Below are 70,059 nucleotides of genomic sequence, written 5' to 3' on the forward strand. Positions count from 1 at the left end.
ACTCCATCAGATAAAATGGTTCCACAGCCAGCCTTTCAAGATGACGAACAGACGACACATCCTTTCTTCACTCTGAAATATCTTTTTGCAAGGCCAAGGGTAGCAAAAGGTAAGAAAGGAGGGGATACACAGCCAGAGGTCACTTCAAAGAGTTAGGAAATGCCAAGTTTTTGAATGACAGAGCAGACACTTTGCCCGTTTCCTGCTCGTGGGCACATGCAAAAATGCAGTAGGCGAGTGGATTATGCATTTGGCCTGACATTATCCCGGCTGGCTTTAATGGGAATCTTTGGCTCCACGCCTACAGAGGGTCTTTCCAGTTCAAATGCTTTAAATGCCCAGCCAAATTAAGCAATTTGGACCATGCCTCCATCATGGTGCCGGAAGTTGCCTAATCAAGTGAGGGGAGGTACTCTGCCTCAGTTAAGTGCCCACGTAGCCACCATTGCACCCATGGATTAAAGTGAAGAGGAGAAAGAGGATTATGAAGGGATAGGTCAGCAAGCGGAAACATGAAGAACTGCTCTTAATGTATGCATTACCCCATCTCTCTTTGTAAAAACAAGCCCAGGGCAGAGTTCCTTCAACATTTTAAAAAATGCAACACGTGTAATAAACCACTAAGAAAATTATATTATTCACAACAGTGGCATAGCGTGGGTTGTCAGCACCCGGGGCAAGGCAAGTAATTTGCGCCCCCTAACCCGTGGATTTTAGCACTGATTTTAGCACTGCGAGTGCGAGCGAGCGCCCCCCCCCAGATGTTGCGCCCAGTGCGGCCGGCCCCCCCTGCACCCCCCACGCTACGCCACTGATTCACAAACTTAAAACACCCAGTAAAATCTAATACAGTGGTACCTCGGGTTACGTACGCTTCCGGTTACATACGCTTCAGGTTACAGACTTCGCTAACTCAGAAATATTACCTCGGGTTAAGAACTTTGCTTCAGGATGAGAACAGAAATCGTGATCCGATGGCGCAGCAGCAGCAGAAGGCCCCATTAGCTAAAGTGGTGCTTCAGGTTAAGAACAGTTTCAGGTTAAGAACGGACCTCCGGAACGAATTAAGTACTTAACCCGAGGTACCACTGTAATCAAATACGGCTCAAGTGCTAATGCACAGCAAAGACCTGGGCAAATGTGGCCTCTGGCTGGCACTGGAATCTAATCAGAGTCTGTACCAGACATGGCTACACATTCAGATGCCTTCAGATGGCAAATGAGACAGAAATTAGGATACTGCTTAATACTAGAGGGCACTTGATCCTTCATAACAGATTTATTGTGGCATAAACTGTGGTGAGCTAGAGCCCACTTCACCCAATGCATCCCAAGCTTATGCCAACATAAATATTAGTCTTTTAAGATCCCAAAGACTGTTTTTGCAGCAACACACTATCACGGCTACCCCTCTAGAAGTTGCTCCCTGGATATGCAGGCAAAAGCAACAGCAGAGCAAAATGCCTTGTGGTTAAGTGCACATGAAGACGTGCCCTTGGAAAATCCAAGGCAGAGAAAATATTTCAAATAGAGCGATGGAGAAAAGCCATTTTTTAAAGTTAAGAAAGATAGCTAAGAATAAAGTGCAGGTTCAAATCCTGCCTTTGCAGAAGCACAGCTGGGATTTGGATTGGGGGAACGTGCAAAAGAGTGATGCACATGAGACCAAACACCCAGGCTAATTCAAGTGGTCCCCAGACTTCCCTATGAAGAAGACTGCTTAAGAGAGCGGTGGCAGGCTCTCTTGGTCACTGACTGGCAGGACTTAGTGCCAACGACTCCACTTCTGTCTTCCCAGCAAAAGCAGGATCCAGCACCCACCAGCTTCCACACTGGACACAAAGGGGCTGCACGTTCCCTTTCGCAGTCTGGTGGGAGCTGGCCTAGAGTCCCTCGCTATCCCTTTAATTGTATCTGATATAGATGCAAGGCTTGGGCTGGGGGAAGGGGGGAGCATTAAAACAAAGAAGCTTTTTTTAAAAAAGAGGACCAAGAAAACTACTCCCGCGCTCCATTGCAGATGCCAAAATGATCGCACAAAGGCACATTTCATTACTGAAATTTCATCACGCCAACGTGATTAAACGCCAGGGGGAGCGGGGAGGACAAGGAGGCCTGTAAGCTTTAACTCCGCGGATTAACCTTTTCCTGGCCAGGTTGCTGCGAGCACACAGCACATTCCTTGTGGCTTCAGTGCCCTGCTCCTGCTGACAGCTGCTTATCATATCCCTTTAAAGCGGTCATTTCTCAAAACTGCCTCTTAAACCGCTCCCTTGATTAAATCGCCGTTCGCATCTCTGCATTCCATTTTCACATGGGAAGACATTATCGATGGGTTGCCTGAAGCAACACACAACACAGGATGAAGGCTGTTGGTATTTGAGGGCTGCGGCTGGAGTGGGGGGATACAGCCATATCAAATCTGCCTTGTCAGATGTAGCTCAGGATTTCATGGCACCCACGGCAACTGTTGGTCACTGGCAAGGCACATATACCCTACACTGGTCACATGGATGAGGAGTAACAGGAAGCTGCTTTAGACCGAAATCAAGGCTACTCATCCATTTAGCTCAATACCATCCCCACTGGCTGACATTGGCTCTGCAAGGTTTCAGGCAGGAGTATTTTCCATAGCCCTTCCTGCAGATACCTGGGACAGAGCCTGGGATGTTTTGCATACAAAGTGTCATGGACTGGCTAGATGCAGAAGAGTGGCAGGAACCAAGGAAAGAAGGTTCAGAACTAGGGGATCGGTGGTGGGATGACGACGATGATGGGACAGTCTGGGAGGAGGAGGAAGAAGCTGAAGGGGCAACAGGGTTTAGTGAGAAGGAAGAGGCTGGGGCAGAGAGCAGTCCTTATTCAGAGGAGGTAGAGGAGGGGGAATAGGAGACAGAGAGGAGGCTGGCTGCTGAAGAATCCAGGAAGTCTCCCCGTCCTGATGCGACCAGCTCCCCTCACCACTGGTCTGCCAGAACACACAGAGAAATGAGAAGAGCAGGGTAGAGATTGCATGCAGACACAATTCCAATTGCTTGGGGGAAACCCTGGAGAGGAGGGGACTTAGGCAAGACCTACATGGGGGCAAGACCTACTGAGGTGACTAGGCCTGCACTGTTTTGCTTTATTTGAATTGCTGACCTCCACTGGGCTCCAGCTCCTGACACAAAGCACGTGCTCTACTGCTGGGTTTTAAGGCAACATTTCCGTTTTGCAGCTGTCATGCACAAACTGAAACCTGGTCAGGGCGCAGGTCGTGAAAGTCCTTCACTTACACAGCGTTGGTAGATCAATCAGGGGTGCCAATGTGAAAAAAAATATTGGGGGAGGGGGGCAGGTGAGCCCTGCCCCACAATAATCAATCACATGATGCGGTGCAATCACACCATTTGAATGGCAATGTCCATCAATTTGGGGAGTGGGGCCTGGCTCACTCAAATATTTTATGAGAAGGGGCTGAAGACCCCTCAGACCCTAGGAGTTGTCTCCTATGAGATCAATTCAGATATGTCTTCCTTAGGACTGAGGAATCCAATTGGTTTCTAAACATTCTGGAGATGTTTCCAGCTGCTCCCACTAGTGTTTTGGTTTGTAGCCAAGTTGATTATTGAAATCAAAAAGTATTTTGCCATGATCTCTCATGTTGCTAACAAGGAGGATTTCTACTTGGAGTAGTTCTTGGCAATGAAATTGCAAGGAAGTAGCAACTTGAGTACATGTGATGGTAGATTTGTGCAGAATTTAACTAAAGTTTACACTTAGACTCTAGATCTGGAGTAGCCACCTTGGTGCTTTCCTAATATTGTTGGACTCCAATTATTTCTGGCTAATAGTTATGCTGGCTGAGGCTGATGCAAGTTGTATCCGCATCTGGAGGGAACATTGGCTACCACAGATCTAGATTATTGGAATTCAGCAGACAGAGTGTAACAGTGCTACTTGACCTCAGTGACTTTCACCATTATAGATCAGAGGTAGGAAACCTGTGGCTCTTTAGATGCTGTTGGGCTACAACTACCATCTGCCCAGACAGCATGGCCAATAACCAGGGATGGTGGGGTTAACCTCTTGAGTCCTACAGATTCTTCACTCCTGATTCATGCAGTCTGGAAGTGCTCCTTGACTGTGTATGGCTGATTAATTCTCAGGTGGAGAAAGTGTCCAGTAATGTTTTCCATCACCTTTTGTTGGCAAACCATCTAAGACATTCTTTTAGCCCAGAATTTTGCTCCTATCGTCTCTGCGATGGCAAGGTCTGGTTTAAACTGTTGTAACGTGTGCCCTGGACTGTTTGGAAAGGTAATACAGAATGCGCTTTCCACCTACTGGCAGCTTTGTCTTGGACAGATCGTATTATTCTGATGCTGATCTGTCTGCCCACTTCTTTTTCGGCCCCAATTCAAGGTGCTGCTGTTGACCTTTAAAACCACTTTACATGCTTAGGGAGTGCCTGCTGCATCGTGTACTTCCACTCACATTGAGATCAGCAAATTAAGCTCTGCTCTGTAACTCGTCATGTATTTATTTATTTTGATTTATTACATTTATATACCACCTTTCCTTTGATGATCACAGAGTGGCTTACATTTGGTGGAGTCTGTAAGAGCATAGTATAGTTAGGAGTGGTTCTCTCCCCCACCCCAAATTATTAAAAACTCACTTCTGGAATTCTTTGCCCAGGGAACCTCAGTCGTCCACCCACTTTGTAGCTTTGTCATCCGCTTAAGATGTTTTGTTTCTGACACTTTTACAGGTTACCACCAACTGCTTTTTAAAACTTGCAGTGCAGCAATTTAAAGGTGGTGCTGTTTTTAAAGGGTGGTTTTTAAAGGATGGTTGTTGCTTTAAAATCTACTTTCAGTACCTAAAATTACTTAGTGCTATATGCAGATCTTTAGATCATCTAAGATACACAGCAAAAACAATGAAGAGACACAATTAATTTGTCAGTCTTTAAGATGCCAAAAGACACTTGTTATTTTTTTCCAGAACAGACTAACACAGAAACCCATCCAGAAGCATCCAAATAGCTGCTCTTTTCTATTTTGTTTTTTTCAAAAGTGAATATTTCTATTTGCTGTCCACAGAGTGCCTCAAACAGATCCCTGCCTCAATAGTGGTTGATTCACTAAAATTTAAGAACCTCACTTCCTTACAATAGGAGGACCAGATGTACTTACATTAAGGCTATGATGGGATCTGTGGGAAAGAGGTGCACTGATACATACCGTAAATCATAGTTTATACCTAAAGATGTAAAACAGAGCCTCACTGGGTTGGGATTCATAGAGGCAACTGTGCTTTCTGCTGCAGAACTGCCACTGTAAGGGGATCCTGTTGATTGATAAGAAGCTGGGGCAGAAGAAGGGAACAATGGGAGATTTGATGAGAGTTGCTCTGTGATACTCCTGAGAAGCCCACAGAGCCAGCCCTGATCAGAGGGGAAATTGGGGGTTTCCAAGGCAACTTGTTCCCAAGCACAAAGGCATGTCTGTCTGCTGGCAGACAAGAGAAAGGTCTCCTCTACTACAGGCCCCTGGAAAAGGGTGTGGGTTGGGCAGGGGGGAGGGTGTCTCTCAATTGCCTTAGAGGGCACCTGGCAGCCTGGCAGCTGCACAATCACTTTAAAAAACACTTAAATATACAACATGGCAGTCAGAAACAAGTACATGAGAGTCTGTTCTTGTGGCCCTCAACTAGTTTGCTGATGTAGTATTTCAAAGCTCAAATCTAGCAATAGGCCAAGTAGCCTAGAAGCTCCAGAAAAACAGAAAGGAAAAAAGGATACCACGACCTCTTCTCAGAATTAAGTTGTAAGAGGAACAAGTAAGCAACTAAACATTTATAGTGGGGTTTTAGTATTTATTTACACAAAAATAAAAACATCTGCAGTCAAAGTGAAGTCAGAGCACAGAAGGATAGCTGATCAGTCTGTGATAATTAGCTCATCCACACCCCAATCTTCATAGCTTCCATCTGGCAGATACCGGCGGATTATTATGGGAATCTTCCGGGCTCTGCAGGGAGGAAAGAAAAGTATATAGAAGAAGGCACTTTGGCCACATCATGGAGTTTCGCATCCAAGGGCACTTTGGTGGGTTAAGATCACACAAAATGTTTACAAAAACTTCTGACATTAAGTGATGAGTTCCCCCACAGCTCAGCAGGAAATGGTTTGATTTAGTAATACTGCATCCCAATCAATGGATCATCCCCGCCCCCCTGAGGTGAAGAAACAATTGAATAAAGATCCTGCTGGGATGACACAAATATCTGACACATGTTGACCTATCTATAACACATCTGTCTAGCTGAGTCTAAAGAGCTCACACACCTCATCAACCACTGAAACGGCCCCACCTTTGAGTGGAATACAATGGCTGTAAAAAAGCATTTGGAAAAGTGAACATTGCAGGACTGAAAGGAAAGAAACTCAAATCCAGATTAATCTAAGTACGACTTTTTAGGTCAACAATGTAATTAGCCAGCTTGGAATTTGTCCAGGACATCAGGCTTATAATCTTGCAGCACATGAACAGTAAAAAACAACCCACATGAAAATCTTTAAAAATCACAAGAATTCATTACATAGCCGTGTCCAGAATGGCGTAACTGGTGCCTCTCATCATGACTCCTTCCACACAGCTCAAACATAGAGGAAAACAAGCTTACAACAAAACAAGCTTACATACTTTTAATGTTTGGACTATTCAAACTTGTTTCCATGAAGTTATATAGACACAGATGTACAGATGCTAAATTATATGGAAAACAAGAGCCAAATCTCTAGATTCTTACGGAGAAAGCCGAGCTATAAATGAAATATATAAAAGTCTAGCACAGATGCGAGGAAAGGTTGATTGATTTGTCCTGCTTTTTCTCATCACTTCTGTAATGTGTGAAGCTGAAGTTATGAATCTCACTTGTATTATAGCAGGAGCACAAGTCGCCCGCACTTCTTTCACAACTCCTACGTAATTTATGAAGTGGCACTATGGCTTTCAAGCTAATGAAGGTTCTACTGCACTTTTAATAAGAAAATGAATTTTCCATTTAAACTCCATATCAATACCAGCCTTGTCTGCAATCTACGTGTGAATGAAATGACAGCAAATATTAAGAGATGGGATGAAGCCCTCTTCTTCACATTGCTTTATATCAACTTTCCTCTTTCAGGGCTGAGCATTCTACAACAAATCACGCACACATGGTTAAAATCTCCAACTTACTTGAGTTCTTTCATTGCAATCAGTAACGGGTCTGTCTCTCCTTCTAGCTCTACCATCACTGGGGCACACATGCTGGGAGGAGGGGAAACAATTCCAAAATCATTACAGAAATAGGGATATACTGTGTGGCAGTAGCAACTCTATTCTCAGTTCAGAGGGGGCAGTGAATTCCATCTTGCATCATATTTTTTATTTAACCTGTGTTTTTATCCTTCTACTGTTAGCTTTTTGACCTAGTTTCATGATTTCTGCTTGCTGCTATTTTAACTGAGGTCACTTAATACCACTTGCTTTATTTGTTTGAGATGTTTTGATTGTGTTTTTTAAATTTTCTATTGTAGTTTTTAAATTGAAAGCCACCTTAGGGGCCCTTTTGCGGGCAGAAAGGCAGAATAGAAATATTTGAAATAAATAAAGCAAACAGAGAGTATAATTGTCAGACACACACATTATTCTGACAGGCGCCAGCAAACATGTCTCAGCTGGCTTATCAAAGCAACTGCGCTATGTGGGACTCCTATTAAATTCAGGGAGAAAAGCAGTCCAGGGATCTTTTGTATCTACAAACTACATTTATTTTTGCCCTTTCAATGTTGTGGAAAGATACTGTTAGGCTCAGCTCAGGAGTACTGTATTGCATTACACTGATTCCATGTGCTTCCCTGAAGCCCTAAACAGAAGATATTGCCAAACACTGGACATCACTTCACTTTCAGTGACCAGTTAATCCTGAGCAGAGAAGGGCTGTTTTTCACTTCCAGATTTTACAGAATGCCAAGCAGGGAAAATCTCCATCTTCTGCAAGACATCAGGTATCTCAAGTAACAACAAACACAGGTGGAGCAAGGTACTTTCAGTACCTCACCCTAAAGCTTCCCTTTCTCTTTGCCCAGTAGACTGGAGTAGATGTAGTAATTTTGGTGCCTAGATAGATATCCCACCTCCTGCCCTTCATACCTTCCCTTGTGTGAACAGTGAAGTTATTATGTGCTAATATAAGTAGCATCAATGTACTAGAAAAAATTGTTTTACCAGGAAACTTAAGAGACTTGGACCACACATCATTTATTCAGAGCATACAAAATGTCTAGACCAGGCACCCCCAAACTCAGCCCTCCAGATGTTTTGGGACTACAACTCCCATTATCCCTAGCTAACAGGACCAGTGGTCAAGGATGATGGGAACTGTAGTCCCAAAACATCTGGCAGGCCGAGTTTGGGGGTGCCTGGTCTAGACAATACACCTTAAATTCAAGACAGTTTTTATTTTAACAATTATGGATGCAAATTAGCTTTCTAAAAATTCTGGTTTGCACATGAATAAGATTGCCTGGAAATACTGGTCTTTTTATGAAATAACCTGTTATAACCAAAACATGCACTAAGCCAATGCTGCATTCACATCTAATATTACACCTGGATGAGAAGTTGAAGAAACATTCTCAGCAAAATAACTATGCATGCTATACTGATCTAGCTCCTACAGGCCTATATTCTGTATTCATGGCATATTAAGTTATGCAGCAACAGGTATTAACTCAGAGATACAGAATGGGAACCTCTTTAAGAAGAAAACACTTTTCTCCTTGACTAAGCTTACTTATCAATGTAAAGAAGATTGTGCATCATATACATTCACTGAAAAATGAATTGTATTTACTAACTACAAGAATATAAAATATGAAGAGAAAAAATGAAATATTATGTACCATTTTGTTATATAATTAGTATGTAAGCTGATAAGTTTGTTTTTCCCTTTCATTTCCACTATTTTCAGTATAAACATTTTTTTTTAATTGAGTTGATGCTTAAATTATTTTAAGTTATAACCTCTTCAGGTTTTTTGTTGTTTATATTGCATTTATTGTTTGCTTGTTTGTGGACCCATAATAAAAAAGATCAAACCCCCCCCCCCCTTATCTTAGATACTTTAAAGCACATCTCCATAACAGCACTCTAGAAAAATGAAATACCTACATTTTATGACAATATAAGGGACTGGAATGATATGAAAACCTAGAACCAGAGTAAAAGGTGCAATTTCACATGCTCATATGAAAAGCTTTCAGTGGGTGGCAGATTATATGCAACCTGTTCTTTGTCACCCCTTATGCACAGCTTACTTCTTTTGGTGATCCACTGCATGTGTAGTTGACACACATGTGGCCCCTCAAGACCAGAGTTTTGTGTGGGTGTATCCTGCAACATGTCACTGTCACAATAACCATGTGTTACTGGCCCATCCACACACCATTCCACTTCATTAGTTGTTCTGAAATGCTTCCCAAATGTTATTTTATTATTGCTTTCTGGAGGGGCACTGTTGTACAATGGGGCAAAAAAGAAGGCAGAAAATTATAGAAAAAGCCTAAAACCTTCTGGGATTTGGCTAAAACACCTAACTTGCTTTATAGCACAGGGGTATTATCCTTGGTTGGAACGCCAAATCTTCTGAGGGGGAGAGGATTGAGATAAGAACTAGGTGTAGATCTAAAGAGAAGTAACTTTAAACACATGAAATAAGTTCTACCAATTTTCATTGACGAATATCCACATTCCTGGACCAAAATCATACTTACGCTATCTGGAGGGCACGTGTACCAAGAACTCTGGCACGCTCATATTTGGTCATATAAGGAGTGGTGATTCGCTTCTGGTTTGCCTGCTGGCGTTCTCCAGAGGGGAGGATTTCTACATTTTCCTGACCCTCCTGTAACACAAATATAAGGAATTATAACCATATTCACAGAGTTATATGTGTATTAGTTGTTAGAGCCACTTGAGATCAAATTCAAATCTACGGAGAAGATTTCAAAAAAATATATTAAAATAAAAGGTCTGAAAGAGGAAAACCATTAGAGAGAAGTATTTATTTGATTAACACAGAAGACTAAGTTTTACCATTTCAAAAAAAAAAAAAGAAAGGTGAGATATGTTCACTTTAATAGATTAGAACTTGTTCCCTAATCTTTTTCTATTATTCTCATCACATGAGTTTTGGAGGAGTTGTTGACGTTAGACATAGGAACCGTGCAGGTACAGGTTACAGACACAGATACAAGAACTGCAGGTAAATGTTGGGATGTTTACATAGGCTATAGGACATCATATACTGAAGTCACTTACCTCCTCAGCATTTTCCAGATCATCCAGTCCTTCATCTTCCTCCACATCATCAAAATCATCTCCATCAAAACTGGAGGAAGAAATGTATCAAAGGCTTATATAAAATTTCAGAGCTCAAATCTTACTACATCACTGTCTTCAAATACTCTCTTGCTTGTTTTCATAATAGCCACTAAATACTCAAATAACTTTTTGTGGAATTGGCTAGTTACTGTATCTTGCTTAAACTTTGCAAAATCATCAACAAAATATGTTCAACTCATCTCCTTTGCCAAGGCTTCCAAGATTGGAGAACTGAAACCTGCTATCACAGCTCTCGTACATCTTCCAAGAATCTCCAAATCCCAGCATGAATCTTTTGCATATCGCAGAAGACTTGTGGAAAGGTTGGTGGCAACATGCAGTAGTGGCTAGTCAAAGTTTGTGGGCCACTAGTCCTGCTTCAAGGCCTAATGTAACTCACTGGATTCCTTCCAACTTTAAGACACTTTGGACCAGTTCAAAATACTATACATAATATGAGGTGAGAAACTTATGAGCATGGCTGCCATGACATGAGATACATAGCATGTACCTCCATGTAAACAATGTGCCTTATTCTCACAATCCTTTCCATTGCATTGAGTGGAAGGTTTGGAAGCTAATAGTCAAATTAATTTATGAGAGTTTGAACTGACTGCTTGGCTTATGTTTCAGCTTGGCAACTAGTTTAAAGAGCGACCACAGACAAATCACAGCCTTTCAGTTTTTTTCGCCTTAATACAGTATAAGAAAAAGGGAAAGAAAAGAACCCAACCACCACCTACCAAAATCTGGATTCAAGCACAAGACTGCTCTCCCCTCCATGGACATAGCGAAAGGGGGCAGTGCTCCCCCCCCCCCGATCAAGTAAAACAATAGAAATACAGTGGTACCTCGGGTTAAGCACTTAATTCGTTCCGGAGGTCCATTCTTAACCTGAAACTGTTCTTAACCTGAAGCACCACTTTAGCTAATGGGGCCTCCTGCTGCTGCCATGCCGCCAGAGCACGATTTCTGTTCTCATTCTGAAGCAAAGTTCTTAACCCGAGGTACTATTTCTGGGTAAGCGGAATCTGTAACCCGAAGCATATGTAACCTGAAGCGTATGTAACCCGAGATACCACTGTACATAACTAATTGACCAATCACATCACTTCTGCCCTCTCCCCTAACAAAAGTTTAAAGGTACCCCTGCCCGTACGGGCCAGTCTTGACAGACTCTAGGGTTGTGCGCCCATCTCACTCAAAGAGGCCGGGGGCCAGCGCTGTCCGAAGACACTTCCGGGTCACGTGGCCAGCGTGACATCGCTGCTCTGGCGAGCCAGAGCAGCACACAGAACGCCGTTTACCTTCCCGCTGGTAAGCGGTCCCTATTTATCTACTTGCACCCGGGGGTGCTTTCGAACTGCTAGGTTGGCAGGCGCTGGGACCGAACGACGGGAGCGCACCCCGCTGCGGGGATTTGAACCGCCGACCTTTCGATCGGCAAGCCCTAGGTGCTGAGGTTTTACCCACAGCGCCACCTGCGTCCCCTAACAAAAGTCCTCCCCCCAAAAAAATCCCATGCTCCCCTCCTGTAGTTCTACAAACTGGTATTCAAAGAGATTACTGGGGCCAACTGGGGCAGCAGGGCATAGCCATTGTGGCCAATAGTCACTGGCAATATTTGGTCGATCCTCTTCTAAAATCATCTAACTTTTATGGCCATCACCACCACAAAACTGTTGGTCAGCCATGAAGCTCACTGGTTGAGTTTTGGCCAGTCCCTCTCTCTCCACCTAACCTACCTCACAGGGTTGTTGTGTGGATAGAATGTGGATAGGAATAACCAGGTAGGCTTCCCTGAGTTCCCTGGAGGGAGGACGTAATAAGAATAATGTCAATAATGGCGTTTAATATTTGGGAATCCAGCGGCACAACACAAAATAAGCGCCCTGCGTAAATACCACCGCTGCTGCCTACAGAAACCCCAGCGACCCACCCCCATCCCTTTCCCCTCACGAGGGTCCCTTACTTATCCTCGTTGTCAGACATGCTGAGGCTTTTCCGGGTTCGCCGCGACCTCTCGCGATACCAGAGGCTCCGACGAGAAGCGAGGCGCCCAGCACGAGGGAGCCAAGAAAGGCCAAACGGCACCCCGGCCGCCGCGCACACGCCTCGCAAACGTTCTACCGGCAACGATTTTGCTAGGCGCAAGTCCTTCCGGGTCGCAGTTGACGTCACCGGAGGTGGACGCCGGAGGCGGTTGCTATGGCGACGGGAGCCGCCAGCTCGGGCAAGAGGAGGAGGAGGACGTGAGGGGTTCGTCTTACCCTTACAAATGAAGGGAAGAATTAAGATCCTATGAGGGAACTTTTTTCTTTTAAAGGTAAAAGGGTGGAATTGGGGAGTCCACTGTATATGTAAGGCGGAAGAAGACTGTCCCTCCGTTGTTTGCGAGGCAACAAGCTGCTCCGTGGCATCACGTGCGATGCCAAAATGCCCCCTAGAACCAGTCAGGAATAAGAAATGCGCGCGGATTGTTGTAGCAACATGCACGAGGGGCTGTGTGTTCCCTTATGGGATTGCTGCTTTGTTTGTATTTTATTGTTTATAAAACGTGTTCTTATCTTGTATTTTTATACCGGGAACTGCCCTCAGATCTACGGATGAAGAGCGGTATACAAATTTAATAAAATAAAATAATAAAGATATCATTTTTGTCTTTAAATTGGTCTTGTGAGAAATTCTGGCTGAGTGCCTCCCCCCCCCCCCGGCCCCAAAGCACCACAACTGTAGTTTAGCCATCACTGAGCTGCAGTTCCAGCACCATTAACAAACTACAGTTCCCAGTATTTTTTGCGGGGGGGGGGGTAGGCATGTCGGCTTTAAATATATGGTGTGTATACAGCCTCAGCATGAGAAAATCATATGTTGCAATAATACCTGAAATATTTGGCTTCCTAGAATCATAGAGCTGGAGAGACCAAAGAATCTGCTAGTTCAGCCCTCCATCACATGACAGATGACCATCCTGCTTAAAAACCTCCAATGAAAGAGAGTTCACCGCTTTCTGAGGGAGTTCATTCCACTGTTGAACAGCTCTTATTGTCATAATGTTCTTCCTGATGTTTAGTCGAAATCAGCGTTCGAAACTCCCATTGTTCTAGGCGCTTTGTATTCTTATTAAAAAGTGTGTCTAGACACTCCATTGTGGTGCCCATAACCTAGGTTTAAGGTGCCATTTAGCTCCTAGTTTTCGTATCTCAGTTTGTAACACTGGTCAGAATATCTGTTCTTGTAACTTGAATCTATTGGCTTGAGTCCTACCCTCCAGAGCAGGAGAAAACAAGTTTTCTCAATCTTCTGTGTGACAACCCTTTAGATCTTACTTGGTACTAAGCCCCACTGAAGTCTGAAGGGCTGATTTCTGAGTTTTTATGTGTTTTTATTCATAAGAGAGGCATATAATAAATTAATCAATATTTAAAATAGCATCTCAAACACAGTTCTAAAAAAAACCCCAGAACTGTAACAGCATCAGCTGCTTTTTGTAATTTGCCTCCTGTCCACCCAAACCAAAAGCCATTTGAAAGAGCCAAAGATTTGCAGCTTTTCAGGTCTGATATCATTATTCAGGATGAGAGCAAATGCTGTAAAAAATCTGCTTCTACCAACTGAGGTTCCCATCCCCTTCAATGATGGAATGCAAAGAGTTTTCAAGGTTAAAACCAGCACCATGAATATGGACTGGAAGCACATTAGCAACCAGTACCCAGTAAATATGCATAGGACTGGACTGCATATAAGGCAATCAGATCTTGAATTCATTTAAACCATTACCTGTAACTTCTCAAAGTATAATTTTCACTCCCCATCTTTTTTTCAGTAGTACCTGACAGCACAGTGAAAGGGTAAAATTTGTTGATGTTGACCAACGTTTATTTGAAAAACTATATTTGGTGTTGGAATATGTCTTAGAGCTGTAGTTCTAACCAATGCAGAAAATGCATTTCCCTACCTTTCTTTTAAAGGTGCTGCAATGGCTGCCCGAGAAAGGACCACACCTGCTGTGGCAAAAGGCTCTGGATTCTGGCATGTTCCCATTGTAACCGAATATAGCCAGGAAACACAGAAACTGTTGAAAGGTAATTAAGGCTGTTAAGCAGATATTAGAACAAGACTGAGCTTTCGTAGACCTTGCCCAGCAACTCTGTACCCTGCTTCATGTACCAGATCATTTGGCCATGCTGCCCTGTATAATCTTCTGTGTGAATGCATTCCCACGCACATAGGTCCTTGAGATTGTAGATCCACATTCACTATCACAGTCTGTAGTCCATCTAGCACTCATTGCCCCTCTTTTGCGGCCTGTCTACACCTCGGGCAACAGCAAGTGCAGATACAGCAAAGTCTCTGCAGTTACATGAACACTGAAAGGTGCTTTCTACCAGGTCAGATCATTGAGTCATCTCAATCAGTATTGTCTGCAAAGATTGTATGCCGGGTGAGAATCTGGGGCTCTCCAGATGTTACTGAACTCCCACCATTCCTGTTTATTGTCAATGCTGGTTGGGCCTGATGGGAATTGGAGCCCAACAGCATCTAGAGGGCCACAGATGCCCCACCACTGCTCTATGCTGACTGGCAACTGCTCTGCAGGGTTTCAGGCAGGAGTCTTACCCAGACTGTTTGGACAAACAAGGGGCTGACATCATGCATACTACCACCGTGCTACAGGTTTTCTTTGAGCCAATAATAATAATAATAATAATAATAGTAGTAGTAGTAGTAGTAATAATTTATTATTTATACCCTGCCCATCTGACTGGGTTTCCCTAGCCACTCTGGGCGGCTTCCAACAAAGATTAAAAATACAATCCACATGGCATGAGTTTTATTGTATAATTGCAAGAAAATGGACTTGCATTTCAGAGTTATCTAATTTGTGGGCTTCTCACACTTCTTATTTAGCCCTCTTTATCCAAGTCTACACTTAAAAGCACAAGCCAAAGAATATATATTACATCATAATACAAATAATTTTTAATGGTGTTGAAAGTGCAAATCGGGATTATAAAGTAAAGGCCTAGTTTCAGAACCAATTTCATAAGTGATGACTACAGAAACAAACCTACATCAAGTCCCTTCTTTGCCTAGCATGTGCCAGGAAGGATTTCCACACCTGCCACGATGTAGTGGAAGCAGCTTTTGGCACACTACCATAAGCTGCCCAAGCTCCCAACGCATGGGGACAAGTGCATGTGTCCCATTTGCCATGCTCTGCAGTTAGTTCCATGTCGGCAAAGATTGGGTTTCTCTCACTGCTGCTGCCCACTGAAGTTTTAATGGAAACAGATTCTAAACTGATCTGCAATTTTGTGTTAAAAAAAAAAGCTTCTGTATAATGGCCTTTCTGAATAATACTTTTTAAAATGAAAGATCCAGTACAAACTCATAAAAGTGTCTCTTTCCTTTGGATTTCTGTGGTTCAGAAGGTATTTAAATATTTGTATTCTTTTTGAGAAATATGGGGAAAATCAATTATTCCATTTGGGGGTCTCTTGAAAAGTTCAAATAGTCATCACCATTTCACCCAAGAATTCCACTTATTGAGATCAGTGGGAGCTGATGGCGAATCACACATTTGAAGATTTAAGTAGTTATTTTGCTGTATATACTTTAACCCCCCCAAAAAACACACACACGTTACCTAAGATCTTTTAAGAATCTGTAGGACCATTGCTCTTCCTGTTTATGTTAAAACTAATCCTGTGAAGGTGATGATGTCCTAGGAATTTTCAGGCCATGATATTTACAGATAGCGTCTGTTTTTCAGTGATGATGCAAGAATCCAAACTTACCAACTTCCAGCAACGTCATCTCACAAACTGCATAAAGCGTGAGTTATGTCTAATTTCAGCCTTGCCGTTACACTTAGCATTGCTGCTGAGTTGTTGATTGTTACTAGTCCAAATACGGTTTAGTCACATTCATGTTATCCATTTACAAACAAACAAATCATGCCTTTGGAAAGGAAATTAGCATTGACTCAAGCAGCTAAACAGAATGTAAGTGGAAATGAGTCATGGATGATTCCCTAACAGATACTAGTTCTATCCAGCTGTCTCTGTAGGGACATAATAAAGGCTGTTTTATTGTTCTGGTCACTGCATATACTGTAAAACTAGATTTGTAAAACTAGATTTGGGTAGTTTTTATTAAAAGCTGAGAATCAAAAGATTCTGAACGTTAAATGTCATCTACCATGCTGCACCATGCATTTGCAGCCAAACCAATTGCCAGAGCCGCTGCTGAGAGGTTGTGAGTAGAGCACTTTGCATCTGCTTGGCTGTGTTAGGCCTTTGGTTCAAATCTGAGCTCTTGAAATGTTTGGTTTTTACCAGGTATACCTTTGAAGCCTCAGGATTACTTTCACTTGCTTCTGTCAGTAAGTCACAAGATCTACTTCCTTGATCTTCTGCTCTTGGTCTTTCCTTCCTTAGGAGGTGACTCCCTTCCTGATAAATGCAACCCAACATCCAGCAAAGAACCAGAGCTTCCCAAGACTGTCTCACCACCAAAGGCTTTTTTGTCCATCAGTCCATATGGAAGACCTCGTCTCCGGCCTGCTGAGATGTGCCGGGCAGGCGATGCATACATCCGGGAGAAATTCAGGCCCCAGGCCACCCGTAAGGAAGCAAATGATAACATTCCCAGGGGACTAATTTTGAAATGGGAGTTAAGTAACCCTGACAACATTTTGCATTTATGTAGCACTTCAGAATGTAAAATGGATTTAGCGCTCTTCACAACAGCCCTGTCAGGTCAGCATTAACAGTCCTTCCATGTGCAATGGGTGGGTGTGTTTGTGCTGAAGTGGATGGATAAGTGACTTGCCTAGGGCCACCAATAAGTTTATGGTTGAGGGCAGGATTTGAACTGGGAAATTCCTGGCTTCCAGCTCCTAGCCACTGCAGTGCAGTAGCTCACAAGTTTTCTTTGCAGTAACGTTTATGAAAGTTCCTGTTTGTGAAAGCTCAGCAGAATTTTTAGACCACACACTGAAATTTTCCAGGTGTTAAACCAGTTTTCACACCTCTCCTCTGAAAAGCTTAATATAATCTAGTTTCCATTACTAAGGCTACAAGCCTTATGCATGTTTACCTGGAAGCAAGCCCTGTTGAACATAGTGGGACTTACTGCCAAGTAAATATGAATAGGATTGTGTTGCAACCTCTGCCCTCCTCTTACCAGTTTTGGTGCCTGCCATACCTTGCTGTGTTCAGGTTGTTTCACATTACCATTGCTGATTGATTTGTGTCAGAACTTCTACCCAAAATATTTGTCATTTTCATGATGCATGGCCTCTGCAGCCTACAGTCTGTGGTGCCTGATTTTGATAAGTCTCCTATGCAGACACCTTTGTAGGAGCTCTGAATATCTAGCACAGAAACTGCCTGAAGAGCTTGCAATAGAAGAAAGCACTTCTCCCACATGTTGTACATCATCTGCTTGCTTTGGCATTTGTAGGAGACCTGGAGAAGGAGAAGGAAAGACTCCAAAACATTTTTGCAACAGGAAAGGACAAAGTTGAAAAAAAGCCGAAGAAAGAGCCAGTCAAGGTAGAAGAGAAGGTCCCAGAACCAGACCGGTTTGAAGAATGTATGTACAATGTATTGCCTTGGTTGAAAGCAGTGATCTGATGCTCTATGTATGGTAGGGAGGCTGCTCTCCCATTCTGAAGCATAGGAACTGGTCAGAGGAAAGTAAGGGTTGTATTATTGGGTTCAGGGAGAGCCCTAAGTAAAGAAATCTCCCTTAGTGTGTCTTGTCAAAGAAGGCTACCTCACTAAGTAGGAACTATAGAGTGCAGGACAAATTCCACCCTATAAACATGGTCAGTAGTGCCCTCTGTTCCCCGTGATGGCACTACAGCAGTCTGATACAAGATTAATACATATTTAAGATGGGTATAATGAGTTACAAGGGCTAGTTTCGTGTCTGAGCACATACAGTGCAGACCTGAATCAGTAAAGCTGTCCAAATATACAAGCAGACTAGGCAGGCAGCCTAGTTTTCCTAGTTAAATGAACTCCTGCCACAATAGAAACAGCACATGTATTGTGGGCTTGTGTCCTCTGTGTAAAGTGAATTCACACTGCAGACTCCCATTAGTTTAGGAGCCCCAGAGGTGCATCCTATTTGCATGGGAACGCCTTCACAGTGCCAGTGACAGCTGGGGCATCAAAAACCTTGAGTTGAGCTCATTCTGAAAAGCATCTGCCAATGGTGCGGGGGAATATTCTCATATTTGATTTGGAAAACATGCTGAGTAGGTGATATATATACATGCAAGTTGGGAAAGCTGTGCATATTTTCCTCCGCATTCAAATATGTTGATTGGTGGTGATCAGGCAAAAGTCATTTCATAAACAGGGCTGTACACTGCTCTGATGATTGGTGAGAGGATGGTATAAAATTAAATACTTTTATAAATAAAAATAAAAGGAAACAAAATGTTATTTTAAAATTTTAGGGCAGTATGTTTACAATATTTGTAATTGTATGCCATTTTTTTAGTAATTGTTTTATACCATTTTTTAATAGGATTGTATTTTTAATGTATATTAAGGCACCCCTGTGTGGTGTATCAAAACTAGGAGGGCAGAATATAAATGCTCTGATGAAAGATTCCTGCTGGATCAGCGTAAGGGCCATCCAATCTAATGTTCTGGCAAGCAACTGCTGGCTTGTACTTGTTGCCCTCCAACCACAGCAAATAGAACTTATATGCTCAGCTCCTCTGAATTTGGAGTTCCCATTTAGTTATTATAGCTCAGCCTTCACCAAGTGAGTAGTCCAAAACATCTGGAGGGCACCACACCCATCTTCCCTGGCCCTTCAGCCATGCTGCCTGGGGTTGATGTATATTGGACGCCAGCAAGTTGATATCCATAAATTTGCTCAGTCCCATTTTAAAGTTACCTAAGGCTCTGACCGCCACTTTTATATTGCAAGCAAATTTGATAAATTAATTAGGCACTGTGGGAAGACTTCCTTTTCATACACGTAAATAAACCAATTCAGTCATCAAGCTTGCTTTCCAAGAGAGCAATGGTCCTTTCCAAGTTTAAAGAGCATACTAAAAATGAATACAATATGTGTAGTAATTAGGAAATAGGATGAGTCAGAGTTCCGGGAGTACTTATGTGTTCCTGCCTTCAGGCTCCCTCATTCCATTGTTTCATTTTCTCTCCCCCTCCCCCCCCCCAATAAATACTCAGTGGTTAATGAAGTTCAAGATAGAAAGAGGTTTCTGGAAGAAATGGAGGCCCTGGGACAAGGCAAATTGTACCGAGGGATCATCCTCACTGAAATATCACAGGTATGTGGCCTCTTCTGGTTTGGACATTCTGTCATGTATAGTACTGAGCGTTACTGTTCTAGTCTGATAACTGGCCATAATGTATTTTGAGAAGGTGGGGAAAGATTGACCGCCAGGTATATGAAAGACATGAAGAGCCTTAAAAAAAATGCTACAGGTGTGGGAGTAAATCTCTGACACTTGTTGCATGTAATTTTGTGATGAAAGTGTCTGGAATTCTCACTGCCTCCCCTTCCCCTGCTTTTTGCAGAAGGTTCGAGAGATGGAGATCATCGACAAACAGAGAAGTGCAAAACTGAAAGAGGCGATGGCTAAATCCTTCAATATAGGCAACAAACCTGACCCTGAATGCACAAGTCAAGAAGACCAGTAGTCCTTTCCCACTCCAGAACATGATTATTGCACAAGGGTGCCAGAACTAGACTTTCCACAAGAGTTTCAGAAATGGCTCTTAGCCCATAAGTGGCAAATGGAAGTTTCAGTGCCCCCAGGGGCTTTGTTTTTGCAGGAACTCAAACATTCTATTTTCATAGCCTTTAACAGCAAGAGGCCTTTTCGAGGGTGTGGTTTAAAAGTAGCCATAGGATTAATGCCTGGCTACAGTAAAGGGCATGAATGGGCATTTCCTCTTTAAATAGACCAGCAAGGGGTAGAACTTCCACACACCTATCTAGTATCAATGTGAAACATAACAGTATGCAGTTTTCTAGAAGGTTGTGCTTCTGCTTCTTAAAATCACAACAGACTATTATAGGAAGTGTTTGGGTCAAAAGCTTCTGTCTAAACTCATATCCTTTACTTTTCACACGTTTTCCGGTGAAAGCTGAAAGTCTCTTACAATCTTGTGTACAATTATACCTGACAAATAATGTTGCCTGCTGCTTCAAGAGCTAGTAAGAACACTGTGAGGACTTGTTTTTAATTTTATGGCTACCTCAGTGAGATTGGGAGCATGTAGGAACATGTCAGGACCAACCTAGATATAACAGAGGGCACCCATGTTTGTTTAGTCACAGGCCTACCCCATTCATGACTAAAGCTGGGGCCAAGGAGGACTGATATCTTATTTGCTTTAACTCACTGTGCTCTGTCACTTGAAACATTTTCTGGCTGTTTAGCTCATGGTTGGTATTGGAACCCGGGCAAATGCCTGAAGTGACAAGAGTGGAAAGAGGTAAATTGGGGAGAGAGGAGGCAAGCAGCTCCCCTTACCTCTTATTGTAAAAAGAACACCTACTCCAGTTTGGTTGTGGGGCAGAAGTGTGAATACAAAATACAGCTGCCCCCTCAAGGCTAGTTTACCCCTCATATACTCTTCTCAGATTATTATTATTTTTAAAAACAAGACTGGTATGAAATATATACCTGAGACTTCTCTGTTTTATATGCCCTGGGACTACCTTTATAAGAGAGGGTCTGTTTTGTTTCTACTGTGATTCAAAACGGAGAAATGAACACCAACACTGTTGCTAAATACAATAGTTTTATTTCATTTGTTTGTTCCCTGCATGTAAGTGGAGATTGTGGTTAATACAGTGTAATTCTGTCCATCAGGGCTAGGGGGATTTGTGATGGGAGCGTCTCTGGTGGCATTTTGTAACAGTTTCGTTTTAGAGGGGAATGTTGTGCTCTGGGATCAAACCCCAGGGTGGCCTTTCTGTGGAGAGCAGGATTCAGCAGGAGGTTGTCATCCACTTGTGGGCACTGATAACAAGGCCCCGAACCAGCGCTGGCAACACTGATGAACTCAGATCCCCTTCTGGGACAGCGTGGGCTGAGCATCATAGCCAGGGACCGGCCAAACATTCCATCATATTTGGATAAGGCAGCACAGCAATTTGCTCTGGGCTGGTAGTCTACTCTGCTAACAAGAACCCAAGACTAACAGCTGACTAACCAACACCTACAATACTATCAGTGTTTAACTCAGACCAAACAAACATCTCAATAAATAGCTCCTCCACTCGGAGGAGAAGGCAGAAAGGAAGGTGGGAAGGCCCCTTCCCTCCCAGCACACACGCAAACACACACACACACACAAACAAATAAAAACAAAGCTGGAAGGGAGAGGTGGAAATTCAAGCTAAGGAAGCAGTATAGAAAGGAGCCCTCTTGCACTCTTAGGAAAGTATATACATGTCAAGCCGAGGGGGGAGCAGCTGGAATCCCTCCCAAATGGGCTAAGGGTAGCACTGGTGAGCAAGGCAAAAAGGAAACCTTGTTGGCATCGAGTACAGCATGAGATCTTATGCCCTCACAGTGGAGGGGAACGTTGGACCCTTTCCCAGCCCACTGTGTCCCTTGAAGAGCACCATGGATGAAATTTAGCAGCAGCAACCAAGAGGGTGAAAAGGCCCAGTGAGTGTCTGATTCAGACCTTACCAAGTACATGAAAATCCAATCCTTTTAAGCTTTCCTCCCTGCATTGCTAAAAACGGTTTCCAAGAGACTCGACATTGGCAGCAGGAGAGAAATAGGCCACTGGTTAGGCTCTTGGCTGTTTCTATCCGCCCTTATGGCATGGAACCGTTTCCCATGATACTCAGTTTAACAGTTTTAAGCCAAAACAAAAAAATAACCGTGCTCCAAAAGCCCAAAACCTTTCCAAATGACCCAAGTGGGATTTCTGACTAGCAGGCTAATGAGAAAAGGGATTTGGAGCAGGGGAGAGGAGTCCCCGTCCCTGGACTACTATGGAAAGTCTCCTCCTCCCCGAAGGAGAGGGGTACGAGGCACATGTGACTATCACAGTTGAGAGACGGGAGGGGGACAATTAGTGCAAGTTTCCCACAGACACCCAAATTCTGCACTGCTCAGAACCAGTAATAAGAAGTACGCACGTACAACCGAGGAAGCCTAAAGCTATTTCACTTTCCCACCCCTACCCAGAAGCCGAAGAGACAAGTAGCTTCCTCCTCCAGTCTGTCCCTCCAACTATTTCAGTGCTGACTAGGCTTACCCCACCTCTCTCCCCTTTTGCTAGGCAAAGGAGCTTCTGTTGATGGAAGCTGACGGAATTTCTCCGAGGGAAGCCAGCTTTGGTGTATGGCGAGGCACAGCATTGGTGGTGGCGGGAGGGCAGGGAAGGGACAGGAGGCAGAAGCCCCATTTGCCAGGTCGCCGGCCAAACAGGACCGGTTTTGTCCCTCCCCGCTTCTGGCTGCCTCCTGCTTTAGCTTTTCTCCTTGGGCAACTTGCTCTTTGACTCATGTTTGTTCCCAAGCAGTTTCAACACTTTCATGGGCTTGAATTTCCCTCTCTTCTTGCTCTCAGCTTCGGTCTCCTTATGAAATTCTGGAGAAAGGAGGGAGGGGGAGAGAGAAAGTACAGTGATCACTTTCTGTGGAATGCACCTGGGGTTGGGCAAGAGAGGAAGGTAAGAAACTCTTTTCAGCTGAGTCAGACAGGCGCTCAGCACTGGCAGCAGCTCTCCAGGGTTTCAGACAGGAGACGCCAACACTGCTTGGAGACGCCAGGGACTGAACCTGGGCTAAAGCCCTCCCATATATATCAGGATCTTCATGCAACAAGTCTACACAAAGCCTACCCTGGCAAATGCTTGTAACATCATGGATGCTACAGTTCTATACTAAAATTAGATTCAGTAACCAGAAAATCCAAATGCCTCAAGGGATTACATTAGCTAAATTAGCATAAATCTGCTTATTTGCATGCTTCGTACAACAGGCCAATTGTCAAGTCAGGACAAGCATTGTTTACAGAATCTGGAATTATTATTCTGCAAGGAATTGAGAAAGGAGGATCATCACCTGTGGAAAAATGCAAAAAGGGAGGAATAGCAACCACTAAATAGATTTGTGACCCTTGCTGTTTGCCAAAACAAATATGCACCTAAAGGGTGTATTAGATGACTGTATCAGATACAGTCTCAAGCTGGAATTATCCCTGGGTGTTCAGGGGTTGATCCCAAAGCTGTGTATATCCTGCCATTCTGCAGGAAAAACCCGTAATGTTTTCTTAGTCACTGAATTTAGTTTCCTGATTAAAAGAAAAACGGGAGGACATAAAAAGGTTTCTAGCCTTTTTGGATGTGAAGAAAATGTTTGAAAATGCAGAGTTAAAATCTCAGAAGCCATAAAGGAGACTGAATTTCCTATGTTTGGGGGCAGGGCTTTCAGTGCCTTGCATAGTTTCTTGCCCTGCCCTGTGGCTAGCAAAACCAGACTAAATTAGCAAATTAGCAAAAACAAGCATGCATCCATGAAAGAATTTCCATGGCTTTCATTCTTCCTCTAAAATAGTTGCTGCAGAAGGGAAGGGAAAACTTAGATTCCCTTTGCCCCCCAGGCAACTATTAAGAGGGAAGGATTCAGATTTAGGTGCAATGTCTCAGAGCTTCCTCCTTCTGTATTGCAACTGCTTCCGAGATGAAGAACAAGACCTGGGCTATAGGGATTATGTGCTGCCCTGTGCTGGGAGCGATATTCCCCAACAACAGAGGAAACATGCATGCACCACCCATGGCCAAAGGCAGTTTGGGGAGAAAGCAGAGGAGCATTTGACATCCTTTCCGTCCCAAATTCCCCCCCCCCCCTTGGCTTCCTGCCCCTACTGCATCTGCAAGCAGAAGGCTACTTTCCTGAGTGATCAGCAGGATTACAAAAAATAAATAAATATGCAATTTTACTTAATTTTGCATATAAGTCATACAATTCAGCTTTCCTTGGAGCAGAATTCAGATTGCTTGGGTGCATACTTTTAGTGTGTTCAGTATGGAAAGGACACATACTGAACACACTAAAAGTATGCACCCCGTTGTTTACTATACAACGGAAAGGAGCAGCCAAGCATACTAGGACTCAATTTCTTGACTTTAAGAAAGCCGACTTCATAAAACTTAGGGAAGTGCTGGGTGAGATCCCATGGACAGTAATACTAAAAGGAAAGGGAGTTCATGATGGCTGGGAGTTTGTTAAGAGGGAGATAGTAAAAGCACAACTTCAGGCAATACCAATGAGACGGAAACATGGAAGGTGCCTAAAGAAGCCAGGGTGGCTATCTAAAGAACTTTTAACTGAGTTAAGATTAAAAAAGGATGTGTACAAAAAATGGAAAAGGGGGGAAACCACCAAAGAGGAATTCAAACAAATAGCCAGCACGTGTAGACACAAAGTCAGAAAAGCTAAAGCACAGAATGAACTCAGGCTTGCTAGAGAGGTTAAAAGCAACAAAAAAGGCTTCTATGGGTATGTTCGTAGCAAAAGGAAGAACAAAGAAACAGTGGGGTCACTCAGAGGAGAAGATGGTGAAATGCAAACAGGGGACACAGAAAGGGCTGAACTCCTCAATGCCTTCTTTGCCTCAGTCTTCTCCGATAAAGAAAACAATGCCCGACCTGAAGAATTTGGAGGAAATGATTCAGCAGAGGAAACACAGCCCAGAATAACTAAGGAGATAGTACAAGAATACTTGGCTAGTTTAGATGTATTCAAGTCTCCAGGGCCAGATGAACTGCATCCAAGAGTATTAAAAGAACTGGCAGATGTGATCTCAGAACCACTGGCAGTCATCTTTGAGAATTCCTGGAGAACAGGCGAAGTCCCGGCAGACTGGAGGAGGGCAAATGTTGTCCCTATTTTCAAAAAGGGGAAAAGAGAGGACCCAAATAATTACCGCCCAGTCAGTCTAACATCAATACCAGGGAAGATTCTGGAGCAGATCATTAAGCAAACAATCTGTGAGCACCTAGAAAGGAATGCTGTGATCACCAATAGTCAGCATGGATTTCTGAAAAATAAGTCATGTCAGACTAACCTGATCTCATTTTTTGACAGAATTACAAGCCTGGTAGATGAAGGGAACGCAGTGGATGTAGTCTACCTTGATTTCAGCAAGGCATTTGACAAGGTGCCCCATGATATTCTTGTAAAGAAGCTGGTAAAATGCGGTCTTGACTATGCTACCACTCAGTGGATTTGTAACTGGCTGACTGACCGGACCCAAAGGGTGCTCATCAATGGTTCCTCTTCATCCTGGAGAAGAGTGACTAGTGGGGTGCCACAGGGTTCTGTCTTGGGCCCGGTCTTATTCAACATCTTTATCAACGACTTGGATGATGGACTCAAGGGCATCCTGATCAAATTTGCAGATGACACCAAACTGGGAGGGGTGGCTAACACCCCAGAAGACAGGATCACACTTCAAAACGACCTTGACAGATTAGAGAACTGGGCCAAAACAAACAAGATGAATTTTAACAGGGAGAAATGTAAAGTATTGCACTTGGGCAAAAAAAATGAGAGGCACAAATACAAGATGGGTGACACCTGGCTTGAGAGCAGTACATGTGAAAAGGATCTAGGAGTCTTGGTTGACCACAAACTTAACATGAGCCAACAGTGTGACGCGGCAGCTAAAAAAGCCAATGCAATTCTGGGCTGCATCAATAGGAGTATAGCATCTAGATCAAGGGAAGTTATAGTGCCACTGTATTCTGCTCTGGTCAGACCTCACCTGGAGTACTGTGTCCAGTTCTGGGCACCACAGTTCAAGAAGGACACTGACAAACTAGAACGTGTACAGAGGAGGGCAACCAAAATGGTCAAAGGCCTGGAAACAATGCCTTATGAGGATCGGCTAAGGGAGCTGGGCATGTTTAGCCTGGAGAAGAGGAGGTTAAGGGGGGATATGATAGCCATGTTCAAATATATAAAAGGATGTCACATAGAGGAGGGAGAAAGGTTGTTTTCTGCTGCTCCAGAGAAGCGGACACGGAGCAATGGATACAAACTACAAGAAAGAAGATTCCACCTAAACATTAGGAAGAACTTCCTGACAGTAAGAGCTGTTCGACAGTGGAATTTGCTGCCAAGGAGTGTGGTGGAGTCTCCTTCTTTGGAGGTCTTTAAGCAGAGGCTTGACAACCATATGTCAGGAGTGCTCTGATGGTGTTTCCTGCTTGGCAGGGGGTTGGACTCGATGACCCTTGTGGTCTCTTCCAACTCTATGATTCTATGATTCTATGATTCTATGATTCTATGATTCTATGATTCTATGATTCTATTCTATGATTCTATGATTCTATGATTCTATGATTCTATGACATAAGCACATTGTGTCCTGGTTAACAGTCGTTTTAACTATCTAAATGAAAGGTGGGTTAGAAATATTTTAATAAAGAATATTCCAGGAACCAATGCCTTAACTCCTGGACCTCTCTTACCTTTCTTTTTAATCATGGCTTCCAGCATTTTGTCCTCTTCTTCTTCCCTGGTAAAACAAGGAGAAGGAATAGTAAGATTCGGTCTTTGCCAGAGCAGTTGAAGTGAAGCTTCTAAAAAGATGTCATTATGCCATAGAACACATGAAGCTGCTCTTCTCCCAATCCTGCCCAGCCAATAGTTTCTATGCTGGGGGATAGGGCTCTATGGCCCTCCCCTAGAAGCTGTTGGGCTCCAACTCCCATCAGTCCCAGCCACCATGGCCAATGGTCAGGGATGATGGGAGCTGGGGTCCAGAAACAACTGACAGGCCACAGGTTCACCATTCTTGGCCCAAGTAGGAAAGCCATTCTTTCAGATCCCAAATGCACCACATCTTTGGGCAAGCTCCTAGCACCAGCTCCCTTGGACAAAGCTCTTGTGTCTTGTCTAGGGAAGATGTTCACTTTAAAAATGGCATTTGGGGCCATGCAACTACAGCCATTTTTACAGTCACCCCAGCCCTACTATTTAGAAGTAGGCAGGCCATTTCCAACCATTTCCCCTTCTGCTACCTTTGCCGGTCCTCATCCAAGCAATTGACAATGGCGTTCCGCTGCTCAATAATGGTCACCAGTTCTTGCATCAGCACCTTCTCCCTCACGCGGTCCTCATCTGTCCAGTCTTTCTCTGTCCGCCAAGAAAGAGAGAGGTGAGTAGGCGGTTATTTATTTACTAGGTGTTTGTACTTATAAGTCCACCTTCCTTGAAACGGTCCAGGAGCGGATTACAAAAAAAGTGACAATTAAACAAGTACAGTTTACGTTAAAATCATAAATTGAAAGCACAAGAACACCCAACAGCAAAACATCAGCACAGAATAGCAGCAAAGAGCAGATAGCAAGTTTTTCCAATACGCAGTGACGGCTGCAAGGGTGTTGCTGGCCCAGAAATGAAAACAACAGGAAATACCGACAATAGAAGACTAGAGATCAAAGTTGTTAGACTATGCTGAATTGGATAAGATGACTGGGAAGATTAGATATTTAAGAGACCAAAAGTTTACAGAAGACTGGGGAAAATTTGTCAAATATCTGGAGAGCATAAGTGAGGGTCCAATAACGCTAGAGGGTTTTAAAAGAGCTCTGTGAAAACATGAGAGGTATTGTTAAAAGGGAATAGAAGAAAAAGATTTAAAGAATGACAATATAAACAAAGGAAATGTGTAAATTAATAATAACTACGAAAGATTTGCGGAAAAGCTGAAGGAAGTTCAAAAAAGAAAGATTTGGAAAATATGAATGTGAAAATAATGTATGTTTTGTTTTGTTTTTGTTGTAAATTAATAAAAAAATATTTTTTTAAAAAAGAATAGCAGCAAAGAGCAATGCAGGAGTTATGTGGTGGAACTTCCTAGGGTTAGACGGTCGCACTTCTGCTCTGCGAAGGATTACATGACAAGTGTGCGCTTGAACCCAGCGTGCTCCTCCTTTTAACACGAACAGTGCTAAAGTCTGAGCAAAGTCCTAGCTTTTTAGCCTAGAATGTGCCACCCAAAGGATAAAAGCTGGCCCTTATGAAGGGGCACAACCCGTGGGATTGTGTGGGACAGAGTGTGTCAGTTCCAGATAAAATGGGTGAGAAAATCTGTGTCCTTCAGAAGTTGCTGGACTACAACCCACACTGTCCATGACGGGGTGTTGGCTAGGAGAGAGAGGAGTTGTAGCTCAGCAACCTCTGGAGGGACCCAGGTTAGCTACTCCTGAGTCAAAGGGGTCTCAGGTAGTAGAGTTAAGGAAAACCTCTGTCTGGGTCCCCAGAGAGCCACTGCCCTTCAGAGTACACAGAACTAGACTGGGCAAAGCAATGTGTAAGGCAGTGACTCAGAACAAGACTGCTCCATGTTCCTTTCTTGCCTGTGAGGCTGAACATCTTCCAAGTTCTCCTCACAAAGGGTCAATTGTGGCTCAAGAAACACTAGGCTTTGCTCACTATGTTCTTCCCCATACCTCTCTACAGATCATCCGTGCCTTGAGCCTGTTTCGAGAGCTTCCCTCTTGCTGGACTTTCATGAACTAACTAGGGCAGGAAATGCCATCGACTGAAGGCTGGCAGTAGGGAAAGAACCTCTCGTTTTATTGAACAGTGCTCTCTGCTGGCAGTCAACGTGTGTTGAGATAATACTCTGCTCTGGGTAGTATTCCGCCTACATATAGGTTCATGTCAAAACTCTGAAATCCTTCAATCTCAGCAAGCCTTAGAATAGCCCTGTAAGGTAAGCCGCTATTATTCTGTTCATACTGCAGATGAGATTAAGGCTGGGAATCTATGGCTTGCCAAACGCCACCTAATGCGCCCATGGCAGAGAGAAGGTTCAAACTAGGGAGTTCTCCTCTTAGCTGACACAGTAACATGAGTTGTCTAAACGAGCAACACTCAGGCCATAGTGGAAGAACAGTTCCTGGGCCCCAGGTATTAGGCAGTTTCCTAGTCTGCCATTCCATCAGCCTGAAGCATACGGGAAAAAGGACCGCTCCATCAGCTCCACTGAGAAGCCGTCTCCAGCAGGCTTTTCTTCTCCCTCAAATTCCATCTTGCCATTCTGTCAGACTGCAGCAGAGCAAGGGGAAGGGAAGCAGGACCACTTTACTGGCTCTGATGCAAAATCAGCAACTTTGGGCCGCTCCTCTCCTTCAGCAGTTTCCCTTCCAGCTAGTCAAAAGAACTCCATATCTAAGAACTAGTTCTGAGTTTCGTTTATTTCCTCCTCCTGCCCTATCCTTTTTCCTTTTGTGTTGTGTCTTTCAAATTTTAAACCTAGGGACAGGGGTGTTTGTGGAATGCTCTCCCTAGAGAGGTGTGTCTGTCTCCTTCATTACTGATTTTCAGCACTCTAAAAACATTCCTGTTTCTCCAGGCATTTGATGGCTGAAAAACACTGCTCTTGACAACCCTGAGGTCACCGACTGAAATAACGTCTTTAGCTGGTTTTTAGAATGCATTTAACATGCTTGTAACTGTTTTTGACTGTTTTTAGTTGTGATTTATCATGGCTGTTTCTGCAGTCCTAGACTTTTTTGGCAGGAAAGGTAGGATATAAATTGGATGAATGAATTACTGATTGCTATTCAGTCTTTTTTTGGCTGAAGAGTAGAGTAAACAAACAAACAAACAAACAAACAAACAGACGGACATACACAATTTTAAGGATACTGAAGGAACTGTAAGCACCTTATGAAGAAACATACTTAGGCTAACGTTCAAAGTGAGCAACCTGGAGCACTGGCCATCCCAGCAAAGCCTGAGCACACCAGGGGAACAAGAAACAGCTCACATTGCCTGGCATGGTCTCCTCACGTAGATCCTGTAACACTGTTCCCTTCAAATGCATCCAAAATCATTTTCAAGTCATTCTCAAATGCTACGGCAAAGATCGTTTTTTTAAAAACTGCTCGTATCACACCCTGAGAGACGTACCAGGTTTGTTGAGGAGGCATCGCAGCTCATACTCCACATCAGCCTGACGCTGCTCCAAGTTCTGCTGCTTAAAACTAGAAGGAAGGAAAAGAGGAGAGTTACATGCCAGCACCAAGATGTGGGAGCAGTGGGATGGGAATCTTCAGCAAGGCAAATTTATTTTTTATTTTTAACAAAATTTGCATAAACCGCTTAACTGGAAGTAAAACTTCTAAGTGGTTTACAAAGGGCATAATATATACATTAGAATTATTGATAAAAGTTAAAGTTATTTTTTAAAAACAAAATGTATAAATAAAGTCAGCTAGGCTAAAATGGCAGATTAAAATGTCTGTCAGTTTTTACATGTTTGGGTTAACATTTCTGACAGGCGCTGAAAAGAGTACAGTAAAGGCGCCTGCCTGGTGTCAATAGGCAGTGAGTTCCAGAGTTTTGGTGGTGCCCCCCCCCCCGCAAGATCTATTTCTTACAAGTGCAGAACTAATATTATGTGGCATCTGTAATAGTATATTATATAACTAGCTCATCCTCCTTGCCATTATGGCATTCCCTATGCCGACTCAGCAAAGTCCAGATTATTTCAGAAGGCTGGAAGATCCAATCCTGGATGGGGAATCTGAGCCTCTCAAGATGCTGCTGGATGACAGTTCCCATCATTGCTGACCACTGGCCATGCTGGCTGGAGACGATGGGAGATGGAGCCCAACAACATATGGCGCCCCCAACCTCTGATCTACCCAGTGGCGTAGCGTGGGTTGTCAGCACCCGGGGCAAGGCAAGTAATTTGCGCCCCCTAACCCGTGGATTTGCGCCCCCTAACCCTAACCCCCAGATGTTGCACCCGGTGCGGCCGGCCCCCCCTGCACCCCCCACGCTACGCCACTGGATCTACCTGTTTGAGATGGCCTTCGGCGTTTGGGACTGAGCCTGCAAAGAGCAGCACTTGCCCCCTAGAAAGTGTGTGGCCATTAATCAACCATGTGTACTTACATATAGATGAGTTCAGACTCCCGGCGCACCAGCATGTGCTTCTCGTGGATGAGCTTGAACCAGTCGACCAGCAAGCCGTCTTCAGGAATATCTGCTGGTCAAAGGGACAGAGGAAGGGAAAGAGCTGAGAAGGCCACACGGGTACAAAGCTACCTTACTGTCCTGGCCTATCTCAGATAAGGAAGATGCACGTCTGACAGTTAACTCTTTGTTGGCTAGAGAAACACTTACAGTAGCTTCCATCGTGCTCTGGATACACATACTCACACACTTCTAGCCTCTATGCAGCTGTCCATAGATCTGGGCCCTACGGAGAAGTTGCAGCAACAATGGGGCCCCCTCCCATCCTCAGGCTTATCTGACGGGTGGCGTGGCCTCAACCTGAGACCTCCTGCACAGAAGTCATCACTGCTCTTCCATTTTCAAGCCCCTCCTGCTCCCAGGAGACAGAGGGACAGAGGAAGGTCTACTGACCAGTCCCTTGCCTGAACGGTCTCTTCTTCTTCTGCCTTGAATTGCCCTGGCTCCTGCTCCTGCCTTGTGGGTTGCGTGGCATCCCATAAATCACTGGTCCCTCTCTGGGGTCACTCCCCTGTCCCCCTGCCTCTGCTACAGATTCTTCAAAGCCTGACACCAATACTGAATTAGACCATTGGTTCATCTACCTTGGCAGTGGCTCTCCAGGGTTTCAGACCAGGGGACTTTCTCAGCCCTACGTAGAAATGCCAGGGACTGAACCCAGATCTTTGCCACGCCCAGCATGTGCTCTACCACTGTGACCTTCCCTGAGATCTGCCCACCACAGAGGCAAAGGGATGAGGCAGCTACAGCAGCTCTTACTGTTAGTCCACATTAGCTTCAGGGCACCTGAAACCTAGAAATGCTATTTTTGAAGCAGCAGCACTACCAGGACACGCACAAAGGCATTTCTTCAATCACCTCCATCTCCGGACACAAATGCCAAACATCCTGGAGGGTTGGCTTTTGTTTTTTAACCTGACCCATCTTTTCCAAGTTGCCAACGCTTAACCTCTTCCCTCCTTGCCTTTGCTCTGAACACAGAAACCCTTCTGCCTGAAAGTTCCCTAACCAAGTATTACGTGGTATATATTTTAACAAACATGGATAATTCATATACATAGAATATTTTTTAACATTCACCCCATGAATATACACAGTGGGATAAGCAAAGATAGGCAGGTGGTGCCCAAGCCATGGAAAAGCAAACTTGGCTGCATTATATCAGGTGCAGGGAAACCTTTGGCCTTCCGGGTGTTGCTGAACTACAACTCCCAGCAGCCCCAGCAAGCATGGCCAAAGATGACGCTCATATATCCTGCGAATCTTCCTGCCTTCTGCCTCGCCCTGCGCAGCCTCACAGGCAGTGATCCACCACTCTACCATTATTTTCCATGCTGCGAAGCTTCCTTTCCAGCTCAACCCCTCGATGCTCCAGCTCATCCAGCTGTTGCTCAATGCTGTCCATTTCGCCATAGATGTCCTCCACTGGAACATACTGGTCTGACTGAACCTGTAAAAAGGCAAGGAACCAAGGATCATGCTTCCTGTTTCTAACAAGGCAGGCGTGGCTTTCTAGAAGATAACTACTGACTCCAGGGTGGGAGGAGGGAGATAAGAGTCATGGGGAATACATTTTTAAAAATATGTATCTGTGAATTAGGGCAAGACGTAGGGCAGAACCTGGCAGGGGTCTCCCACCCAAAATCCCTCCTAGCCTCCTTACCTAAAATTATCACTACTGAATGTTTCAGATGGTTTCCTACACAATCATGAGGGGCAGAAACTTGTTTTGGCCGACATTCTTAAGGAGACAAATTCTGGAGTCCACAGAGTAAACATAAAGCACTGGTGAGGAACCTCCAGGCCTAACTAAACATGTCCTGGTCCTACTTTGGCCTGTGCTGTCATTTCCCCAAGCCTTGCCCCAGCACCTGCCCCACACCTGACCCCAGATAACTGTTCCTCTGCAAGCGAGGCTTGCCTTCAGCACCTTTCAAGCCAGGTTTCAGGCTCAGCATTTAGAAACTGCCCCAACAGCTTTTGTTACGGTGTAGCTTTCAGAGGAAGCCACAACCACTGCATACAAATGCCTCACACCAGCCCTTCGCTCTCAATCACCCCGCTAGAAAGTATGCAATCCCTCTTCACAGGGGCGGTATTCAATTAAGTTTTACTCAGAGTAGAACCCACTGAAGTTAACAAACACGACTGAGTTAGCTCAGTTAATTTAAATACTCCCTTTGTGAGCAATTTGTGGGAAATTAAGTAGCATGGCAAATGAGGCAGAAGCCCCCAATCCTCGTTACCTTCCGTTTAATTAGTGGGAAGCCATGTCCCGGAGCAGGAGGCCTCGCTGGCTTGGGTCCCTTTGGAGTTTTCTTAATGGAGGGGGATGTGACAGGCGACGGCTTCCGGTTGAAGGGATTCTCTTTGCAGGATGACTGGGGGCAAACACACCAAGCAGAATATCAAAATATACCTCTTGGGCTGCACCACAATGGGATCCTGAACCTGCCACTCCACCCTGGCACTTTTGAGGACCATATCTCTGGAGCAGGGACTCAGCTCTGGCACGGGGGGGGGCGGGGGGGACGACGACGATGTAGTAGCCAGGCCTCTTTTGCAACAGACACAGGCCAGGGACTCCTGATTTTGAGCAAGGGAAATGAGGCAGTGCACACGAGAAATCACAAATGCTGGGGACACTCCCGACAGCCATGCTCAGCAACTGAGGACAAGCCAGCCACAGTGAGGCTGCCCTGCAGTTCAAAGGATCCTGGTGGAACAGGGAATTGCATGGTGGAGCAGTGAGTTTTAACTTTCCCGGGGTAAAAGATGGAGGGAGGGGGGCTGACACAAAACCCTGCAGCAATCTGTGGCTGGGGAATTTCGTGTCAGCCCCCTCCTCTGCAGCTCATGAGCCACAGGCAGCCCTCATTTCAAGCCCTCTGCATGTATTCAGTTTAGGCTTATGTTAATGGGAAGGGGGAGAGAATGGAGCAAAAAGCCAAAACTGATGGAGAGATAAAGCAGGGGTGGGGGAATCAGAAGCCCCCCAATCAGATCTGGCCCTAAGCACCATTAAACACAGCCCTAACAGACTTTCCCCATGAGAACAGCCTTTGTTGTGCGTGCCATCTTTAAAGCAGCATTGACAGAGGATCTGAAACCCTGTGCAATACTTCATAACAGCAGCTTCTACCCGGGGTTAATTATTTGTAAGGCTGCAAAATAAGCAGTACATAACATAACCAGCGGGTGGTGCTAGAGGCAAGAGTGGAGAGCAGGCCAAGAAGTTGTCATGTCTCTGGGAATACAGTGGTACCTTGGTTTACAACCATAATCTGCTCCGGAGGTCTGGTTGTAAACCAGAACAGGTTGTAACCCAAGGTGCGCTTTCGCCAATGGGGCCTCCCCCCAAAATTGGGTTGTAATCCCAAAAAAAGGGACACACACTTCCAGGTTTGACGTGGTTGTAATCCAAAGCGGTTGCAAACCAAGGTGCCACTGTATGAAGACAGTAAAGCTGTAACTCTGGCTGGGACTTCCTGGCCAGATGCTTTGTTACACACACAAACATGCACACATAAAAACTTCTCAGTTCATTTCAGGGACCTTTCAAAGTAACAGAGCAAGGCAAAAGGTCATTGTTTTTCAAAAACCTGCAGGGACAAAGGATGGGTCTCACGACCAGAACCTAGGAAAGCGACTCCAACTTACCTTTGGCTGTGCTTTGGGTGATGGAGAGCTCCTGGCAGCCGCACCACTCAGCTCCGAGGCCAAGAGGATAGGCGTGGGAATGGCCCCGGCCGAAGGCTTGGGGGAGGCTCCCCCAGGAGAGGTTTTCAAGTTCCCAGATGAGGAGGTTCGGGCAGGGGTCTGTGAATGTCCCCCTTGTGCCTCACTGCCATCGCCAGCCAAATCGCTGGAGGACGAAAAGGAGGAGTTGGCCGAGCTGCCGGGCAGGGCTGTGGGACACTCCTCACCAGAGGAGGAGAGACGGGGGAGCGGAGGGGCTGAGGAGGAGACGATGGAAGTGGCGGCCGGGACGTGGACTGCGGGCTCCGAGGAGCTCTTGGGCACGGAGGTCTCGTCCAAGTCGTCCGCGCCCTTGGCCAAACACTCGGATGCGATGCTCTCCAGGCTCAGGGCGGGCGAGGGGGTGGAGGAAGACGGCTCCGAGCGGGAGAGTCGGGAGATGGGGTGGTGAGCTGCAACGAGGGGAAAGTACAGGTGAGGCGAAAGTGGGGGAACTCAGGCCCAAGCATGGCTCTTTAGGCCTCTCTGCCCAGCCCTCTGAACCCTTCCCATGCCACACCTCCCACCGGCCTTGCTTTGGCCCCCAATATGCCTGCTTGGAATGTGTCCTTGAACTCCGATATTGCCTCTTGATTGTCCATTTGGAGGACAGAGAACGATGTGTGTGCACAAAACCTAGCCTAGTGGTCCAAAGGCAAAATTTACCTTTGCTGCCCCAGCCAATTTGCCCTCCCACAAAGCACCCAGGAGTGAAGGCAGCGCTTGGGCAGAAAAAAAGTCATAGCATGACAGAACACCTTTTCCAGACAGGCCCATTCGAAAGATGGGGAACCTGAGCATCTCCCCTTCAACGCTGCTGGACTCCAACTCCCATCAGCCTCCACCAGCATGGCTAGTGGTCAGGGATGATGGGAGCTTGAGTCCAACAAAGCCCTGAGGGCACCCCAGCCACGGCAAGCATGGCAGGGCCAGGCTTCAAACATCCAAGCCACATTGGTGCAAGCCATGAGAAAACTCATTCTTTTCCTTCCTGTCGGAAGGCAGGGTGGAGACTCACCAAGAGGGGATGCGTTGGGGGCCCTTGGAGCTGGCCGCTTCTTGGTCTTGGGGCTGCTGGTGGGGGTGATGCCATACCAGGGGTGAGCCACCTTGGAGGTGGGCTCGCCCTCACTCTGCTCTTGCTTTGGCGTGCTCTGTTGCGCGACGACTCCCTCCTCCTCTTCCTCCTCCTGCTGCTCTTCCTCATCATCCTCAAAGGGATTATACGGCTTGGGCTCCTCCGGAGTGGGCCTGCCTTGCGCTTTCCCTTCTCCGCCTTCATCATCCTCTGAAACCCTTGAGGGGCTCTCCTTGCGACTACCTGGCGGGGGAGGCGGAGGGGCCAGCTTCTTCTTGGGCTCTCCCTGGACCAATGCAATCCAGGGAGGGTCTTTGGGCCGCGGGCATTCCCCAGTTCTGGCAGGAGAAAATATATGGGGTAAGGAAGGATGAAAGGGGGAGAGTACAAAATGGAAAAGAGGCTCCTCCCAAGCAAGACGCTCGGTCTCTGAAGCCCAAGGCTGCACATATTCCGCAAGTGTGCCACACAAGACCACAAGCTGATAGTGAACACAACATTCACTCCCCCCCTGCAGAATCTTAATTTACTTCATAACCCTTTGCTTAAAAAAAAAGAAAAAAGATAGACACATGTATATTTTGAAGGCTGAAAAGCAGAAAGCATATTTTCTTGGTACTGAATCATGACGTTTGTTGTTATGTTTAGAATATACACAGCGCTGTTTTTTTTTCTCCAACCTTTCAGGCAGGAATACTGAGCAGCAGCTTTGGATTCTCAAGCTAAGGATAGTCTGATGCACTGAGAACAACCATTTCCATCTGTGCTGGACTGGGAGACATCAAGTGACTCAGACATGACCCTGAGCCTTTCCATCTTCCCCTCTATGTGGCTGAAATTGCTAAGAGCTGCTGAAAACATGATGAAGAGTCTTGTGACACATGATCCAGGGAAAACTACCCGATTTCTTAGCTTTGCTAGTCCTTAAAGGTGCCACAAGACTCTTTGCAATAGACTAGCATAGCTACCCTTTGGAAATCAAGACATGCTGTTCTTCCTACACAGGGTTCATCTGCATGATTTACTATCTAGTCAGCCTTCCCCAACTGGGTGCCCTCCATATGTTTTTTAACTCCACCTTCCCATCAGCACTGCACAGGAAGGCTTCAGGGATGGTGGGAGTTGCAGGCCAACAACATCTGGAGAGCACCAGGTCGGAGAAGTGTGGTCTACACAGTTGTTTGTTAACTTGCATTTTGGCAAGAGATACACAGATTGAAGGGGGGTGTTGCTGTCTGTATTGCTCTGCAAGGACCCAGGATTCTCTCTTCAATAGTTTGGGGGGGGGGGAGGTGTCACTACTTCAGAATAACAAGTTCTGAATGAGCCCCCATCCCTCACTTAAAACCTCCAATGCATGCCCATCCTGCAGCTCAATTTGCATGAACAGGGAAAAAGGAAAATGGAAGGAAGGTCAACATTTATCTCGCTGCCTGTGTGTGATTTGCAAGCAAAAGGGACATACCGCTCGGAGGACGTGGGTCTGCCTCTGGGCTTCGGAACAGGAGGACAGGGCTCAGGAGGCCTACCTAATCCAGAAATGAAGAACACAAGAAAGGGTGCAACATTAGGGGCTTTTATGTTTAGGAGAGGGGGAAAGGCAAGTAAGGGAGAACATGATAGATGTGTATACAATTATGCAGTTTGGAAAAAGTGGAGAGAAAGGATTTTTCTCCTTCTCTCGCAACAGTTTTCAAGCACTACTGAATTTGTTGGAAAATTCAGGACAACAGTTAATACTTCTTCACATAGCACACAGTTAAATCTATGGGATTCATTCCCACAGGACGTAGGGATAGCCAGCAAAATAGGTGCCTTAATGGAGGCTTAGACAAAGTCATGGCAGATTGCCATAATGGCTAATAGCTCTATGTTTTCCCCCTGTACTGTCAGAGGCAATCTGCTGCTGAATAACAGCTGTTATACAAGTGGGGAGACTGCTCTTGAGCTCTAGTTTTGCTTGCAGGCTTCCCATAGGCCTCTGGTTGGCAACTGTGAGAGCAGGATGCTGGACTAGATGGGCCTTTGGTCTGATCCAGCTGGGCTCTCCTAATGCTCTTAACATACCCATGTGTCTCATCTCCTAGCAAGGACGTCCAAATCCATTACGCTGGGATAACTTGTTTTTATAGCCAGGGATGAAAGCTCCCAACATGCAGCTGCGCAGCATCTTGCGAAACCTCAGAAACTAGGAAAGTGGCCAAATAAATCTTCTCTTGCCTTCTGGGAGCATGACTGCACAGCCACACAGCTCCTTTCCCTCCATCCTGGCTACGGCTCTCTGATCTATGCCCAAGGCACACCCAGCCTTGAATCTCCATCCACTCCACTGGTCCTTACAAGAAAATCGTGCTTGTGGAAGAAGAATGAAGCATCACACAAGGAGTGAATGCAGTTAATTCATGGGCACAGAATCCAGGTTATCTGTCCCATCAGAAGGGCATGTTTCACAGGACAAAAGGGCTTTCGCCAAGCTGCCCACTGCTACAACTGAAATGTACCTCCAAGGTTTTCTCTCACAACCCCCTGCCAATTGTATTTATTTATGCAGAGAATTCTATACTGCCCCTCAACAAGGATGGCTGCAGTGCAGTTTGCAAAAAAGAGACAGCAGGGAATCTGCTCCTGCAACATCACGGGTGGCCACCTACCAGAGATGTTGTAGCAGCAGGTTTCCTGCCTCAGGAGTCTAACTAGATGGCCTTTGAGGTTCCTTCTGTGATTCTAAGATTCCAATCCACACAAGCTGCAAATGAGGGCTCCCATTCAGTTTGGTTATTGCCACGGGTTCTTCACTACTTCCCTCTGTGCATGCATTTCCTTACCATTGGCCAGTCCAGCGCCAGGCTCACTGGATCCCTCGCTTTGCACGTTGGCTCTGGGTTTTGGAACAGGCTGGGAGCTTGGCGGTGACAGGGCTGCGGCTGTGTCTGTGCTCTTCCTGGGGGCAGGCTTGGGCCGAGCCTCCTTGAGCTGCCCGTGTTGCAGGCTAGCCTTCTCTTGCATGAGCAGAGATGGCTTTGCTGGCACAGGAGGTTTGGGGGGCGTTTGGGAGCAGGTTTCAGATCCGGGAGCAGGGGCGAGTGTTTCGTTCTTTGGCTGCGCAAGAGGCATCTCGCTCTCCACTCCATCAGCTACCCTCTCCCCCGTTTTGCCTATCTCTTCCGCGGCGGATGGGTGCTCCTCCAGTATTCCATTCTCTTCCTCCGCACCAGTGCTCACTATCCCAGCCTCTCCGCTTTCCCCCACGTGCTGAAGATCTGGGCTTGGCCTGCGCTCCATCCTCCCGCTCAGGCCCAACTTGCCACGATGCTGGGTGCACACAAATGTGCCCAGTTCAGGTCCAGGCTTGTAAGAACCGGGGAGGAGAGTGCTGGAGCATTCCTTACACCTGCCAGAGACACAAGCAAAGCCTGTCACCAAACAGTGGAGATAGGCAAGAATTGCGGAGTTGTGATCACAGGCACCCTTAGAAGAACAAACTTCCATTTATAGCTTCGCTGAAGATGCCCTGTGACACTCTAGGCTAAATCACTTAGCTTCTCTGTTTCTTGATTCCCCATTTGTCCACATAGAAATTACAACTGATTTGCACTTCTAACTCAGGCTATGAGGTTTTCAGAGCAGAGATTGGTGCCGTCTCTCTCACACGACTTAACTCAAAAGCAGTTTTGCTCTCCGGGGCTGGATCTGTCTTCCATTTTCGCGTGGGCAAATATGACACCATAAAGTTAATCAAGTACATTTTATTCCTCAGAGAAAAGACATATTCAGTAAAACAATCAAAGCTGGTTTGGAAAATGTGCCTCTTTCCTGAGAAACAGACGTGCCCCTCACTTTTTCTACACTACAGTCGTACGCCAATAACACAGAAAGCAGGTCAGAACTGGGAATGACAGCGAGACTTATGAGCCTCATGGATTTAGTAGCAGAACATCACAGTAGAGTTCCATATTCCCACACCTGCCCATATTTTTGAAAATGATATGACCTCATCATTTAACCTACAGTAGTGATGTGAAAAAAGCCTTGAAGCCCCATCTGTTTCGGCTTTCTTTTTTCTTTTTAGGCTGCTGGGTTTTAGAGGACTGGGTTTTAATCTTCAGTTTATCTGGACATTCTGGTTATTTTTATGCTGGGCCGTACATTGTTTAAAAGTCTGACTACTTTGTGGCTACTATTCACTGGCTGCTGTTGCAATCTGTGTTTTACTGTTCTGATTCTCAGAACAGTAGCAATTATGGGACCCACTCAAGTACAGAAGCTTTAGGTTGCTGCTTATTTCTTTCTTTTCGTAATGAAGTTACTGACCTCATGGTAGCTGGCAAAAACATGCAGGCAGTATGTTCTCACTACTCATAGAACAGAGATGATCTACGTGGGCTTGGCATAATTAGAAGGCCATGCCTGGCAAAGAAGGATAAGGCTACAGGAGAGCAGGTGGCTCCACTTGGTCTTCAGTGAGGAGGCAGAGCTTACCTGAAGCACTGGCGGTGGTACAGCTTGCCATCAGCCAGGTAGCGCTGGACCAAGTGGACGTGTTGTTGGCAAGCTGCGCAAGTGCTGCTCAGGGTGGTTCTCTGGGACTGCTCTGCCAGGCCTGCAGCATCCTCATCCTGTGGCAACAGAAAGGTGGCGTAAGAATGCCTCCACAAACAAAGAGATTCAGACATTCTTGGGACTGGCCTCAAGAGGACTCTTGTCTAGCACAGAGGAGCCTCAAACCTGAAGAAAGATCTATTCAGGTACCAGGGTTGCTTACCAATTTAGGGCCCCAGTTCAAAGTATTAAGGAGCAATTTATCCAACATCTGCAGCCCAGATCTCAGCAAGATGCTCTGGCTCTCAGTCCGTCTTGGAATGAATGGAGCATGATGCTCTTTCCTACGATGACTGCCAAGGAGGAAGAGGGGAATCTTCCAATACCAGTTCAATAATGTAAAATTCTCAACAGCTCATGAGAACTACTAAATCTCTCAACAAGACCCTTGAAAGAGGCACATATATAGCTTCCAGGTTACACTATTATTTTCAGAATAGAAGCCGTATCTTGACTTTCCTTCTTCTTCAGAAATTCAGTTGTTACCTCCAATTGGTTTGCATTATTTGACTTACTCTCAATTTGCAGATAACTGGTTTGTTTTCTGTATTCAGGAGCGGCCAACCAGAGGTGTACATGCCACATCCACACACCAAATCAATTTTCTATGGACTCTGGTAGTAGCCCCCCCCCCCCCCAAACCTTCTGATTAAGTTATGGTAAAAGGTCTGTCTACGTTTTCACTTGTAAAGATGAAAGTTTCTGAGTTTCAGCAGAGAGGCATGCTATACTCTCTTTTGGATTTTGAATGTATTGTTAAGCCTGAGCAAATGTGCTGCACAACTTTGCAGGAGCCCTAATTCACTGTCGCCTCCTTCTTTGCGTGCATGTTTCCATTCCCCGGATGATTGCAGGCTTCTGTGTTATTGCTTGACATGATCATGTGGAACTGTTGGCAGTAGAAAGTGTTATACTGAGAAGTCATGGAAGAAGCCAGTACTTTGTCTTCATGCATTATTGCTGACTGGAGAAAGACAGGTGTTTATCATACAGCAACCCTGTCCAGAGGCAGGCTCTGTTTCACAGCCTCTATGTGCAACTGAATCCTAGTTTGAAATGTGCATGACAAGGTTTAACAGGTTTGCTATTTGCCCTGGGCAAAAATGTTGACCCCTGTCACAGGAAAAAAGGTTGTTTACAATAGAATTGTTTTTATCCCAAGGTGAAACAAGATATGGAGGGCTGATATCCTGTAAACACAGCAACCACTGATGTGAGCTAAGGGATAGTTATTTCAAAATACTCAATTATGTAAAATAAATAAATAAAAGGCCCACGGATATCAGGAATAACAGCAACTCTCTACACCAGACCTGCACAATTTACAACCCAAGTATTGTGGCATGCATGGTGCTCAAACACCCCTTTTTTGCAATCCCTGGCAGGTAGCATAAACATAAGGTTTAGCAAACCCTTACAAGAGAACCTCTAACCCTATAGATATTATTGGACTACAACTCCCACGATCCCTGACCATTGGCCATGCTGCTGGGGCTGCTGGGAGTTGGAAGACTAACAATACCTAAAGAGCCAGCCCTGCCTTTGTGGGCTGTTATTAGTGGCACAATGGCTGCATTCAACTTTGTGAGTAACACCTGCTCTATACACTGCATTCCCCTTCCTGAAATATACATATCTCTGTGTCAAGCGCAGAAACAATATAAACGCTGCCGCAGTAACCACAAAAGGAGACCCGTAAATTCTTCAAAGCTGAAGAGGACAGAATGATCAGTCATACTTTTTGAATCGCTCGCTTTTGGAAAGATTCAATTCAGAAACTGGAACCTGAAGCAGGTTAGAGACATCTGACCGATCAGAGGAGCAGGCTCAGTACCTTGGGTGCTGATGTGGTCTCGGAGGCAGGCACAGGTTTGTGTGCTGGCAGAGTAGGTGAGGAGGCAACTGCAGGGTGCTTCATAGGCGGGAGGACTCTGGCTGCAAAGATAGATGGGAACCAATCCATGATGGTGGCTGCTGAGTAAGTAAAAGACAGAAGCCCTCTTCGGGTGCTCACCTGAAAGCACGTGGGCTAAAAGTGGGCAGGGGACAAGTACATGTACCCAAGCACATCTCTGAACACAAACCAGAGGGAAAGTCAGAAAAGGGAGTCTTAATGTGTTTGGGTGAGCGTGCTTAGGCTCCTTGCGATCGAGAACCAGCTAAGGCATGGAGAGGCTCATGGGGAGGATTCTAGGCCTGTTGGGTGAACGCATTTAGAATCTCCAGACTTTCCCTCTCAACATGGGTCTGAAGCAGAGCTGGTAAATGCAGGGACACTGGAGATGGATTTGCATATCCACCCCCTTTTAGCCTTCATGCTTTCAGGGCCAGAAGTTGTAGAGAATCACTGCATTTGACAAGGTGGAATTGGCCTACCTGGATTTTCTCACTTCGCTACTGTCTCATAGTTGAAAACACCTAGACAGGGGTGGCAGCACACAGCCTACATGAGTTTCTGTTCTTTCCGGTTGTTGTGGGCAAACTATTCACCCCATTCCTTTATACTTCAAAGCTGCGATGAGCCCTTAAGCTCAACTTTCAGCACAGAGCCCAGAAACATTAAGCAGCATCGTTAAACCCATAAGCAGTTCTGGGGGTCTGCAAAATTTGGCCAATTAGGAGCAGGCAAGTGTTTGTGCCCTGCCCCACGCCAGTCTCAGGAAGGGTGGTGGTGTATTGCTCCCAGTATGGTACTTTGGAATCTACTAACCCACTCACGAAAGGCAAGACTCAGCAGCTGAACTACAACTCCCATCAGCCCCAGTAAGTATGGCCACAGACAAGGGATGATGGGAGTTGTAGTTCAGCAACATCTGGAGGGCTAAAGGTTCTCCACACCTGCTCTAGGAGAAGGGCATGGATTCATCAAGCTTGGAGAAGTCAGTGCTCACCACTGCGAACAACTTTATGGACTGCAAGCGAGCAAAGGTGCCAATATTGTCATGGAGTGGGGGGTGGGGTGGGGTGGAGAGCACAACTCCTCCTCTTTGTCATTCAGATCCCTGGAGGGGTAACTGTAGGAAAATGCCCTGCTTCGGAGCTCTCACCTTGGTTGGGGTTGTTGAAATGGTTGTAATACTGAGAGACGTAGGTCATGATGCTGAGGCAGTCGGGGACCTTCATGGAGACCATGTCACTGGGATCCAGCAGGGCAGGGATCCCCAGCTCTTGCTCAGCCACCTCAAAGGCCTGCAAAGGCAACAAAGAGAAGACAATCAGGAAGCAGAAGCTGACTCTGAGAAAGAGACAGGCACGCACCACTGGTGGAACAAAATAAGGGCAGAAGTCGCCAAGTAGAAACTTGCAGTACAGAAGGAACTAATAAGGAAGATGACACATATTGGGACCTAGGCCACTCATACCACCTCTTTCCATTGGCACTGCTACCAGTCACAATGACTATGTTTTGCCTCCACTGTCAGATGCAGCATGCCTCTGAATGCCAGGGGATCACAAGTTTGTCGGGGATCACAGGTTGGGAGAGTGTTGTTGTGCTCAGGTCTGCTTTCCGGCTTCCCACGGGCATCGGGTGCCAGAAGAGGTGGACCTTTGGCCTGAACCAGCAGAGCTTTTTTATTGTACACCTCCGAAATTTCAGCAAGGGTCCAATGATCCTTTCCACCATTTTAGTTTAACACCCCCCTCCCCCCCCCAAAAATTGTATCTCTCTCTCTCTCTATATATATATATTACACACACACACACACACACACACACACACATTGGGAAGAAGTTAGTGGCAATAGAAGTGCCCCTGCCAGGGTATGTGAATTTCTCCAGTCATTAGCAATTGCTCAGGGACAGAGAATGAAGCAGAATAGAGATGACTACGCTATATTTGCTTCCAGCATGGCCCATTAGTCAGAATTTGGACTCTGGCCAATTCTCAGCTGCACCACAGACTTACTGGGCGACCTTGAGGCTCTCTCCCTCAGTTTGAGAATGTTGGCGCTTATCAAATATAAAGCATAAATCATATTGTGAGGAGTATATTTTATTTAATTGTTTGCTTAAAATTGCTTTCTCCCATTCCGCCCCCCCCCCCAGAAATATGTGTTCAAAGTGTTTGCAATCAATATAAAACATAAGACAACAACACTGAACAAAACACTAGGAAGAGATGCATATTCAACAAATACCAGTCACACAGAAATGGGAGATCTGCCCACCACAGCAGTAGGAACCTAGGAATCTGTTTTATACTGAATCAGACCATAAGTCCCTCTAGCTCAGAATGGTCTATGCTCACAGGCAGTGGCTCTCAAGGATTTCAGTCTCTCCTAGTGCTACCTCCAGATACCAGGGATCAAACTTGAAAACTTCTGCTTGGCTCCATTTGGTCTTGGGCTGGGAATTTAAACACGGTAAGAAAGCCTGGTACCATGACTTTAGTGCCAAGGGAAACATAAAGGCAAAACTTCAATAAAGGCACTCTTGACTAAGTATGCCTGAACATTTGTACGGTACATATGGTTTGCTCTGGCGTTTTCCAGAATGGAACCACAAAGGATTATGTCAGAACCAGCCCATCTCCAGCAGAAGTCTGCAATTACATCCATGCTTGTTTGCCCAGCTGAGATTATTATTTACACTTGCTTGGTATCGCTGGCAGGCCACAAAGAGAAATCTAAGCACATTCCTCCACTGTCATGGCAAATCCATCATGCTGGGCTGCATATTTGGGTCTGCAAGTTTGCTGTGCAAATGTGGAATCTCATATGCTACCCTGGAAATCTGAACTTGATTTCTTTTTTTAAGGAACAGAGTGGCGGGGGGCGGGGAAGAGAGTTTCTCACAAATACAGTCTGGTTGCAACTAGTTTTATTCAGTCTGTTTGAATAAGGATGGAGCTGTACACTGACCACATTCAGAGGGCCATATCTCATCTTAATAAGTCACAGCCTCCTTTGGGAGGAATGGTGGCATATGACATTAATAAATAACAAATAAATGAGGAGGGGAGAAGAGTCTTTGGGGCCTTTGCCCCATCCTTCACACAAGCAAGCAAACATATCAGAAAGTCTTCAATGTACATCTAGTTTCAAACTATGGGTGGTTTTGAGCTAAGTTATTGGACCTAACTTAGTTTTCAGCATCAGTCTGTCTAGAGAGACAATGGAGTGTTCCTCCAAGGGTAAAACCAAACTGCTGTGTTAGCAGCACCGAAATGATCTCCCTGGGACACAAACCTGGGCAGTGTGTCTGGAGGTCCTGGACTGCCCAGGCAACAAAACCCCCTCTTGGCCTCGCTGATGTGGTCCAAAGGAAAGCAGAGCAATATGTTTGGTACCAGCTTGGCTGCAGGAGTTGCCAGAAGGAGGTGTAAAAGGCACCATCCAACCATCTTGGGGACTCCAGATTTGTCTAGGGTTTACTCCTTAGCTTTTTCTCCTCCCAAAGATATCCCACAAAACAGCAGAGGTTTAGGATTAGAGTTTCCCTCTTCCTAGATGGGTTGCCTTCCCAGGTTGCCAAGCCCCTTCTGTCCCTCACCAACTTAGTTAGTAATGTTCATTAAATTCCATGGCCCTACACTGATTAAAACTTAGCCAAAAGGTTTCATAATTCCAGCTTGTTCTGAAGCTATTAACCATAGTTTCCTAGTTCAGACAAAATGGGAAACTACAGCTAACGGTTTGATTGTTTGTACAAGGAAGAAAGGATCCCAGAGTCTGTGTGTGCAGCCAAAAGTCTAATTCGATTTCAGCTTATTAATCTGAGATAAAATCATACAAACTGCCTAAGTGAACACATTCTTCCTTCTTTTCAGTACTGGCTGCTTTCAGTTTCATTTCTGCTCCTTTTCCTATACAAACCAATTCCCCTTGCCAGGCCCATCTCTATCCCAGAAACATTAAGCAGCTCACGATCCAAAACTTTGGTCCACATGCCTCGCACACATCCGTTTAAACTTTACAGAAAACTGAAGGCCCAACACTTTCCAGAAGCAAAAGCTGGTAGTTACTGGACAAGGCAGTTCACATTCATCAGATGAAAAGGGAACATCCTCATTTCTTTATATAGACTGAACATTTGGAATTTGCAAGCGAGTGAATTGCAGAACCTGGGTACTTAGAAGAACACAAAAACAGGAGCACACAAGATCATCCTGGTGGGCACAGCAGATGATCTTTTGGGTGATTCCATAGTCATTATTAATTAATGACTATTTATATTTATTTATACTTCAATATCTTCACTCGCTGGATATCAACATATTTATATTTAGCTAGGAAGAGATAAGAGGGATAATCCCCTCTGTACTTCAAGAAGTGAATGCAGCCACCAGAAACACAATCATGCAGCCAGGGTTGGAAACAGTTGCCAAAATATCTGAGTACCAGCATCGTGTTTTCTAGACACCTGGGCAACCAGGCACCTGGGATTTTTTTCAAAACCTGCTGTAAGCCAGAATGGCGTCAGAATTAAGTGAAGTAATCAAGAGAGAAGACAGAGGCAGGGACTCACCAAGCGGTTGTTCTCGTATACATTGTCCTTGGAAAGCGAATTAAAGTCCCTGAAAGGGAAAAAATAATAATAATAAATAAAGGAGGTGTTACAAGAGGAGCAGGAAGCACAGTTCAATCTATACCAGATCACACATGAGATCTGAGAGGCAGCATCTCTGGGTGACCATTAGTATAGAGACACTTCAAAGCACACTTTTCAAACCACAGAATCTTTGTAGTTTAATTGTCCTTGATGTTACAGGCAGGAAAAGAAAGCTTCCGACTACGGCATTTCACAAAACACAAAGGCAGGAAATGCAGGCCGTAGAACCTTGATTTTAGGGCGACCAAAGATAAAAAGTGAGCTTTGGTTCTTCTTATTATTTTCAAAAGAAAACCAACACGTCCACTGCTGCTCCACAAAGGTACTGTACAGTTCTACACCCATATTTTCATAGCCAGTACACGTATGACATTTCAGTCTATCCAAATAGGGATATACCATCATGTGGACTGCTTCACACATGACATTTCCCCTAGCAGAGGGCTGCTATATGTCCGGAATTTCCTGGACATATCTGGGATTTGTCCGTTGGAAATAGCATCTGGGCACAATTTCCCAAAACCGGTAAAAATGTCAGGGAAAACCCGGGTGTATGGCAACCCATGTCAGAAGTGTTGGGTTTCTGGCAAATTTCCTTTAAAAAACAGCTCAAAAACTTCAATTTTGGGGGGGAGATTTTGGCCAAAACAACAACAAACAAAAAAACCTTTTTTGAAATATGGAAACTCTACCCTAGCATCCTGTAGTTGAAGAAAAACTTTGTGTACAGCAATGACAGCATCATAGGGGAAGGCTGTGGTTTGCCACACTGTGAAGTAAGATAGTGCTTCCACCTAAAGGGGGTGGGGTGTAAGACCATTACATCCAGAGTCTAAAACTACCCAGTGGCACTTAATGGCTAATGGTGTGGACGCTTGTTCAGCAAAAGAGGTAACATTTGCCAAGATTTCCAGTACCTTTCGCAAAGGAGGAAACTTAACAAGCTAGGGCATGATCTGCAAATGTCTGAGTTGTTGCACATCCGCCATAACAGCAACCATGATTGGTTATGATGGCACCATCTGCCCAATGATCTCAGCAATTGTGTGTGCATTTTAAACCTTTAATTAGGCATCTCCACGGACCTGAGATGAAGTCAAAGATCATAGAATTGTAGGGCTGGAAGGGGCCCAGAGCGTCATCTAGTCCCACCCCCTGCTGCTTCATGTGCAGGAAAACAAGCACTTTGATTAAGGATGGGGCTAAGCTCCCTTTCTTCACATGGATTCATTTCGTCAGTTGCACAAGGATTTTATTTTTAATTTAGTCTGTTCTCCTGCTACCCTATTCAACCCTGCAAAGCATAGAGTTTTAGCACCTACATTCTATGCAACGTGTCCTGTGTTAATTTATGAATTGCAGACTTAAGGATAACAAAATCTAACTCTGACTGAAATCTTATGAATACTTTCTCAGGAACTCCATATGGCTAACTTCCTGAACAAACATACGTAGGTCTGGTCTATGCATGGCTTTCTTTTCCTGTTATTCATGTTACTTATAAAAACTGCCAAGTAAGAAGAGTTTCAATTTGTGGGCCCTACCTAGCAATGCTCCTCACACAAAACACAGAGAGAACTTTGCCATCTCACTGGCATATTGCTGAGCGAGTGCCCTCAAGAGAAAAAAAGGTGTCCTTTTTTAGCCTTATATGCAGGTCCCAGAAATAAGAGGGACCTGAGAGTATAGAAATAGAATTCATTCATGCCATTCCGGCATTAGAGTAAACATTGCTTTTTATGCACCACCCAGTATCATTACTGCATCTGTTTCAGGGATGCCCATTTCAGGCCCCAAAAAGTTTGATCTGCAAATCAGCCTAAGCAAACCTAGCTAGCACGGTATGGGTATTCCCATTACTGAAGTGACCTCAGTGAAGAACCTTCCGGCCACTGACTAACTACTAGATCCTTCAGGGAAAGATGGAGTATAAGGCACTCCTGTTCTGCCTGAGCTTTCCTTGAGCAACATAAGCTTGCAGAGCAATAGTGAAAGAGGGAGGGAAGAGTGAAGGAAAAGATGCAGCTGAGAGCAGCAGCTCAGAAACACGGTGTGAAATGTGCTAGTTATAGCCGGCGTCGAGGAAGTTCACAACTGGATAATCAAAGACACGTGAAGCTGAACATTCATTTTTCTCCAAGAGGACAACACACTTTTTTTCTCATTCGAGCAAGGTTCGTGCATTTCCCAGCAAGGCCTCCTAGCAGTACTGCTTTTAAGCTCATCCATCCAATGGAGACTCAACTGCAGGAACTACTCACTAAGAAAGGATGGGATTTCAGCATAGATACGGCCAGGAGGGGCTCCACTCAATGCTGGAGCAGGTTTAGGCAATGCAGAAGCCAACGTGGGTCATACGATACTGCAAGCTTCTCTCTCTGTGCAACTAATAATGTTAGAAACCCACTTTGAGAAGTGAGGGGGAGCTGATGGGCCTTAATCCCTATCCCGTACCACAGATGCTGATTTCTCTATATCCATCATGTCCCCAGGTTGGCAGCACAGAGAGCCAGGCAGCGCCTCTCAGGAGCCAGGTTTGGCCCAGGGCCTCTAGCTGCTAACTCTAAAGCAGCAGGGATTTCTCTTTGTGATGTATTTATTTGTTAATCTCAATATGAAACACCTCCTCTGTCATCATCTCACACGCAAAAAAATAAAGCATGGGAATGATATGCAGCCAGGACACAACATTGACTAGCTGCTCGTATATAAAAGGTGACTTAATGCTTGGCATGTACAGAGGCACCACAGCCCAGAGAAAACTTCACTGAGCCCAAGGATGGTATTAATACTGATATAGGAGAGAGAGAGCTCATTGATCAAATTGAACCAACATGCAACTCACTGGCCTGGGGTTTGAAAAGCTGTGTCTGATCCCAGACTCCTTTGGCTCACTGTGTAGTCAGAAAAAGGAGCAACTACCCTGAAAACAAAAGGGCAAGGCTTATTCCAGGTGCGAGTGAATGACAAGGAACGTATGGGTTGCCACACATCACCTTCACTGAATGGCCACAATGAACAGAGAGAGGGTGGAGGGTGGAAGGGGTCTATCATCCTCTTCCTCAACCCATATCTAGTTCACCACCAGTGATGTATACGAAGGCAGTTTCAGTGCCCCCTACAAATAGAGCTGTGTGTATTCCACACTGGTACGCAGGAAAGGGGAAAATAACATAATTCAGCTTCTTTGGTGCCTATACTTTAAAAAAATCAAGTTCCTTGTCCATAAGATTGTGAAGACATGCTTAAAAGCATGTTGACAACCCTTGGTGAAATCTCAGGTCAAAATGACTGCAGGATTTCACATGGCCAATAGGCAGGACATTCCTCTCCTTTAACTAGTGCAAGCTGAAAATGTCAGTAAACATACAGACTAAATTACGCAAAATAAGAATTTAAAAGTATTCTATTCAAGTCAGAGAAATCTTTCCTTAGTGGAGTTTTGATTTATTTAGTGGTAGCGCAGTTGGGATAGCTCAGTCAGTAGAGAATGAGGCTCCTAATCTCAGGGTTGTGGGTTCAAGCCCCACTTTGGGCAAAAGATTGCGGTGCTGAATGGGGGTTGAGCTAGATGATCCTCACCGTCCCTTCCAACTCAACAATTCTATTACTTTTTACCACACAAAGCCCTGATCGTATGGTCTGTGTAAGCTGTGGCAATGATTAATAGCATTCAGGGCTTTTATAGAATTCACTGTGGTCTAAGCAGATTCTTTGAGTTCTCCAAGGCCTCAGCTGAAACAGCCAGTCCATGTGGAGGACCTTGCAACCACAGCCAGAACCCATTAATATGAAGGGAAGGAGAGAGGGTCTGCTTTTGATCTGTTTGAGTGGTTCTTTCCACTCTTAGATCCCCTGCTTCCAAATCAAGGCATACTAAAGTGGTTAAAATGATTCAACACTCCCCTTAGATGCTGCTTCGAAAATCCTTTCTTAACGTGCCATGTCCTTGTAAGGTCCTATGTGTCAAGTCTGCAGTATAGTTCACTAAACTGAGAAGTGCTTAGTTAGACCATCTGCTAGAAAAGAGATTTATGTCCTGGATATTTAGCAGCAACGACTTCTGCTTAATGGGATAGAAAAGCTGTTTGGAGAAGTTTGCCACTGCTGAATGTAGCTCTTCTGACCCACTTGTTCAGATGCTGTGCTTAGGCCACATGCTCTTTAAACAGCTGTTTTTGGGCCCTTAACAGCTGCCACACATATCTAAAAAGTGTATGAATTGTTCACTGTTCTCATGCCTGTCTGTCATCGCACATCAATGTCACACAGCACTCCATGGAGACCCTTGGCAAGAACTTCTCCACCTGTGAAGATAGAACAATGTCCTAGCAACAAAACCTTGTTTGCTACAGGTTGTGGGTTTACTCTCTCGCATGTGGTGTGGACCTGTGCTAAACCGAAGCTGATTTAATTAGCAGCTAACCTTCTGTGTCTACACTGAAAACATCTCAGAATTAGAGTAGAAATCACCAAGATAATGTGTTAGCAAAATTCGGTCTCCATTCTGAAGAGTAGCAAATGTTCTCATAAAAAAGGGCCAATCATGATGATGATAATATAACACACATATAAGAAGGGAATATTTATTTTAACAATTACATTCTGCTTTTCTTCTGTTATGGAATCCAATGCAGGGTACATAAGGTGCCCAGATGGTCACCTATCCAGGCAATTGCCCAGACTTTCTTAGACTTCAGCAAGTCTCATGCACTTTCAGGTCGCACCTTTACACCATTTACATACATTACCACAATAAATAATCCTTATGGCTTTGTAAGGTAGGCCAGTATTCTTGATTCCATATAGCAGAGAGGGAAGGGTCTGAAGCTGAGAGACTACTGGCTTGTGTAAGGCCGCCTTGCAAGAAAATCAAAACCAGAGACTTCACGTGTTTCTAGAAAATCTCCCCCAGCAATCTGTTTCCTGCAGAAGTCAGCAAAATGCCCTAGGAACCTTTGAGGCAGAGCATGATGAAAACAAATCTACTGTCCATTACTGTTACCATCAGTAGCCCTGATCTGCCACCAAAGGAGGTGTGGCTAACAGTAAAAAGACTCTGGTAACTAAATTGCTGAATTCTCTCTCCCAAAAGTTCAGTTGGCCCTTTTGTTCATAGTTTCCCGGTTGACAGACAAGACTTCTTTAAAAATAATGATGGTCAAGTTAACTGTATGTTAAATTTGTTTTTATAACATTTTTACTATTTTCAATTTCTATCGTATCTAGACTGTGTTTTTGTTTGTCCCAAACTACCATAAGGGTCCTAATTCAAGATTTTTTTAAAAAAAAATGCCATCCCCTGTCTGCAGCAGGGCCCTCTAGATGTTGTTGGACTCCAGCTCCCTCAGCCCCAGGCAGGATGGCCAATGGTCAGGGATCATGGGGCTCGTAGTCCAGCAACATCTGGAAGGTCATGTTTCCCAGTTCTCACCTGCATGGTTATTTAAAATGCTAGTTAATTTTTAAAATTTTTATTTTAAATTAAAACCTTTGCCAAGTAAGAACTGCATTTGAACACTCTCAAAGCTCTACATAAGGAAGTTTCCTGTTGAAACGGCACCAATTTTTCTCCCCAAGCACTTAATCAGATCATAAGGAAGCAGCAACCAGATGCAACCGTCCATTGTAATACAAGCACAGAAGTCACTGAAGGACACAAACTAGGTCACATTCATCAATCTCTTGCCTTTGTCTATGGATGTTATTCTCCGGTGCTGCAATTCACAAGTCATGTTTATAAATAGTAATATGGAAGGAAGCAGCACATTGTCTGAGACAATGCAGGAAGCTTTCAAAATGAGATTAGAAGGTGAAGTATTAATTACTACACTAAATGGCAACGATAATACTGAATTGTCAGGAGAAGTTGGCACTATCACATATTAAAGGCAACCTGTCTCTCTTTCTAGAAAAAGGCTCAACCAGTTTGCAACAACCTGGTGTGTGATAAAGAAACTCCACAGTGTACTGGGTTAGATAAGGAAGCTGAACCGATCAAAGGTTGCACATGAATCTTGGCATTCAGATTTTAAGACGGCACCACCAGCACCCTAATAATCAGATGCCTCTCTTTTGGCTGGAAAGCTCCTCTATGATTTCAGAGCAGCTATACCAATGGCAGTCTGAGGCCACCACTCCCATCAGAGCAGCCCAAGCAAAGAGGAGCCCCATTATCAGGTTTAATCTGCTCCCTCCAAATCCTCTTTGATAAGGATGTTTTCAACCGCCTAACTAGACCCCAGACTTCAGAAAAACAGTCTACAACCTCTCTTCCTTGATATGGGTTGAGGACTTTGTCTGGTATTCCCTTATATATGGGCCTAGTTTGCACGTAAAACTAAGCCAAACTATGGCTTAGCATGAATGATCAAATACGCAAGTCCTTCCCAGCCTAACTGCAGCCATAGTGCTCCTCTCCCAGCCCTACTGCACTACCCATAGTTAAGTCATGGTTTGGCTTAAGTGTCCCATCCAGACTCAGGCTTATGGTTTGTCTCCTGCTCTCAAAAAAGTGATAAACCAAAAAAAGACTTTGGTTACAACACACGGTGCCTCTGCAGCAAGACCGAACCATGAGACCAGGTTCAAGCATAATACCATGGCTTTGCTCGCTATAGTACAGCAGTTGTGGCTATGATCTTTGGTCTAGGAACTTATACGTCTGCTTGTTCAGGCTAAACCATGGTTACACACAATCTGGGTCATGAGATCACCTTTAGGCAGATTAATTACTCCCACGTTTTAACTACCCTAATCTCTATATACAACAATGGGTGATCAAAGAAGGATTAAAAGGGCGGACTCTCCTTCCAGCCTTTTCTAGGCTCTCATTTTTGAGGCGAGGCCCTAATTTGTACTGGCAACTGTAATGAGCAAAGGACAGAAGTCACTCAGGATCAATTAATATGGAGCAGAAGGTGTGCACTTGGTGCATGTTTCCGTTGACAAGAAGGCTTCCCCTCCTACCTGCCAGGTGTGGCAACCTGGGCTCCCTCTCCTCTTTCCTAAGGAGTCTAAATCCCACTCGAGGGCTACCCCACATCTACCCCATGGCCAGGGCGCTTCCCTCCTTCTCTACGGCTTGTTCCGCCCCTGCCCGCTTTTCAAATCTCCACTCCGCAGCCGCAGAAGAGTCACTCCCCGGGCCGGCTGCTTGCCCAGGCGAGAGCGCGGCTGCTGGGCCTAGTCCCGGAGGGGGGCGCGGTGAAGTGGGGTCGGGGTCTGAGGCACTCGCCCGGTACTCACAGCAAATCTGGCCGGTTCCTATGGAGGATGGCGCAAAAGGCCAGGCCGTCCCGGAAGGAGCTGCTGAGGTCTCGGATCTCCACGCCCGGGTAGCCCTCGCACTGGCGGCGGCACCAGGCCTGCAAGGCGCTGCGGGGCCCCGACATCGGGGCGGGCGACGAGCCGAGCAGCGGGGCGCGGGTCCAGGCTCAGGGAGCCGCCGCCGCCCTGGCCCGGCCGAGGGACATGGATGGGGCGGAGAGGCAGCCGCGCCAGGCTGGCTGGGCGCGCCTTGGTTGGATGCGGGCGGCTCCTGCGCGGCTCGAGGCGGGTCTGTGCCTTCCAGCCCGGCGCGGCTCCTTTGCCCCGTGCTTGGGCGGGGAGGCTGAGCTCCGGGCCCCGCGCTCAGGTTCCCTCTGCCGGCTCCCGGCTCGCCTCCTACCCCCGGGGGGCGCCTCCTTCCTCTCTCGCCCAGCCACACCGCCGGGCTCTGCTCAGACCTGTCTCTGCCGCCGCCGCCGCCGCTGCTTCTCCGCCCATGATGATGATCCCCGCGCCGACCCCACCGGAGCGGTTACTCATGGAGCTGCCCCGGGAGAGAAGCCCGTCTGGCGGGCGAAGGGAGGTGCGGCGCGGCCGCCGGGCTGGAGAGGAGCAGGAGGGCATGCCTCGCTCCCCGGCAGCCGAGAGGGGACGGACTCCGGCAGCGGAGCGCGCTGGCTGGAGATGCGGCAGTTTATTTTTAGGAACACCAAATGGAGCTTCCATGGGCAGAGGCAGCGGGCCGCTCAGCGCCAGCTGCATCCGCGGGAAACGGGTCTGTGAGCTTCCCGGAAGCACCGAAGGGGCTTCTGTGGAAAGCGGGATATTTGGTTCACCAGGTGTTGCTGTACTACAACTCCCAACACTTACACCCCGACCATCGGCCTCTGTTGGCTCGGGCTGGTGGGAGTTTTGAGTCCCTTAGTTGCTTCAGGTTCCCCACTTCCGGGGCTAGATGGGTTTTTGGTCTGCTCCATCAGGGCTCTTCATGACATGACACTGGGCTGGAGGAGACCAGGCATACAAGCAAGTGTTTGGTGCTGAAGGGTTGGTAGTTGTGGCAGGGAAGGCCTGAGCGCTGGAGAGTTCAACGGTCTCCTGGGAATGCCAGACCAAACTCAAATCTGTAATATCACGTCCCAGACACAGACCGAGTCCTGTGGGCTAAGCTGATTTTCTGTAAAATGATGACTGCCTAAGGCCACACATAGGTTACCTGTTACTGAAATGCCCCCAAATAAGAGTATTAGACCCTTTAATCTATACATTAAGCTGAAATAATACTAAATCCTGCCCCCTTTTTCCTTACAGAGTCACTAGGGTAAGGTTACCAGATTTGTTTCAGTGAATCTAGGGACACTTTTCAACTTCAATGGATTTTGTATGGGGACTGATTTGTACATCTGGGGACTGTTCCCAGGAAACAGGGACGTCTGGTAACCTTACACTAGGGGGAAATGTGCCGGTATATGTATCTACTATTCACAGCTCTAGGGTTCTGGGCAACCAGTGCAGATGTTTTGGGAAAAATCCAGCCTAGATAGTTGCACCTAATTCCCTTTGCAATCAGTGGGATTTAAGCAGGTCAGCATAACTATTTTTTCACATGGATTCTCATGGGACATAAGGGCAACTAGTTTAGTTAGGCTGGATCCAACTCAAAGACTTGTAAGCATATTGGACCACTTAATTTCAGGTTGTCATTTCACATTAATTTACAACACAGATACTACCTGCCTGGCACATATTATCAGAAGATTTTTTCTGGATGCAGAGATCTCTCAGAAATATTTGGGGCTAAAAAAGCCATCAGTGTGTGTCAGAAGAAGAAAGTAAGTTAAACCATTGTCTCTTGCTTCCCTTGGGCAGATAGTGCTAAGAATGGTTGCAGAGAGACAACATCAGAGAGAAGAGAGAGAGAGAGAGAGAGGAGCCTGAAGGCACCCAGTGAGTTGCAAGGTGCATCCCTCTGGAGTGCCTATGCCCCCAGATATGTTCTACCTGTATAATGGTTAATAAGCAAAATATTGCAGAAACACAGTTTCCAGTTCTCCACTCACGCGCACCCCCAAATGAAACCGAATTCTGGCAGTGCTGCTTTTTGAACTACTTACAGTTCAGGGAAGTGAGGAGCATGTGACATTATCTAAAATGTTTCTGAGAATCGCCTGGCCTCTAGAGCTGAGCTAAATCAGAGTGAGCATTACTGCAGAAAAAAGGTACAAGTGTGAAGGAAGAAAAGGAGTCACGAGTGCCATGTGTGAAGCCTTTGGCCACTTTCAGACTCTGGTTATTTTGCAGGAGGGATTCAAGTACAAGCTGGAAATTTAGGTCTGTGTAATTTAAGTAGCTTAAAGTGCTCTGTTGCCCTTGCACAACAAATTCACTTTAAAAAAGAGACAACAGACTTCTTGTGGTTAGGGAAGTGTGCCCTTTGTGGTCTGCATGCAGTCTACGGCTGGCCAGTGCATGATATGTCTGCATAATGCTATACCAACCTGTGGGGCATGTCTTTGCAAACTGCACTGAAGAGCCAAGCTGGTCTCAACCAGCCTGGCAAGCATAGCATGAGCTTTCCAGCCACCAATGGGGAAAGGGGGCAGCTGTAGTAGTGCAATATGACTCTTCCATTCCACTCTTACCTGGTAATCCAGTTTTTCATTGAAATAGTCAAGTCAGCATTCCACAACTTGGTCCTCAATGTGCTCTTTTTGTCGTCGTCCCCTTTTGTCTTTTTAAAATCTGCAAACCTTGGGGTTTTCCCCAACCTCCAGCAAGTGTATGTGTGGTGCCGTTGTCTATTTTGTCTACATAAGCCAAGAATGGGGAACCTCTGGCCTGGGAGCCAAATGAAGACTTCCAAGGCTCTCTGCCCCTTGGAACTCCCTTCAGGCCACACCCATCACTGATCTTGCTTCAGAGGATAGAATGAATATCTGATCCAGTTTCTCAGGGAAGGCTCTAATAGAGAAGGCAAGGGAGCCAGGACCCATTCATTGTTTCTTACAGTAGTTGGTTGTCCCCAAAACGATGCAGCAAATAAACTTCTTGATGGCTCAGGCTAAAGTTTTCAAAATTCTAACTCCAACTCTCCCATTAACACTCAATACAGTTGCCTCACTAGAACATGCAGAGTTTGTACTGCCTGTTTTTTGATCATTTGAATTCACCTGAAAGACAGAAATTTAGCATCGAAAGGAAGGCCGTATTTAGCATATATTGCTTCTTGTTTGTTTGGCTTTGGATCCCCTGATGAAAAACCAGGACTCTACTAAAACTGTATAAATCTACAGAAATCACATACATTATGGCATTAGTGAGTTCCAGCTGGCATATTTCAAAACGTCGTTGCCCATCCTCTCTGGGAATGAAAGAGAAGCAGAGTTTGGTCCCACGCTGTGACACTAATGAATGTGCATATTGTTACATGTTCCCCGCTGCCAAGCGTTGAGAAGTTCCAAGGACAGCACTACAGAATTAGTTTCTTTTGAATGAGAGAGCACAGGACTATTGCAGCAATTTTTTGGGGTAATATTTGCTTTTAAAACCAATAGGCAAGCCACTATCCACAGATAGTGGAGGTGAGAGCTACATAGTGGAGGTGAACTCTACAAAAGGTGGAACTGTACACCAAGGATGCTTCAGCCAAATCGACACACCCTCTGCCTCTGAAATTCATACTGCAGAACTGGCTCTAAACCATTTCACCTTCTCAGTATCTGCTGGGAGTATTCCATTCCAAGGGCTGGAGAGGGAGACCCAGCTATTAAGGAGCATTAGCATTCTTGTGATAAGTCACTAGCCATTCATTCAGAATTATCAAAACCAGGCATAAACTCAACAACATTGTGTAACCCTCTAGGGGGCTAAGGTTCTCCACACTGAATTAAGCTAAGGAATATGTGATTGAAAGAACCACATATTCATCTGTTGCTTGCTCATTTCCTCCCAATACTTTCCTTAGTTAAAGGTAAAGGTACCCCTGCCCGTACGGGCCAGTCTTTACAGACTCTAGGGTTGTGCGCCCATCTCACTCAAGAGGCCGGGGGCCAGTGCTGTCCGGAGACACTTCCGGGTCACGTGGCCAGCGTGACATCGCTGCTCTGGAGAGCCAGAGCCGCACACGGAAACGCCGTTTACCTTCCCGCCAGTAAGCAGTCCCTATTTATCTACTTGCACCCGGAGGTGCTTTTGAACTGCTAGGTTGGCAGGCGCTGGGACCGAGCAACGGGAGCGCACCCCGCCGCGGGGATTCGAACCGCCGACCTTTCGATCGGCAAGCCCTAGGCGCTGAGGCTTTTACCCACAGTGCCACCCGCGTCCCCCTTTCCTTAGTTACCCTGCATCTATTTTAGATTGTAAGCCCTTTGGGGCAGAAACCTGTCATACATGGTTCTTTTTAAAAGCACCATACGTATTGTTAGGTAAAATGATGGTGATGTGGTGAGAAAGGAATAATTAAAAACAGTAACAATAAGTTTGATATTCTGCTTGACGGTAATAAAACCTCAATAACATAATGTTGGATCAGTTGTTTGGGAAAGCAAACACGGCTAGTCCAAGTCGTCTCCCAAGAAACCCATGCAAAAACTGGTCAGACCAGGGGAACTGGAATGAGGAGCTAAGCAAGGTAGGTGTGGAAGGGTGTGTCCTGCCTCCAGGCAGAGCCGTGACTTCACCTTTACAGGTACACAAGAGGATTTGGGACTCTTAACAGCCAGTCACCTGGCAGCAGTGCCCTGAACCAGCCCTGCTGCGAGGAGCTATGGAAAACAGCAGCATTTTCAGACCAGCGGATACAATGAGTTCTTTGTGGTCTCCAAAGCCGAAAGGGCAGAAGTAGGCGAGCAGAAAGGCTGGAGGCCAAGCAATTCGGAATATGACATGCTTCTTCCAGAGATAGCTGCAGATGTTATGGCCTTAGCTAAGCCAGAAAAGATCCCCTTTGCTGCAGTCAGACTGCCACCCTTCACATGTTTTCAAACAGTTTTGTGGCTTCCTTGATCCAGGTAACGAGGTTTACATGTCTCGAACTCTTCACAGAGGGTCCTTTCTTCTCGTTCTCTATGCTGCTCTTAACCTGAGAACAGAACACTCCTGAGGAGAACCTTTATTTCCAGCCAACTTGCTCTATTGTTATCAATAAGGGACTCAGCAGCCACATAAGATGATCTGTGGAATTTAAGAATGGATTACCTTAAAAGCAAATGTATTAATTCTTTTCATTTGACTGCAAGCAAGAGGAGAGCGAGCTTCTTTGCTGTTGGCTTTTTTTTCTTGAGTTGGATTCCTGTGAGGGATTAAAACTGAGAGAAACAGCGCTTTAGTTGAGAGTCCTGCATGGCAGGGGGTTGGACTAGATGACCCTCAGGGGTCCCTTCCAACTTCAGAAGTTATGAAGTGATTGCTGAAAGCAAACCGGTCCTACGGTGTTTAGCTACTTATTACTGAGACTGTTGGGAGGAGAACTGTTAAGTTTTCCCGTGTTACAGAGGCCAGACTAACCTCATGGGTCCCATGTTGTGAAAACCTTCTTCCAGCAGAGATTCGATAGGCATCCTCACTTGTGACTTTCAAGCATCTCTTGAACACTTTTTAATGCCAACGGGTCTATGCAGAATTTTAAAACTGATTGTTTTGTATTGTTTTTAAGGGTGTGTTACATCTTAAGTGTGGGACGCGGGTGGTGCTGTGGGTTAAAGCCTCAGTGCCTAGGACTTGCCGATTGAAAGGTCGGCGGTTCGAATCCCTGTGGCGGGGTGCGCTCCCGTCGTTCGGTCCCAGAGCCTGGCAACCTAGCAGTTCGAAAGCACCCTCAGTGCAAGTAGATAAATAGGGACCGCTTACTAGCGGGAAGGTAAACGGCGTTCCGTGTGCTGCGCTGGCTCGCCAGATGCAGCTTCGTCACGCTGGCCACGTGACCCGGAAGTGTCTCCGGACAGCGCTGGCTCCCGGCCTATAGAGTGAGATGAGCGCACAACCCTAGAGTCTGTCAAGACTGGCCCGTACGGGCAGGGGTACCTTTACCTTTACCTTTACATCTTAAGTATTGCTGTACACCTGTTGTTGTATATCGCCTGGATAAATAAACCACAATGCTAAATGTGCAACAAATAAATAAATTAACTGCATACAGCATGTCTTGTTCAGACAAGAGTTGCTTCGGTATGTGCATGCAATTTTAGCATGCCAGGGATCAGATGTCTGAACAGGCACCATGCTAGCATGTTAATACCGGACGCAGAGTTGGCCAATGGCCCCATTAAAAATATGAAGCCAGGAGCAGTATGGCATGGTGTGGAGATAAGTGCTTCTTCCTGACCTAGTAGCATGGTTGCTCTGCAGCACCTCCTCGTCCCCCCCGCCCCCCTTTGCGTCACCTCTTGCTGACATGAGAGGTCTTGAAGAGCTTGTCACTATTTAGTCATACTTTGGTTGGTTGATTTTGGAGAGCTTTTTTAAATGGACTAACACCTTTGCTTTTTAAGCCTCACTCCCAAATCTCATGAATGATAACTTTCTTTTCTGATCTGACAAGTGTTTTACCTACCCAACGGCTACCAACTTTCAGAATCTATCACAGCAGCTGAGCCTGGAGAGGAGAACCAACAACAATGTCGCTCCACAAAGGCTTCACCAGCGTTTCAACAATTGGACTCTGTTGATGTGGCTGCGTGCTCCAAATTCCTTTTGCCTTCTGTCGGTGCCAGGCACAGACTCTTGACGGAGCCCAGCCTTCCTCTCGCAGCAAAGAGCAACTGGCCTGATTTCTTTCCAGGAGGTCAACTGTGGTGAGTGGAGTGAATCTCTCCTAACCTTTAGCGGCTTGTGGGGGGATCACAGTGGCTTAAGTGTGCAACGCATGACATAAGCCATTCCCTACTAAATTCCTGGGAATGCGTAACAGGTGCAAGATGCACAAGTTCCATATTTAAGCCCCAAGCAAAGGCTGCTTTGTGTGCTGTACTCTCTTTTTATCACACATGTTGAAAATGCAACACATAGAAATAAGGATCATTTGGAAAGGAACTGAAAAACTGCCAATAAACTGCATTATAAAAATCTATGGTGCAACTGCTCTTGGAATATTGGGTAGAGTTCTGGTCGCCTCACCTCAAAAAGAAAAAGGAAATTCACACCCACCAGAGGTTGTGATTGCCACTTCAATGGCATTAGAAAACCGCTCCACTTCCCAGTGGGGAGGAGTTGCGGTGGACCGTGTGGTCACCCACTCCCCACCAAGGGCAGGGGACTTTGTCCCCCATTGCCTGGGGGATCCCAGCCGCGTCAGAGCCTGGCCAGCCAATCCACTGGCCGGGGGGGCGTGGCCGGGGCCGTTTAAACCTAGGAGCGAGCCAGAGGACTTCCTCTTGGCTCGCTTCCTCAATCACCCACCCTCCCTCCCTATTTGCAGGTTAGGCACTGGCCTTGCTATGGACTTCGGTTGGTTGCCTTGGTTGTCCGAGGGGCCTGGTAGGAATTTTTCCACTTGGCAAATTGGCACTGGCCACTTGGTTTTCGCCTACCTTGTAGCAATCGTCACAACTTTGTTAGGGTTGCGGTTAGGCATTGTTTGACCTTGTGTGGGGGAGGGGAGGTGTGGCCATCACCTGCCCTTCCATGCTTAAGGGTATTCTGTTAAAGGAATCCGGGGGTGTTGATCTTGTCCGAAGCCTGGTTGGGGGCTAGGGCCTTGATACAACCCCGGTGGGAACACCAGGGGGAGCTTGAGTTGGCTTGCATCGACAGGGCTCCCCCTACCGGTGGTTTACCCTTACTGGACTTCCTGCATACCGGGCAGGAGTCAGATATAGTCGGGTCCAATCAATGCCTAAGCCAATACCACTCACATTCTGTAATTCAATAAAGTTGTGGCCAAATTTGCCCAGTAACATAAACCTAATATCTGTGTCCTTGTGTGAGTTATTTTCCAACGAGGGGGTGGCTGCGGGGTCTTGATACGCAAGAGGATTAGACCAATTCATGGAGGATGGGCTATCAATAGCTACATTCTCCCTCTACTGTCGCAAACAGTATGTCTCTGAATGCATTGCTGGGAATCACAGGTGAGGAGGGTGCTGTTCTGCTCAGGTTCAGACTGCAGAATTCCCATGGGCATCGGGCTGGCTACTGTGAGAACAAGATGCAGGACTAGACAGGCCTTCGGCCTGATCCAGCCAGGGCTCTTCTGATGCATGATGGATAGGGGGTATGTCACAATAGGCTGCAACTCTTTGTAGCATGCAAGTCTCCCAGAACAAATATTTCTGCCTCTTTTGTCTCACACGGCTCTAGCCATTCTGAAATGGTTAATATATGTGTATGTAGTCCTATTCCCTCTGCCATCTGATGATGTTTCCTGCTTGGCAGGGGGTTGGACTCGATGGCCCTTGTGGTCTATTCCAACTCTATGATTCTATGATCATGAGGCTATGTGCATGACTACAGCCAACTGTTACACTGGCCTTTCTCTTTCTCTTTGGAAAGCTCATTATGACAAAGTTGGAGAACCAGTTTGTTAACGGTCCTGACAAACTACATAAGCTTCTGACACCCATTCATATAAACAGATCTTCCCAGACTAATGAACAGGACCTTCAGTCAAGAGTCACCATACATTGCAAATACGTACCGTACATCAACCACCCATTAATACCATTTAGGCTTATGCAGAACAGTAGAAGCTTTACGTATTCTCTGACTGTACAAATAGTTGCTGCATGCATTCCAAATAAATATCACCCGGCAGCAATAAGCAGTTCTATGAAATGTGTTCAGCAAAGTTGCGAAATACAGTGTTTGCAGGACTCTGGTTTTATATGGATCTGATATCTCCCTCCATTTTGGAGGTGAGCAGACAGTACAAGGAAACTCTCACCAGGAGGCAGAAACTGGGGACTGACAACTGTGTTCTGTCCAAAACTGCTTTCAAAGCCTTCAGGCATCACCCATTCATTACCAAGCCTTATTCCGCAGCCAGGAATGAAAAACGTTTAAGAAAAAGGAACAGAGAGCAGATGCAGGTTCTTTGGATGCCAAATTGTGAGAAGGATCCAATTTTGCTCTTCTGTGGCAAACCTCTGAAGTGAGAGAGACACACATAGGCCTACTTATAGTTCTCTCAAGCAAATCCTTGGGAGGCTGCAGCACATGCATTAACAGAGCTCATTGTAAGACGCCTCTTACAGGATGCAAACAAGGTTTCCAACAGGTGCTAACCTCACACTGAGAGGATGGATGAAAGCTATTTGCAGTCAGTTTCACATACTTGCTCCTGCTGGGGAAATTAGGAAGGAGTCTAACTTGAACAATGTGCTCATGGTTCTTTCAGCACATTGTTCCATCACTGCAATAAGCCTTCCCCAACACCTGTTGCCCTCACTTACACTCTGAAAGCTATCCTGGCATCGGATTCAAATATAAATAAGATGGATTTGTGCTTTGTGCAGCTTGATCCTGTGCATGAGTACTCTGAAATCAACCCCAATGAGTTCAATGGGAGTTACTGCCACGTATGCATGGACAGGACCCCAGCCGCAGGTTCTTTTATTTTATACAAAGGGAAACTGAAAGGCCCATTCAGACCTTCATTGCTATATTTTCTGCTCTAAAAGACTTCTTTAAAGAAGGACCAGTAAAAACTGTCAGTTTCAGCATGAAGTATACAACACAAGGAAGTCTGAAAACCTTTTGATATTGTAGAACTCGTAACAATCCCCTGTTACAGTGGTTAGCGTACGTTTACCAAAAGGACACCTAGTGATAGTAACACCCCTGAAAGGTAAGCAGTGAATAGCTTGAGATCGGGATAATACTCTCTAGCAAATTGGATTGAACTCACATGACAGTCTAGAAATGCCTAGGAGAGATATAGCCAAGCCCTTTCTTTCTTTTAACAGTATACAGCATGTCAAGTCTCCTTCCTATGTTAGGAAACAAAGCAACAGGGGAAAGGGCAGGTGCAAGCTTTTCATTGTAGGTTGTTTCTTAAAAAAAAGAAAGAAAAAGGGACAGCATCTACAGATCACTTTTCAAAGTAGTGGACGGCTGTCTTAGTGCCCTCATGCGTGCTCTGTCTGTCAGCTATCCCTACACACCTCTCACAGAGTGGAAGAGGGTGCTCTCCACAGGCTTAGTTAAGATATCAAAAGAAGCTACGAAACTGGCCACCTCCCCCTGAAGGGACAAATGAACTAGAACTCCAGAGACACAAGAGATATTTCACTCATTTAATTAGATTTCTTAGTCCTTTTATATGAGCTCAGCTGTCTGCTATCCAAGTAAAAACTGCAGAGCCCTACAGAAAATTCCAAAATTCTTAGCTCATTCTCTCTCCCCGTCCCCCGCTTGCCCACTTAACAGAAAGAACCAGGCGGTTGATGACGAGTTCAAGACGACTTTCAAGGTCTTTGGCCCATCTTTTTCAGAGTGCGATTCAGCTGAAAGAGACAGACATCTAATTACAATGGAATTTGGGGGGGGGGGCAGGGTAGAAAACACACACACACACACACACACACACACACACACACAAACACACACACAAATGGTACTATCCGAATTATGCATTTTTCACTCAAGGATTTGGGCACCATGCAAGAATGCCAAGTGCAGACATGGGGGAAATTAAACCACTTAGACCCTACCAAGATTTGAGGTCAGAACACAGAAGAGTTGAACATCAAATAGAAGTTTGCATAACTGCGTAAGTTGCAAAGGATTGCAAGGATATTGAGTAATTTAGTATTTAGTAACAGGCAGCAAAAGGCTCCCCTAAGCTAACTTGTGGCCCTCCAGTGCTGTTGGACTTTTAATTCCCATCAGCCCGAGCCGACAGACAGGGATAATCAGAGCTTTAATCCAAAAATTTGGAGGGCCACAGGCTCCCCACCCCTACCCATATGCCCAGTCTTAAACAAAATCATGTCCTGTCCATGTTCTTGCAGTTGGGAAGCAGCCAGCCAGACTGAAGTAGGCTGCATAAAACCTGTGCCCATGGCTCCAGAATCTTCCTTCAATGTATTTTTGCTTTCTTGGACTGCATTTTAGAATGCCGAATACCACTCTACTACTATCTCACCTCTCCGACATTGTGTGCTACATATTCCCAGTTCTTTCCCTAATCCCTAACCTAGCAATCTTAAAAAATTCAACCCTTAACTTACTGCTCACCTGCAAATCTTGTATTTATCCTTATTCTTACATCTTTAAGTCATGCACAGTACAGCAGATGATGCCCATCTGTTACCAAGAAGGGCACTCTTCCACCTGTGGTGCTGTGCTCAGTGCTTTTGGTTAACCCAGCTCAAAGTGGCACTCTCCATGTGAGTCAAAACAACACAATGGCTATTTCCCCTTCATAGAGCTTTCATTCGCTCCGGTGGGACTTCTGGTGATGCAGTGCCCTCTGTGGGAGAGCTGGAACAACTACACTATGTCCCCCCTTGAAAGCAGCAGGAGACAGAAGAGGGTAGTAACATTGGGATAACTCCTTCCACTCACAGATAGATGGCACTACTGCCATCTATGTTTTCATTTCTGGCATTCATGCCAATGCTGTTTAGATTTCACTCTCTCCTGTACAGAGACAGACACACAGACACAGCTCTTCCTCAAACCCTGGCTGAAAGCGTGCAGATAGGTCACCCCATCAAATTTTGCAAATCGTAACAATATTTCACCTGCTCATTCAGCAAGTAGCTTACCTCTTCAAACTTATGGATCTGGCGGATGAAGAAATCCCCATAGCGGCGAGCAACCTTTGTGTCTGCGATGTGGATCATGTCCTGCCAGGAGATAGGCAACAGTAAGGAACAGCCCAGGGGTGATAACAGGCAACAGCTCTGTATGAAGTTCACTTAGCCTAGAACTAGGGATATTTTTTTCAGATAGACTCCTTCCTTACTGAAGGAGTGAGGCCAACATTAACGTCTTCTTGGTGCCAGGTAAGATCTACATCTTTTCCCAGGCATTTGAAATAATCTGATTACTTGGCTATCTTGGTCCTTAAGCACTGCGATGTTTATTTTTTATTCCAAGTGGCTATCAATGATTTGTTTCTAAATGTGTGTGTGTGTGTGTGTGTGTGTGTGTTCATTCCCCACTTTCTGCAAGTTGCCTACAGACTGTTTTATGATGCCACAAATAAACATAATACTACTCCATACTTATAAAGAAGAAAAGGATAAGCCTGTCAGGTAGTAAGTCAGGGTGCTTCAACCAATGCTCTATCCGTTCAAGACTATCCTTGTATTCACCCCTCTCTCTAGGAAACTGATATATATATGCATGCAACTTCATCCAAGCAGATGAGAATGGGAATTGATTTGATGATGATGTATATCAGGTATCAGGATATAGCCCTCCAGATGTTCATGGGAGCTGGAAGTTGAACAACATCTGGAGAGCCATGGGGTTCCCATCCCTGGTTTATAATCACTAATGTATATGCCTTTAATCTGATGTATTTGCAGAAGATGAACTGGTGGAGAAAACTGGGTGAGTAAGGGTAGTTGATTTCTAAAGGTGGGAGTGAATGGAACTCTTTGGGACAAGATTCATAGCTTTGTCCCTTTTAGAATGAAATGGGGGGGGGGGCGCTGATAATACTGGGAAACAAAGTACCTCCTATGGTAGGTGGCACTATGAATTTTTTAAAAGCATGCATCTATTCTTGGGAGAGCCTCTAACCTCTGCCTTTCCTGGCTTAAATCTCATTTCCACTCCAGGAACTCTGCAGTGAAGAGCTCATTCCTAGCAGGTACCTCTGGCTGCCTGGAGATGGGCGCTCTAGGAACTCTGCAGGAAGCTGCTTTCTACCAAGTTAGACCACTAGTTCATCTAGCTCTGTCTTGCCTACTCTTAGTGGCAGCGAACCCAGGCTTTCAGACAAGAGCTTTTCTCAGCCCTACCTGGAGACCCCAGAGATGGAACAAGAGCCCTTTCGCACGCAAGGCTCTACCACTGAGTTATGGTCCTTCCCCACGTCACCTATGCAATCTGACCAACCCGGAAAGCTTCTTGCAAGGGATGGAGAGAGGTGAACAGACAGACCTTGTCAATGTAGAAGTCCACCTCGGAAGCAGACTGGAACTCGCCATCCAGGGCAGAGATGCCGCTGGTCCAGACCAGGTTCTTCATTTTGTGTTTGAAGACGAGCAACTGGATACGGAACTCCTGCTCTGTCAGGTCCAGGAAGCCGGCTAGCTTGGCAACTGGCATAGTGGTGTAGAGCTTCAGGAAGCTGCGGATGGTCGAAAGCTGGGCCTGTTGCTGGACCTCATCGGCAAAGACCTTCAGCTGCTGCAGGAAAGGCTCCTTGTGGTAGTTGGGGTGAACGTTGTCATAGTTGGGGACCACAGGGGAGAGGAACTTGGGGCAGGCGTAGCTGAAGAGCTCTTCGTACACCTGAGGGTCGCCTTTCTGCATGCGCAGCATCTTGTCCCCGTATTTCTCTCGGAGCTGCAGGTGGATGCTTTCGTCGATGCGCATAGGGTACATGGTGAGTGCAATGGCCAGCAGGGCGTGCATCTGCTCATTTTGTTTGTTGATCTGCGACACAAAGAAAGCTCGATAGAAACACTCCGCTTTGTATTTTCAAATCTCCACACAAGGACTTGTGCAGCACAGTGGCCAAAAGTCTGAGTGACAGAAGCCTCCAGTCAAATCTCACCTCTGCTTTGAGTTGACAGGTAACTTTCATGGAGACCAAAACAGAATAGACAGGCACACAGCCTGAACTGCCAGGGTTAAACTGAAAGCTGCCATTGGCCATTTCGCTACACGGATTCAGGCAATGGAGTCACTCTTACCCTGCATTTCCATAGTAAGGCCTATGTGCCCTTACACTGGTAAGTGAAGAGTGACAACTTCAGAAATGCCAGTTAGGAGTGCCTTAGGATCATACTCTCTTGGTAGCCTTAGGTAAGCCACTATGTAGAGATTTCTAGGTGTTATTAATGTTTTTAAAATGTTTTAAATATGTCTTATCTGCCATATATTTTAAGAAACTAAATTCTGCATGATTGTTCCCAAGATCCATTTGCATTTATGTTTGGATACAATTGGATGCAGTTTTGAATCAATATGGCAGACCGAACCTTTCAAAACTGCACTGATTTTTTTGGTTTCATAGAATTTCTGAGCAGTGCTGGATATGAGGCTGCTAGTATAAAATCCACAGAATAAAGTGTATTATTTTGTAAATTTGTTATTCCGCTCTTCCCCAGGACAGAAATGTAATAAATCAATCTTTTGAGTCTCTTCCTCCCAGCTGCAGAACAGGAATAACGATACTGATCTACAGGGCTGTTGTAAAAATTACTGAGATAATGTACACAAAATATTTTCTACAAGTATTACTATGTGAACCTAAGCAAATATAATGGTGCATTATTATAAACGACAAGCATGTTACTAACCCACAGGGAAAAGCCTAGAAATATGTTGTCCGGGGGGCGGGGGGGAGATGTCAAGAAAGCTTCCTTTGGCTATTTCCCACCTATTCTTACTCTCTATTACTTCCCTCCTCACCCTTCAGTTCCCCACTCAAAACAAAAGTTACTGAACTGACCTTTAAAGTAGATATATGCAATTTTGGTAAACAAGTTTAATTTGCACAGTTTATTCTGGACAGAGAACCTGGAGTACCTACGAATATGATAGCATCCCAAACAAACTCTTCCCACTACAATGAGACAGGTAATAACCAGAAGTGGAATGGCCTGGGTTGAGTTGCACCCTGACTCCTGAAAGATTTAATCAGCTGCATTCTGAAGGAGTTTGGCAGAAGATGTGCGTCCTGCAGGTACTATAAAATCTTCTAAAATACTACAGAATGAAGCAGCAAGAGTGGCATAAAGCAGTGAGGTTTAAGGCCACTGTACTCACACATCGCTAGCTGACTGAAACACTGCAAATAAGCCTTAGTGGGGCAATTACACACAAAGATTCATCATCCGTGATACCCAATACTGACTTACTGGTTTTAGGGATCCAGAGAACAAACTCAACAATTAATAAAGAGAGCAACGGTTTTGGCAGATCAAAACGATGAAACTGTTTCAAAGTTGGCTCCTACTATTGCAAGGAGGATTAATACAGTGAAGGGGTGGGGGGGCGCGAATACACACACAGAGAGAACATCACAGCTGGTATTAATGGCAGGGGAAAGTGTGTGAGCAATGTAATGAGAGACAAGGTCAGATTAGCAGAAGAAAACCTTGAAGGTGAAGACTAATTTTGATGTATTTGGGCCAGACAGTAAGGAACCAGGGAGAAACTGGCTCCTGAAAGATTTAATCAGTTGCCTTCTGGATGAAGATATAGGTCCCAGGAAGGCCAGGAAGTCTGTGGCCAAATCAGGCTTAACTG

General features: G+C 45.5%; 4 protein-coding genes across 10 annotated transcripts in view; 1 reads left to right on the forward strand and 3 right to left on the reverse strand.

The window, feature by feature from the left end:
* Positions 1-5,841: 5,841 nt before the first annotated feature.
* POLR2F (RNA polymerase II, I and III subunit F) lies at positions 5,842-12,524 on the reverse strand. The gene is made up of 5 exons (XM_083400867.1): positions 12,391-12,524; positions 10,356-10,425; positions 9,809-9,939; positions 7,230-7,301; positions 5,842-6,017 (listed from the first exon to the last, which is right to left on the reverse strand). Exons 1-5 carry the CDS (start codon positions 12,408-12,410, stop codon positions 5,927-5,929), a joined length of 384 nt encoding a protein of 127 aa, XP_083256993.1. The 5' UTR covers positions 12,411-12,524; the 3' UTR covers positions 5,842-5,926.
* An 80-nt stretch (positions 12,525-12,604) lies between these two features.
* On the forward strand, positions 12,605-21,781 carry LOC310658623 (UPF0193 protein EVG1). Of its 2 annotated transcripts, XM_083400853.1 has the most exons (8): positions 12,611-12,744; positions 13,323-13,436; positions 14,390-14,503; positions 16,195-16,257; positions 16,862-17,047; positions 17,889-18,020; positions 19,643-19,743; positions 19,994-21,781. In XM_083400853.1, exons 3-8 carry the CDS (start codon positions 14,398-14,400, stop codon positions 20,114-20,116), a joined length of 711 nt encoding a protein of 236 aa, XP_083256979.1. In that variant the 5' UTR covers positions 12,611-12,744; positions 13,323-13,436; positions 14,390-14,397; the 3' UTR covers positions 20,117-21,781. The 2 variants fall into 2 exon arrangements, with proteins under 2 accessions (XP_083256978.1, XP_083256979.1); XM_083400852.1 differs by lacking the exon at positions 13,323-13,436 and having other exon boundaries at positions 12,605-12,744.
* On the reverse strand, positions 21,210-55,455 carry MICALL1 (MICAL like 1). Of its 6 annotated transcripts, none has more exons than XM_083400729.1 (17): positions 55,018-55,348; positions 54,667-54,922; positions 47,335-47,383; positions 43,914-44,055; positions 42,701-42,801; positions 40,747-40,883; positions 39,093-39,658; positions 37,733-37,796; positions 36,208-36,605; positions 35,112-35,602; positions 33,698-33,832; positions 32,772-32,901; positions 31,371-31,464; positions 30,381-30,454; positions 27,479-27,593; positions 26,927-26,973; positions 21,210-23,037 (listed from the first exon to the last, which is right to left on the reverse strand). In XM_083400729.1, the coding sequence occupies exons 2-17, from the start codon at positions 54,810-54,812 to the stop codon at positions 22,916-22,918; spliced, it is 2,811 nt and encodes a 936-aa protein (XP_083256855.1). In that variant the 5' UTR covers positions 54,813-54,922; positions 55,018-55,348; the 3' UTR covers positions 21,210-22,915. The 6 variants fall into 6 exon arrangements, with proteins under 6 accessions (XP_083256855.1, XP_083256857.1, XP_083256856.1 ...); XM_083400731.1 differs by having other exon boundaries at positions 31,371-31,461; positions 55,018-55,342; XM_083400730.1 differs by having other exon boundaries at positions 31,371-31,461; positions 54,667-55,455.
* Positions 55,456-64,902: 9,447 nt separating this feature from the next.
* EIF3L (eukaryotic translation initiation factor 3 subunit L) overlaps positions 64,903-70,059 on the reverse strand; it is a 15,235-nt gene continuing 10,078 nt past the window's right edge. The window contains exons 11-13 of the mRNA XM_083400704.1: positions 67,741-68,238; positions 66,393-66,473; positions 64,903-65,126 (exon numbers count right to left, since the gene is read on the reverse strand). Of these exons, the coding sequence (XP_083256830.1) occupies positions 65,088-65,126; positions 66,393-66,473; positions 67,741-68,238 (618 nt within the window). The 3' untranslated portion in view covers positions 64,903-65,087. The remainder of the gene's footprint in view (positions 65,127-66,392; positions 66,474-67,740; positions 68,239-70,059) is intronic.

Source organism: Podarcis tiliguerta (assembly GCF_965153285.1).
Source record: "Podarcis tiliguerta genome assembly, chromosome: 10".
Taxonomy (NCBI): domain Eukaryota; kingdom Metazoa; phylum Chordata; class Lepidosauria; order Squamata; family Lacertidae; genus Podarcis; species Podarcis tiliguerta.

Excerpts from the sequence above, each read along its gene's own strand:
- MICALL1 (XM_083400728.1), bottom strand. The coding sequence starts at position 54,812 with ATGTCGGGGCCCCGCAGCGCCTTGCAGGCCTGGTGCCGCCGCCAGTGC. Across the intron at positions 42,802-43,913 it reads TTTCAACAACCCCAACCAAG|CCAGAGTCCTCCCGCCTATG; the intron begins GTGAGAGCTCCG and ends CTATCTTTGCAG. Across the intron at positions 30,455-31,370 it reads GAGTCTGAACTCATCTATAT|TTTTAAGCAGCAGAACTTGG; the intron begins GTAAGTACACAT and ends CCTTCCTTCTAG.
- LOC310658623 (XM_083400852.1), top strand. The coding sequence starts at position 12,720 with ATGAGGGAACTTTTTTCTTTTAAAG. Across the intron at positions 14,504-16,194 it reads AACACAGAAACTGTTGAAAG|TGATGATGCAAGAATCCAAA; the intron begins GTAATTAAGGCT and ends TCTGTTTTTCAG. Across the intron at positions 17,048-17,888 it reads ATTCAGGCCCCAGGCCACCC|GAGACCTGGAGAAGGAGAAG; the intron begins GTAAGGAAGCAA and ends TGGCATTTGTAG.
- POLR2F (XM_083400867.1), bottom strand. The coding sequence starts at position 12,410 with ATGTCTGACAACGAGGATAA. Across the intron at positions 10,426-12,390 it reads ATGTCTGACAACGAGGATAA|TTTTGATGGAGATGATTTTG; the intron begins GTAAGGGACCCT and ends TTCTTCCTCCAG. Across the intron at positions 7,302-9,808 it reads ACACGTGCCCTCCAGATAGC|CATGTGTGCCCCAGTGATGG; the intron begins GTAAGTATGATT and ends CCCTCCTCCCAG.